This window comes from Schistocerca piceifrons, chromosome 4 (assembly GCF_021461385.2).
Source record: "Schistocerca piceifrons isolate TAMUIC-IGC-003096 chromosome 4, iqSchPice1.1, whole genome shotgun sequence".
Classification (NCBI taxonomy): Eukaryota; Metazoa; Arthropoda; class Insecta; order Orthoptera; family Acrididae; genus Schistocerca; species Schistocerca piceifrons.
Window position 1 is genome coordinate 531,872,683 of NC_060141.1, and position 72,089 is coordinate 531,944,771.

The following is a 72,089-nucleotide window of genomic DNA, read 5'->3' on the forward strand; positions in this document are numbered from 1 at the left end:
TACGGTCCCGCACACCGTTAGGCCGTCTTCCGCTCACGCCCCAACATCGTGCAGCCCGCCTCCAGTGGTGTCGCGACAGGCGTGAATGGAGGGACTATTGGAGACGTGTCGTCTTCAGCGATGAGAGTCGCTTCTGCCTTGGTGCCAATGATGGTCGGATGCATGTTTGGCGCCGTGCAGCTGAGCGCCACAATCAGGACTGCATACGACCGAGGCACACAGGGCCAACACCCAGCATCATGGTGTGGGGAGCGATCTCCTACACTGGCCGTACACCACTAGTGATCGTCGAGGGGACACTGAATAGTGCACGGTACATCCAATCCGTCATCGAACCCATCGTTCTACCATTCCTAGACCGGCAAGGGAACTTGCTGTTCCAACAGGACAACGCACGTCCGTATGTATCCCGTGCCACCCAACGTGCTCTAGAAGGTGTAAGTCAACTACCCTGGCCAGCAAGATCTCCGGATCTGTCCCCCATTGAGCATGTTTGGGACTGGATGAAGGGTCGTCTCACGCGGTCTGCACGTCCAGCACGAACGCTGGTCCAACTGAGGCGCCAGGTGGAAATGGCATGGCAAGCCGTTCCACAGGACTACATCCAACATCTCTACGATCGTCTCCATGGGAGAATAGCAGCCTGCATTGCTGCGAAAGGTGGATATACACTGTACTAGTGCCGACATTGTGCATGCTCTGTTGCCTGTGTCTAACTGCCTGTGGTTCTGTCAGTGTGATCATGTGATGTATCTGACCCCAGGAATGTGTCAATAAAGTTTCCCCTTCGTGGGACAATGAATTCACGGTGTTCTTATTTCAATTTCCAGGAGTGTAGTTTCTTATCTACTTGAAATGGAGCAAAAATTCTTTAGGTGCATTTCGGTGGATCTGAGAAGAAAGGCTTTTTTCCTTGCCCAGAAAAATAGATTGACAACCGCTTTCAAAGGAGGAGAAGCAGGACGAGCTTGGGCTTCTTGGACAACCTTGTGCTCTTGTGCTACTTCATATGCCAGAGCCCTAAAGAAAATTGGATGGTTTCCTTTCATTTATTGGCAGATGCTTTCAACAAACATTCATATCCAGCAGACGTGGACGAGACAGGCCTGTCCATTGTCCAAAGGAAACTACCAAAAGTGATAGGGATGAAAGGGAAGAAACAAACTGCAGCTCCGACGGCTGCAGAAGGAGATTAATGTAAATAATTTCATATTTCATGCATAAATGTAGTAAAGTTGCTTTTTGTAGATTAGTATACCATTTTCTGTTGTTTTAAGCCAGTTCATTAAAATATTTCAAAAGATTTCTTGCATCTTCTTGTGGATGCTCGTATTTCCACCCCTTTTTTAAGTGCCATTTTACAAGCTTTTTGAAAATCTTTTTTTTTTTCAAATAGAAATAATGGATACTAATCATTGTTTTGCCTCTCATCACTTCTTAAACTTATTATAGTTGTTAACGAAGGTATAAAATTTATAATTTTTACAAAAGAGCGTACCTTTAAGTAAAAAACAAAACAGAGTTTCCATATTTACACTTTTTCCTATAAATATTTGGCCTAAGTACTCCACTTGATCTAGAAAGAATCCAGAATTTTGTAGACAGCACTTCAGTGGATTTTGTTGCTGTATGTGGACCATTAGACGTAATTTTACAATTTGTTGTTCTCTTGTAGTGCCACTTACTAATATAATGTCTAAATAGTTTAGTGTAGTCAAAGTCTTTTGAATCAGCTGTTCCAGAAGTGTTGGAAAATTGCTGGTGCTCTAGCAGAGGCAGTTTGTTATATTTGTAAATGCCAAATAGGGTGTTTATAACCTTGAACTGACATTACTCTTCGTCAGCATCTGATTGGTTATTGGTCGTTGCTTTAAAATCACCATAAAAGCGGAGGGAACCATTTTATTTGAATAAAAACTACCAATGGTATTAAGCACTGACTTCCTGTGGTGTGTATGAGAATTTCTTGTTACATCAGACAATCTGTTACTGGCACTGGTCTGGCTGATGCACCCTAAGCTTTGTGAAAATAGATCGGAAAATTCGGCCTTTTGTGAGAGAAAAATATTAAATAGTACTAGTACTGATACAATGTTGATGTGACCTATTCTTTTAAACTTTATTTTTAAAGGTCCATCTTGATCTCTTTAACTGTACATTTCATTACCAGTTTCCGCCAATGCCATATTCAGATCTGTTATAAATAGAAAAATAGTGGTGTAACCAACTAATGTCAAATAGATGAAGTATAACTTATAACAAGCCTAGTGATACATGACGAAAATGAAATAAAAATATTAACATGATTAACATCAATGCATACCAGCTACATACGCCATAAAAATATCAGTTTCAAAAGCTGTATATCTACTTACAAAGGAAGTGCTGGTGATGGCCTGGATACATCCAGTATTTACACTGATCAGCCAGAACATTATGACCACCGAACTACTATCGATATAAACCTATCCAGGTGATAGCAGCTTCATCTGGCGAGGAATGACTGCTAGTCGGACACACGCACGGTGCATGTACTATCAGTGAGCACAGTATTCACTTGTAGAATGGGGAAGGGGCACAAACTATCCGAGATTAACCAAGGACGATTGTAATAGGCTGGAGGCTCGGCACGAGCAGTTCGGAAACTGCACGACTTTTCATGTGTTCGCGGAGTGCTGTAGTGAGTTTCTTCAGCATGTGGTGAGACCAAAGTTAAACCACGTCCAGGTGACGTGGTGTTGGGCAGCCCCTCCTCATTACAGACGCTGGACATCGAAGGCTGGGTAGACTGGTAAAACACGACAGGCGGCGAACTGTGGCGGAACTGACATCGGTCTTTAATTCTGGGCAGAGTAGAAGTGTGTCTGAACACAATTTCACTAAATGCCCCTAATGGTCGGCCATGCATGTGCCAATGCTAACGTCATGAAAATTGGCAACTGAAATGGGCGTGTGACCATTGGCACTGAGTGCTGGTGCAGTGGCAGAGCATTCCAGGGTCTGGTGAATCTAGATACATTCTTTATCATGGCGGCAGGAAGGCGTAAACCAGTCGTCTTCCATCGGACAGCTCCTTGACATCTGTGCTGCAGGACGGAAACAAGCTGGTGCCGGCTCCATTATGCTCTGGAGCACGTTCACGTGGGCATTCATGGGTTCAGTGGAACTTTCCCGTGGCACCATGGCAGCCAAGGAGTATTCTACACTGGTTGCAGACCACATGCACCCCTTCATGACGGTCATGTTTCCCAACGGCGGTGTTTTTCAGCAAGATAATGCGCCATGTCACAAGGCCAGAAGTGTTTTGGAGTGGTTCGAGTAACAAAGTGGCGCGTCCTAGTTGATGTGCTGTATCCCAACTCGCCAGATCTGGAAACGATTGGACACATCTGGAATGTAATTGAATATGGTGCCAGCCGGAGTGGCCGAGCGGTTCTAGGCGCTGCTGTATGGAACCACGTGACCGCTACGGTCGCAGGTTCGAATCCTGCCTCGGGCATGGATGTGTGTGATGTCCTTAGGTTAGTTAGGTTTGGGTAGTTCCAAGTTCTAGGTAACTGATGACCTCAGAAGTTAAGTCCCAGAGTGCTCATAGCCATTTGAATATGGTGTCAGAGCTCATCGCTCACCACCTCGGAATTTACGGGAATTAAATACCGTGTACGTGCAAAATGTGGTGCCAACTTCCTCCAGTGACCTACCAAGGCCTCATTGCTTCCACACCACGACTTTTCGCTGCTGTTATCCATGTCAAAAGTGGACATACTGGCTATTGGCTAAATGGTCTCAATGTTATGTCTGATCAGTGTATACAAATACCTGAGCTCACTACAAGGCACTGACGCTGTGGTAGATGTGTAACCAGTATCGTAAATTCCTGAAATTTCTTTCAGTCTGATTAACACAACTTTTCACAACGTTGAAAGCTGATCTGGTAGACACTAGATTTTAAATATTTGTTGTTATTGTAGCCAACCTTATGGAGTAGCCTAGAACCGAACATATCTTTCATTTGAAATATTTGTTAGAGGGGAAGAAATTTCAACACTCGTATTACCGAGAGTACATATAGCCAAAATAATATCACACTCCATACATATTTGTAAAAAAAAGGATCGGGAAATACAGAGGATGATAAGGAAGTATTACAGAAAGCACCAAAACGACTGTAATTGGGCCGACTGGAAGAAATGGAGATTTACATACATAGTAAATGGCAAGTGAGATCACCGCTGAATAAACAGAATGAGCTGAATGCTTGTTTTGATGTATTCAGAAACTGACTAGTTTGAGCAGCTTCGAGTGCACAGCAGCTTTTCGTGCTGTAGTGTGCGCTGGCCACCAGCGCCGAGAAGACTATACCTTCTTCCGGTAGCTCTAGCACAGGAAAATAAAAAATTCCGAAGAGAAGCGACGATGCAGCGCCACTAAGATTCTACCCCGAATTTGTCATCGACTATCGAGATTTTGACTACTAATCACTGCCTTGTTAACTATCTAACATTTACGCTCATGTGTAACTGATATGTCTTTACATCTTTTATGTGGGTTTTGTGTATGGATTCTATGGCTCAAATGGCTCTGAGCACTATGGGACTCAGCTGCTGAGGTCATTAGTCCCCTAGAACTTAGAACTAGTTAAACCTAACTAACCTAAGGACATCACAAACATCCATGCCCGAGGCAGGATTCGAACCTGCGACCGTAGCGGTCTTGCGGTTCCAGACTGCAGCGCCTTTAACCGCACGGCCACTTCGGCCGGCATGGATTCTATTTTTACTTGTTTTATACCAGTTGATTTTTTATTGGTAGATGCTTATTTTGCCATATGTAGTACTTTTAATTAATGACTACGCTTCCTGTATTGTAACTATTTAATTTATGATACTTGGTACCCACGTACCCTAACATTAATACCCTCTTCTGGCCTCTGTACTTTGCATAGACAGTGGGTGTATCCATGCCATCATTAGCAAGTACCATGTAACTACACTACTGGCCATTAAAATTGTTACACCACTAAGATGACGTAACACTCGAAATTTAACCGATAGGAAGAAGATGCTCTGATATGCAAATGATTAGCTTTTCAGAGCATTCACACAAGGTTGGCGCCGGTGGTGACACCTACAACGTGCTGACATGAGGAAAGTCTCCAACCGATTTCTCATACACAGACAGTAGTAGACCGGCGTTGCCTGGTGAAACGATGTTGTGATGTCTCGTGTAAGGAGGAGAAATGCATACCATCACGTTTCCGACTTTGATAAAGGTCGGGTTGTAGCCTATCGCGATTGCGGTTTATCTTATCGCGACATTGCTGCTCGCGTTGGTCGAGATCCAATCACTGTTAGCAGAATATGGAATAAGTGGGTTCAGGAGGGTAATATGGAACGCCGTGCTGGATTTCAACGGCCTCGTATCCCTAGCAGTCGAGATGACAGGCACCTTATCCGCATGGCAGTAACGGATCGTGCAGCCACGTCTGGATCCCTGAGTCAACAGATGGGGACGTTTGCAAGACAACAACCATCTGCATGCACAGTTCGACGACGTCTGCAGCAGCATGGACAATCAGCTCGGAGACCATGGCTGCGGTTACTCTTGACGCTGAATCACAGAGAGGGGTGCCCGCGATGGTGTACTCAACGACGAACCTGGGTGCACGAATGGCAAAACGTAATTTTTTTGGATGAATCCAGGTTCTGTTTACAGCATCATGATGGTCGCATCCGTGTTTGGCGACATCGCGATGAAAGCACTTAGGAAGCATGTATTCGTCATCGCCATACTGGCGTATCACCCGGCATGGTGGTATGGGGTACCATTGGTTACACCTCTCGGTCACTTCTTGTTCGCATTGACGGCATTTTGAACAGTGGATGTTAGATTTCAGATGTGTTACGACCCTTCATTCCATCCCTGCGAAACCCTACATTTCAGCAGGATAGCGCACGACCGCATGTTGCAGGTCCGGTACAGGCCTTTCTGGATACAGAAAATGTTCGACTACTGTCCTGGCCAGCACATTCTCCAGATCTCTCCCCAACTGCAAACGTCTGTTCAATGGTGGCCGAACAACTGGCTCGTCACAATACGCCAGTTACTACTCTTAATGGACTGTGGTGTCGTGTTGAAGCTGCATGGGCAGCTGTACCTGTACAAGCCATCCAAGCTCTGTTTGACTCAATGCCCAGGCGTATCACGGCCGTTATTACGCCAAGAGGTGGTAGTTGTGGGTGCTTATTTCTCAGGATCTATGCACCCAATTACGTGGAAATGTAATGGTTCAAATGGCTCTGAGCACTATGGGACTCAACTGCTGTGGTCATAAGTCCCCTAGAACTTAGAACTACTTAAACCTAACTAACCTAAGGACAGCACACAACACCCAGCCATCACGAGGCAGAGAAAATCCCTGACCCCGCCGGGAATCGAACCCGGGAACCCGGGCGTGGGAAGCGAGAACGCTACCGCACGACCACGAGATGCGGGCTGGAAATGTAATGACATGTCAGTTTTAGTATAATATATTTGTCCAATGAAAACCCGTTTATCATCTGCATTTCTCCTTGGTGTAGCAATTTTAATGGCCAGTAATGTACAAGCATTTTGACGTTGGTACCTACATCAGAATATTTTTTGGTATGCAACGATGGTGTGAATGGCTATTAACCGTGTTATTGTTTTTATTGTGTATCACTAGACCTTGTGTAGAGTTTGCTTCAGCTAACTGAACTTAGTTGGTTACAACACTGTTTTTATGTATGTGACAGATCTAAAGACGACAATGTTCAAAACAAATGATTGTTAAATGTACAATTTATGTGATCAAGACGATCCATTAGAAATGAAGTGCCATAACATGCTTGCAGACCCATTTATAGACTTTATATCTTCAATTGATATTATTTGAAAACCAAAGAAGGAAAAGCACCCATTCCAAAAATATTCAGCGCCTGAGGCACAAGTAACAAAGGAACTGTAGAACTACCTCTCATGTATAACTTCATCACTGTGCTTTTAACACACAAAACTATACATTGCATGCCATAGGATTATAATCTTTGTAATTTTGGGTGAAGGTGTGGAGAACTAATCTCAACATAGTTTTCCTTATTTATGATAAGAACAGGAGAATCATTACCAACAAGGAATATTGTTAACAGGGTGATCGTCCTTAATGCGAGAGGAACATTTTGTGGTTGTGCTGCAAAAGTCTTCAGCAGTAATTTCGCATATTTACCCTGAGATAGACAATACCACCATTCTGTCAATGTATACGTCTGCCATGGCGTGGTTAAAACATGACTTTAGTCAACAGCAACCTACTTTTGTTAAGACCTGTCCTACTCAGTTACTACAATGTGGAAGGAAACACGCCTCTGTGCAATGTATTGTCGAATCAGGTGAAAGGAAGCACACCTGTATGGAATGGTGGGGATGTGTATCTTCATCAGTCAGGTGAAAGGAGAGGTCTTCAGCCTTCTGTCCAGTCTGTCCTGGATGTGATTGGGTCCTAATATGTTTGGACTGTAGGTTCTGGATGCTGTGACGTTAGCAATTGGGATTTTGCTTGCTGATTAGCCTGTGTAGATTCCTAAGAAAAGGTAGTGCATGACAGCTGCTACTTCCAAAGACGTATAGAAGCCATATCTGAAATAAAATCACAGCCTATAGCTGTTATTGCTGACTGCAATTGCCTGTAATCAAACTTGTTACTGTTCACTGTAATTTGTTACGTCACTGCCTTTCATTTCTCTGCCATAATCATACAGCTGACTAGTGAATATTATATTCTACAACCTCTCTACTAACGGACTTGAACAGCCGGCCCTGGTGGCCGAGCGGTTCTAGGCGCTTCAGTCCGGAACCACCCGACTGCTACGGTTGCAGGTTCGAATCCTGCCTCGGGCATGGATGTGTGTGATGTAGTTAGGTTAGTTAGGTTTAAGTAGTTCTAAGATCTAGGGGACTGATGACCTCAGATGATAAGTCCCATAGTGCTCAGAGCCATTTGAACATGTTTTTGTTAAGTCCCACAGTGCTCTGAGCCATTTGAACCGTTTGACTTGAACAAGTGCTCAGCTCCATTGCAATAAAGGTCTACACAAGTTCCCAAAATAATGGTTCAAATGGCTCTGAGCACTATGGGACTTCACTTCTGTGGTCATCAGTCCCCTAGAACTTAGAACTACTTAAACCTAACTAACCTAAAGACATCACACACATCCATGCCCGAGGCAGGATTCGAACCTGCGACCGTAGCGGTCACGCGGTTCCAGACTGAAGCGCCTAGAACCGCACGGCCACACCGGCCGGCACAAATTCCCAAACTCAAGCACTGCAGTACTATTCCATCCATACTAACACAGCAGAAATGTCTTACAGAATTTCATTTTGCGCATATTTTTGGTAGAAAAAATGGTCAAAAAGAGTTAATCTGGCAGCGCTGCAATCACATTTGTGGTACACGTAAAAACTGGAGTATTATTATTACTTGTGGCAGTTAAACGTATATGTTATACATAGTGGTCATATTAGCTAGTGAGGTGGTGCAATGGTAAGAACAATGGGCAGTTTCTTTGCTCACTCATAGAACACTCCACACTTGTACTCCATTTTTAATGAGTTCTATGTCGATGGAACTGTTAGCTATAATCTTTCATTCTTTCTTCTTTCCAACCTTTTTTTTCTTTTTTGTAATTAGAATTGACGTGTAACCTCTAAAGCACTCTATAACATGACATCACGACTCGTAGAATAGTGCCAAGAGAAGCATAGGTAATTTGAGCCGTGGCTCGCTCTTGTTATGCGTTGTATTAAACCTTGATTGCTATTCTGTGTTTAGTCTTCCGCGGTTATCGCGATTATGCTGTTATCTTCTCCCTCCGCGAGTGGCAGCTGCGGTGAGTATCGATATTCACACCTTTTACTATCTTTGGCCTGGCGCTTATAGTTCCGCCTGTGCGTTGTGAGATCAGTTGGTCGGTAGGCGTGGAGCAGCAAGGAAATCACTGGGGCGCATAGTTTGGCCGAGGCCGCTGGCGGCGTCCACGCGCGGTCGGAGTGTGTTCAAAATGGCTCAAATAGTTCTGAGCACTATGGGACTTAACTTCTGAGGTCATCAGTCCCCTAGAACTGAGAACTACTCAAACCTAACCAACCAAGGACACCACACACATCCATGCCCGAGGCAGGATTCGAACCTACGACCGTAGCGATCGAGCGGTCCCAGACGGTAGCGCCTAGATCCGCTCGGCCACTCTGGCCGGCCGGAGTGTGTGAAGCTGTTACCATTGCTACGAGGTCCGTGGCTCAGCGATCCGGGACACAGAAGTTGAGTTTTGACTTAATCTACCAGCAAGTCACAATTGTTCATCTTGTGTCGTTTGGATTTCGTTGTCGGCTGTTGGGACATCTCCAAGAGCAACAAAATGTATTTTCAAATTGGGTACTTGGTTATTTTAATTGAAGTGCACCAGCGGAATCTTCTGCCTTGTGGCCGTTAACGTTCCGGTTGCCTGCCCTGGCCGTTGACGTCAATTCAGGCAGTGTATTTTCCTTATCGTGTTGTCGCTGTCCGGCACAGTGTGCCGATTGATAGATCATGTATAATTGGTTATGGGAGCCAATACCTTCTACGTTGTTCCATTGAACTCCCTGTTGTGTGCTGGTCGGGTGAGGAGGAAGTTATCTTGTCGGTGGCTCCGTTGAGTGTCTGTCGGTTGGGTTGTCGTAGGATCGAGAATGGTTGGGACGACTGCCTGTCTCACCTAAGCGAGCGTTAGTGTTTGAATTCCAGGACGACCTTGGAAACTTCTGATCGTCGTTGGATGTACTGCCTTTTCTTATTTGTTCTTGTTGTTTGTGTTTGTATGGCTTCCAGCCGATTTTTCAATTAAGGTTTTTTGCCCTTAAAGCGTAGGATTGTTTTGTCCATCAGCCTAATTTAAAGAACTGTTCTAAGGTAACTCCTCTGGCCTTTTAAAAATATTTTTTGATTTGAGTCTTAATTGATGGGCTTTCAGCCGCTTTTAAATTATAGTTGTTTTGATCTTATGGTGTCAGATTGTTTGGGCCTTCAGCTTAACTGAAGAACTGTTTTAAGGTAAAGCCTTTTGGCCTTTTAAATTTCTGAATTTGGTTTGAGTCTTAAGTTATTGGCTTTCAGCCATTTTTAAATTTAAGTGGTCTTGCTCTTAAGGCAATAGATTGTATGGCACATTCAGCTGGTAATTAAGTTCCAAAATTTAATGCTTTTTTTTTTAATTTTCTTGGCTCTTGTAATGTTTGGTCAAATAAATAAAGTTGTATGTTCGAGTGTAACTGACAGCCACTTATTTGGGCCCCTTTCCGCAATTTAACCTACCTGTCCTGTCCGGCGGATTTAGCAGGGCGTCTCAAATTTTCATTGCTACTCTGGAATAATTTTGTAATTAGACATGTCATGTGACCGATAAAGTGCTTTATAATTCTGTATCCCTTCTTGCCGAGAAGTTTTGCAGATAGCAATCTGCCATCAGTATATGCTTGGCAGTGTCTTTTCCTGCCATAGTTGTTACAATGTGTTCTCAAACAAAATCAAAGTTGCTCGGACAAGTGTGGAACACATTCATAGTGTTAGGGGAGTTACAGTCTGGTGGCATGCAATTCATCAACATGTCTCTTAGTTCTGTCCACTGAGCTGTAGCCCTCCGTCAGTGTGGGGCACTGGGGGTGGGCAAAACAGATTTCTCAGAAAATTCGTTAATCTGGGGAATTTGACCTTTGGGGGCAGCAAATTACAGTAAATAGAAGATTTACTTAACTTGTAGCTTCCTCCAAGAGTGCAAATGAACATGCAGCAGTAAAGTCCAGGCTCTCTCAACTAATGCACAAGTGATAGCGGCAGGTCTGTGATTGTGCTGCATCACAGTGGAGACTTGGTTGTGACTTGTCTATACCTCATTGTGAAAGGGCCATGTAGCTGCTGTCACTCGTCTCATGTCACTGTGGCAAAGTGCACTTGTAGTAAGGAGCCACGGGAGGCATACGCCACATTCTGAACATTTGTCACACTCACACAGTCTATATAACTCATGTAATTTACAGAGAGTACGTGACTTAAATTCAGAACAGACACAGACAAACAGATTATCATACAATCCTGAACCTGCTCAAACATTCAGGGACGATAATTTTGATTACAAGCATTTTCTATCCGTTAGGAAATTTGAGGTATTTGAAAATGATAGAACACAGATTCACCCCTTGGATTGGATACAACAATTTAGCTTTGCTTTTCCACCAACTTGGCCCGTAACACACAAACTTGAATTTATTTGCAGTTTTTGGAAGGCGAACCGGCAACTCGTATGAGACCGATCGCGAGACAATGTTACTCGGTACAAGAATTTCAGAATGCCTTTCTGTCAGCGTATTGGTCGAAGACAGTACAGCGTGGTATCAAGGGTCAGTTAATTAGCTTACAGAATTATGAGAACTTAAATTTTTCCACTGTCACACAATTTTTTGAAGACATGGTACAGCAAAACCAATATTTGTGTGAGCCATATAGTGAGTCAGCACTTATCCAATTATGTATTTCAAAATAATCACGATCCTTAAGAGTGTCACTTTTAACAGGACAGCAGAAAGAAAATATTTCGGCATTTAGAGATCTGTTACAGCTTTTGGAAGTTCAATAATCAGATTATTCCCCCATAAACAAAAATTTTTCATAACATAACCAAGGCCAACAAGCATACAGTAATTACGATCAGCCACGCTATTTTAATAGCAAAGGTGATAGACGCTCCTGGAATGACAACCACCAGAACTTTAATACCAGACAAAATTTTAATTATCATTATCGTCAAAATTATCAGCAACAGCAAACACATTTTGGCAACAATAGAGGCTTTTCCCCACAACAGGAACGAAACCAGCCGGTTAGCATACCTAACCAACAATGTAATGTGCAAGGTCAACCAAGCTTCAATGTTTCGCCACCTGCATGTATAGCGTCGGCTCCGCCAAATAGTAACGCACAGAAACTAGGAAATCACTACGTACAGAAGACACATCATTTCAAGTCCTATCGCAACGCGCCGTATAGTAATGATTATCAGGACGGACGTAAGCCGGCCGCGGTGGTCTCGCGGTTCTAGGCGGTCAGTCCGGAACCGCGCGACTGCTGCGGTCGCAGGTTCGAATCATGCCTCGGGCATGGATGTGTGTGGTGTCCTTAGGTTAGTTAGGTTTAAGTAGTTCTAAGTTCTAGGGGACTGATGACCACAGATTTTAAATCCCATAGTGCTCAGAACCATTTCAACCATTTTTTTGAAGGACGGACGTAAAGGTAATGAGCACAGTTTTCAGCGCACGTTTAATAACAGTAGGTTTTATCAGCAGCAGAATCCCCTCACAACAACAGATTATTATGAATGAACCAGACAGTCGGTATCATTCTCAGCCTAATACGTCAGGACGAAATAACAGAACAGTACAAATAGTCGAAATGCCACAGCATTCTCCCGCAAATAACATCACGTCAGAAAGAATTTGACTAGATACAGTACAGGTTGCATCTTCCAGCAACGTAAGCAGTACTTTTGACACGCAAAATCTTGTTCACGAAAACGTTATTACTTTTGACGACATCCGAGACACACTTTTACATGAAAAACCAGTTATACAAAAAATCATTTACCACCCTGTTATTGAAGTAAGGATTGGAACATCCACATTTTCAGCAGTAATCGAATCTAGATCACTTACGTCAGTTACAAATGAAGAGACTTTCGACGAATGTAACAAAGAGAACACCTATCCTACGTTACCATTAGGTAAAACTAAAGTAAAAGGATCAGTATCTGGTAAAGGAGTAGATGTAAAACTACAGACACACTTATCATTTTGTACTGCAGGTCATACGTTCCACAAAAAGTTTTGGTTGTTCCCTTATTGACAACAGACGTTATTATAGGTACGAATTTTTTGGTACAACACGACGCAGTTATTGACTTTCAAAATTCCTATTTAATGTGAAAGAATGGAAAGGTACAACTGGCATTAGAATTTCAGCACGCTTTATCTGCAGAAGAACAGGCAATTAATCGGACAGAGGTCATTTCTTCATTGCGTAACATAGATCGTCATTCCACATTGTTCACAGATACGTATGTACACAGCTACAATACACCAGACGGAGCCGACTATGACGTAATGCAAATGATTTCTGAGAAAGTGAAACAGAGCTGTGCAAATACAGATGACGAACGTACACAACTATGCAATATTATTTTACAGCAAGATCCAGTTTTTGGCATCCCTGGTAATATGTCCGGTTTATTGTATGAATTTCAAGTTAAACAGCATGACACATTTAAAGCTAAACACTATCCCATTCCATATATTCACAGAGAACAAGTCAAGAAAGAATTACAAGCTATGCTTGTCCAAGGTATTATTGAACCGGCAGTTAGTCCGTACATAAACCCGTTCCATATTGTTAAGAAAAAGGATGGCTCACTTCACCTCGTACTAGATTCGCGTCATGTCAAACACATTGTTATTAATGAAACAGATCGGCCACAGACACTAGACGAACTTTTACAGAAATTTCATGGTAGTGTTATTTATTCCACATTACATTTAAAATCGGGATTTTGGCAAATTCAGATCCATCCCAACTGCAGAAAGTACACAGCATTTCTCTGTTTTAGTGATTGTTATCAATTTTGTAAATTACCGTTCGGTCTAAGAATTTCTTCAGCAGCATTTATTCGCGGTTTGATTACTATACTTCAGACAGAACCTAAAGACAGAATCACAACTTATGTATATGACATCCTTATCGCAGAAGCTAACTAGTCTGAACACAATTTGGTTCTTGAACAACCGTTGCAAACTTTTCGTGCACAAAGACTCACAGTTAATCTTAGCAAATCGCACTTTTGCGAAACTTCCATAAAATTTCTTAGACATGTAATTTCAGCAGTAGGCATTGCGCTTGACACGGAAAAACTTGAAGCTTTACGTGACATTACTGTTCCAACGAACAATAAATAACTACGCAGCTTTCAGGGATTAATTAACTTTTTCCGTAAATTTATTCATTAATCTGCTTTAGACACCCCTAGATTATGCCAGTTGACGGGTAAAAATGCTATTTGGTACTGGGATAGCCAAGCACAGGCTGCGTTTGTTAATCTGAAACATGCCTTGTTGAACGCACGACTTTTATCACACCCAGATCCTACCAGAAATTTCTCCATTGCCACCGACAGTTCTAACACCACTCTAGGCGTACACATTTTTCAGGAAATTGAAGAAGACGGGACTACAGTAATTAAAAACTTCGCCTTTGGAAGTCGCATTCTGTCAGCTGCTGAACGCAATTATTGCTACAGATCTTGAAACATTATGTGTTGTATGGGCATTTACCAGATTTAGACATTTTCTTTATGGAATACATGCTACCATTTATACAGATCATAGAGCTATACAGTTTTTACTTTCCGCTAAATTTACACATGACAGGTTAAGCAGATGGAAGCTTTATTTACAGGAATTTAATTTTACAATTGTTCACATTCCCGGTACACAAAATATTGTAGCAGACGCACTATGCCGTTCTCTCAGCAACAATCAGCAAGACATCGCAACGAACTTCTGCCAAGCAAATTTAGCCTCATCTATATTCAACAAGTTGCATTTGAAAATTTCATTTCGTCGTGATTATGAGACATAGCCCAAGAGCAGAACAAGGACAACGTATGGAAAGCAATTAAACACCTTTGGAAAGATAGGAGTAACGTTACCATTAGAAACAATTATACTCTACGGAAAACCATTCTGTTTCGCCGCTCTCACCCTGACAGCAACTGGTTATTATGCATTCCTGACGAGCTTGTTAACAAATTAATTTGGTATACTCATTTAAGTTACGCACATTATGGAGCCAGAAAATGTTTTCTTATACTGAGACGAAACTGTTATTTTGCCAACATGGAGAAACGTATTCGACGCCATGTAAAATGTGCCTGGACTGATGGCCATAGATGTTAAGTCCCTTAGTGCTCAGAGCCATTTTAAAATGTGCCTGAAAGCTAAATCAGACAGGACATATTCCTCAGCTACATCCCATTGTACCGATTAAATTGAGAAATATGGCCGCTGTAGACATTTTTGGACCGATTCCCAGATCTAATAGAGGTTTTTGTTATATCTTTGTCGCTGTTGAACTCACTTCGAAATTTGTTACCTTCACTCCGCTAAGCAAAGTTACTGCTAAATCTATTTAGAACGTATTTGTAAAACATTTTTTCTTCACATAGGGCACGCATTGAAAGCAATTTGCGACAATGTACCACAATTTCGATCTGCTATATGTATACGTATGTTACGAGCTAGAAACATTTCTCCGATCTATATATCCAGGTATCACGCTTCTTCGAACCCTTCTGAACGACTGATGAAAGAAATTGGTAAACTACACTCCTGGAAATTGAAATAAGAACACCGTGAATTCATTGTCCCAGGAAGGGGAAACTTTATTGACACATTCCTGGGGTCAGATACATCACATGATCACACTGACATAACCACAGGCACATAGACACAGGCAACAGAGCATGCACAATGTCGGCACTAGTACAGTGTATATCCACCTTTCGCAGCAATGCAGGCTGCTATTCTCCCATGGAGACGAGCATAGAGATGCTGGACGTAGTCCTGTGGAACGGCTTCCCATGCCATTTCCACCTGGCGCCTCAGTTGGACCAGCGTTCATGCTGGACGTGTAGACCGCGTGAGACGACGCTTCATCCAGTCCCAAACATGCTCAATGGGGGACAGATCCGGAGATCTTGCTGGCCAGGGTAGTTGACTTACACCTTCTAGAGCACGTTGGGTGGCACGGGATACATGCGGACGTGCATTGTCCTGTTGGAACAGCAAGTTCCCTTGCCGGTCTAGGAATGGTAGAACGATGGGTTCGATGACGGTTTGGATGTACCGTGCACTATTCAGTGTCCCCTCGACGATCACCAGTGGTGTACGGCCAGTGTAGGAGATCGCTCCCCACACCATGATGCCGGGTGTTGGCCCTGTGTGCCTCGGTCGTATGCAGTCCTGATTGTGGCGCTCACCTGCACGGCGCCAAACACGCATACGACCATCATTGGCACCAAGGCAGAAGCGACTCTCATCGCTGAAGACGTCACGTCTCCATTCGTCCCTCTATTCACGCCTGTCGCGACACCACTGGAGGCGGGCTGCACGATGTTGGGGCGTGAGCGGAAGACGGCCTAACGGTGTGCGGGACCGTAGCCCAGCTTCATGGAGACGGTTGCGAATGGTCCTCGCCGATACCCCAGGAGCAACAGTGTCCCTAATTTGCTGGGAAGTGGCGGTGCGGTCCCCTACGGCACTGCGTAGGATCCTACGGTCTTGGCGTGCATCCGTGCGTCGCTGCGGTCCGGTCGCAGGTCGACGCGCACGTGCACCTTCCGCCGACCACTGGCGACAACATCGATGTACTGTGGAGACCTCACGCCCCACGTGTTGAGCAATTCGGCGGTACGTCCACCCGGCCTCCCGCATGCCCACTATACGCCCTCGCTCAAAGTCCGTCAACTGCACATACGGTTCACGTCCACGCTGTCGCGACATGCTACCAGTGTTAAAGACTGCGATGGAGCTCCGTATGCCACGGCAAACTGGCTGACACTGACGGCGGCGGTGCACAAATGCTGCGCAGCTAGCGCCATTCGACGGCCAACACCGCGGTTCCTGGTGTGTCCGTTGTGCCTTGCGTGTGATCATTGCTTGTACAGCCCTCTCGCAGTGTCCGGAGCAAGTGTGGTGGGTCTGACACACCGGTGTCAATGTGTTCTTTTTTCCATTACCAGGAGTGTATGTAGAATATACTGCCATGAAAGACATATTGATTGGGACTCACACATACTGTCACTCCAGGATGTAATTAACTCCATACCAAATGAATCTACTATACTATCTATCACTGTTATATTGAAAATTGTTGAACCACCCAACAAAAGTAAAGACTGAGTATCTTTTTCCTACATCTCGTCGGCTACGCCACCATGAAATAATTGACATTGCGCTCGACAACATCAAACGTGTCGCAGAACGCCGCAGAAGACAGCAAAAACAGGTTTGTACACGTCGTGAATTTCACATGGGACGCACACACTATTCGTCCAACAGAGGAAAGAGTAGTTGCGGTAAATTTGAGCTTCTATACGCTGGTCCCTGTAGAATTCGCAGCATTCCTCACCTCAATGTAGTACATGTCGAAACTTTGAGAACCAGAAAAACCAAGGGCAATCACCATATTTCCAATATTAAACCCTATATGGAATGAACATACTTTATGACTTGTCACACTGTAATGTCTATTCCAGATATTTATATGACCACTTATTGCTGATGATTATATTTTTCTTGACAAGTGCCCGGTAAGGTAAGGTTATTAGGCTCCTTTTCTTGTCGTTGTACATCAGTCCATGCACATGTTTCAGTTTTTTATGTACATACAATGGTTTTCCTATCGAAAGTAGAAATTTCTCTGTATGCACTATGATATCTTTAAGATATAATAAAAACACCAGTTGACTTTGACATTTGGCTTTCTGACATCCCAATATCTTGACTATTCTACATTTTCTCATTTTTTTCTACCACATTATGGTATTTTGTGTGCATTTTAGCACTTGAAGATTGTCTATGGTTTGGCCTAATACGTTTTCTGTCATGCTATGCTGTATGCTTAATTATGTCACTAGAAACAAGTTTTCATTTAATGGGTATATGATTTAAATGCAAGATATTAATTCATATTCATCATTTTCAGAAAGCAATAACGCATAAAAGAAATAAATACAGCCACAGTGGTATACTATGAAATGGAAACTTTACCATCAGAATCAAAGAAAGAAGATGCAATACTTTATCATGAAAAGTATATGAATCGGAATTAACAAGCATTAACAAGACTATATTATACAAACTGTATGATAGCAGTCTTGACTAATTATTTTTCTTTCAGAATATGAGGCTATTGTGGCAGGCTGTCAGACAAAACTACACATGTTAATTTTAGTGATGAAATATGCTAGAAGTAAGAAACTCTAAAACATATGAAATAACGAATGATAATGTATAGTTGTATGAAGAAAATGGTAATATGATAATGAATAATGAAATGTCTCTTTTTTTTAGATGATAATAAATGATGATGAACAGTTATATGAAGAATATGGTAATATGAATAATGAAGTTTTTCTTCGCAGATGATGATAATGATGAAGTTTATATATTTTCTATTAGTTAAGAGATGCTATGTAGTTATTTAAGTAGTTGTTGCAGTTCTTTTTGACAGTATGTCTTATGTCACATAGTACAATGACTAAATGTTTTGGGGAAAACAGCTAGAGTACATACATGTTAAGTACACATATCATTACCTGTTAATTCAAAGTTTACTACTTTTCAGCATAATATCAATACATTTCTTCTTTCAGCTCAATAATCCACTTTGTATTTTTTCCAGGAGAAGCTTTTCACGATAATAACATAATTTCTGAAATATGTCCTTATGTTGTGTGCTACAGGCACTTAGTTATTAAACCCTTTCTAGTATTTGCATTTTTTTTTACCCAGTTGTCTCTATCATTCATGAATGTGATCACATATACTGTACTTGTTTGATAACATTGCTACAGTTGACTCATGACGAATGACGTTACTAATCCTTAATTCCAGCAATAAGTCAAAAGCAAATATTTTCATGCCCCAATAGTTGACTACTGATCCAGACGGAATGCACTGCTAGCACACACACACAAAATAATTAAGAAAATCATTACTAGTCCCAACTATTGTCAGTATACAACTAAATATTGCTACCAGTCTAAGATATATTTCTAGTCCTAAATGTAATGCAAATTTTTCTGATGTATTAATTCCATTATGTCTATGTATTGTTGGACTAAACACCTTGTGTCATAGTTCCAATGTCTTACATTTTGTATATGTCTTATGTCACTTGCATGATACCAATATTGTCACTAGCAGCTTCTTGCTACACGCAGTAACTCCTGTTTTGAATGACGACTTCTGAATAATACTGAATAATGTTTTGTATTACTACATAAATGCCTTATAACTGGCCAATGAGTGCCAATACTTATTGAAATGAGATGACTTATGGATAATAAATGCTTTGTAACTGGTCAATGACTGCCAATAATTATTGAAATGAGATGACTTATGAAGAATGTTTTGTAATACTACATACATACTATATAAACGCTTTGTAACTAGCCAATGAATGCCAATAATTACTGTAATGAGATGACTTATAAATAATGTTTTGTAACACTCCATACATACTACATAAATGCTTTATAACTGGCCAATGGGTGCCAATACTTATTCAAATGAAATGACTTATTAATAATAAATGCTTTGTAACTGGCCAATGAGTGCCAATAATTATTGAAATGAGATGACTTATGAAGAATGTTTTGTAACACTACATACATACCACATGAATGCTTTGTAACTAGCCAATGAATGCCAATAATTACTGTAATGAGAAGACTTATGAATAATCTTTTGTAATACTCCATACATACTACATACATGCTTTGTAACTGGTCTATGAGTGACAACAATTGTTCAAATCGGATGATACACTAGCGTAGTCCTGAATGATGACTAGCATAGGACTTATTGTATCCTTCGTCTTCTGACCTAATTACCACCAGTTACTGCAATATCCGTGTGTCCTGTCAATCCTCATGATCATGGAGCACTATATTTGTTTTTTGCACTAATTCCACGTTGATGTAAGAGTGTGGATTCTGCAAGAATGTGGTGTTGACATCAAGCTGTCCACCACCTTGAATGACGGAGATGTTATTATGGTCCTACTGTTTGGTGTACCTAATGTACTACCAAAATGATAACATACAATATTAATACAACATTTCAGTGTCTTGGCTACACTGGCAAATACTTCAGGGAATAGAACTTCCGATTGTCTCACTTGGTGTTGTGCTTCTGTAGAAAGATATGGACTTATAGTGTAGCTATGTACAACCCAATGTGCTATAGCCATGATGCTATCCTTCCCATTCCTTTCCTAGTTCTTGTAAAAATGCTAAAGATTTATAGTGTGTGTGTGCTCCCTATTTCATTTCTTAGTATGTACTGCACTCAGTGTGTGTCCACTTTGTTATTTCTTAATATGATCTGTACTCATTGCGTATGCGTTTTATGTCATTTCTTAATATGTCCTGTATTTATATTATTTATCAATAATGTTATATACAGGGTGTCCCAGCTATCTTGTCCACCCAAAATATCTCTGGAACAATAATAGCTATTGGAAAACGACTTTCACCGGTATCAATGTAAGGCTGGGACCCATGAATGTACATATTTGGAAACATTCTAAAACGGAAGCATATGTGCTTTTAACACAAACTTATGTTTTTTTAAATGGACCTCCTATTTTTTTTCTTCAGCAATCCATAGAACGACAGAGCACATACACAATGGCGTTGATTGCATCGCAATATTCCCATTACATCCCGAGATATTAAGATGCGAAGTTGACGCTTCAAACATCCGACATGCGCTGCTAGCGCACGTCCTGAGGCTCGGGCGTGAACCCCATGCTGCCCGTAATCGCGATGTGATTAACATGCGTAATCACACTTCCATACTTATCAAGAGGTCCGAAACGAATAATACGGTCTGCTGCCATCAACTCTCATAAGAACATAATGGTTTCCCTCTTGCACGTTTTACGTATCTACGTACACAATATGAACCAGTACCGATCGGTGTACACCCGTCAGGTTGTCTTTTTTATCCTGCACACCCAAAATAAGGTTTATCTAATGCGTTATATGAGCCATTGTGCCTGTCGCGCAGGGCCTTGCTCTAACTAGTCAAGTGTCCAACGTAATTCCCACTACTGCCACAGTTACCACTTCGCCTTGTTTATGATTTGCGACCCATGCAAACTCCTGTACTCCACCACCCTCCGAGCATCCCATTTGTTGTTGCTCTGGCGTGCAGTACACCGCTTGCCAGTGTAGTCGTGCATCAGAGTAATCTAGTGACGGCACGGAGGTAGTACACATTGTGAACAAACGTTGTGTTGTGGAACTTATACTGTACAGTATAATGTACACACTTGAAGATATGGTAGAAATGCTGCTGATCTATGGAGAATGTACGTTGATGGGAAATACGTTATGAGATTGCTTGTTTGTTGATAGTACTGTTAGCGAACATTATGATTATTAAGTTAATATGTCTGCTTTGTACCCTACTCTACATACCTGTACTGTACCCTGTTGTAGGTGGACGAAATGCTGTTCAGGCAGAACGACTGTACAGAAGACGATTCCCTGACAAGCCATCGCCTTCGCGCCGGATGTTTGGTCGTCTCACATCTCGTCTACGTGAAACGGGAAGCTTAAATCCAAGACCTCGACATCGTCCTAGAACACGCACAGATGAACGTGCTGAAGTTGCTGTGCTCGCTACCATAGTTGTGAATCCTCAAATTGAGCGTGAAGTTGGTGTGTGGAAGTCAAGTGCACAGCGTATTCTTAAACGTCATAAATTTCATCCTTACCATGTTCATTTGCACAAGGATCTTCATGGAAATGACTTCCGCAATAGGGTAACATTTTGTCGGAGGGCTCAGCAAAAACTTCTGACTAATCCAAATTTTTTTGCAGATGTTCTCTTTACCGACGAGGCATCATTCTCCAACAAAGGAATTGTCAATATGAGAAAAATGCATTATTGGTCCGCAGACAATCCAAAATGGCTCCGTCAGGTAGAGCATCAACGTCCGTGGAAAGTTAACGTTTGGTGTGGGATTATTGGAGATACCATTATCGGACCTTTCTTTATAAATGGCATCCAAAATGGCAGACAATACTCCGATTTATACGACACAATCTTCCTGTTCTCTTGGACACCGTACCTCTAAACCGGAGCATGACGGATGCCCTGCACATAACGCTTTACGAGCACGACGACTTCTGAACCGTTAGTTCCCTGGTAGGTGGATTGGACGAGGTGGCCCAGTTAGGTAGCCTGCCCGACCTCCGGACCTTACACCGATCGAATACTTTCCTTGGAGAGCAGTGAAGGATGCTGTTTACCAACATGAATCAACAACTCCAGAGGACATGAAACAACGCATTATTGATGCTTGTACAGCCGTCAAAGAGGAAACAGTAGCATGAAGTAGGGCATCCTTCATCCGCAGAGTGACCCTATGTATGCAAGCCAATGGGCATCTCTTTGAGCATGAGATGTGAACGCTATGTTTAGTATGAAGTGCTGGCATCACAGTGGAAGTTTCTACAGAGGGCCATTTTACCCAGTGATGTTAAGAAACATTTGTTTGCAACAATTTGTCATTTAACGCATTAGATAAACATAACATTGATAATTACGTGATAATAAAACTAACTGGTTAAACATGTTTACATTCATCTTCTATGTCCTACCTGAACTTCCCAAATCAAAACATTTTTACCTAAACAACGGTAAAACTTTTAGTCCACTTGCTCGTTTCACTAAAACCATCATCATGAATTTTACTATTAAGAGTGAATGATTAACTGTCACTTGCGTTAGATCTACAGTAAAGTAAAGTTTTAACGTTGAACGGCATTACCTTTTTAGTTACGGATTAACGATAAGCGAAGTTAACTTTGTGACTAACGTTGCGGTACACAGATATATTACTGAAACGCATCACCCCTAGCCTATGGGATAAATACCTGCTGGAATGTACGACGTTAATGCAGGATGGCAGCAGACCGTATTATTCGTTTCGGACCTCTTGATAAGTATGGAAGTGTGATTACGCATGTCAATCACATCGCGATTACGGGCAGCATGGGGTTCACGCTTGAGCCTCAGGACGTGCGCTAGCAGCGCATGTCGGGTGTTTGAAGCGTCAACTTCGCGTCTTAATATCTCGGGATGTAATGGGAATATTGCGATGCAATCTACGCCATTGTGTATGTACTTTGTCATGCTATGGATTGCTGAAGAAAAAATATAGGAGGTCCATTTAAAAAAACATAAGTTTGTGTTAAAAAACACATATGCTTTCGTTTTATATATATATATATATATATATATTTATATATATATTTGTGACTGTAGACTTCGTAAACTAAATAGGTTATAGAAAAATTTGTTGCTCATGGCAAGTCCAAATGACTCACCATCGCTACCAAATTCCCCCCCCCCCCCCCCCCCCCCCCATTGGAGGGTTATGTAAGAGGTCCATGACTAATGAATTTATTGCTAGCGCACACGAGCAGATGTAATTTCGATGGATTGCTCACGCGCTACTTGTGATATGTAAGATACAATAGAATCGCTGACCAGAGAGCAGTGTCGGCTGCTGTAGGAGCAGTGTCGGCAGCGGTAGTGGTAGTAGCTCGCAGTTGGGCGGTTGGGTCGGATGTGGAGAGTGATGACCGCGCATGAACGATGTTGTATAAGGTAAAAGCAACCGCGCGCATATGTAACTTGTAACACCTGATTTCGTTCTAGCGTTATATCAAGTCCCATTTAAATGTTTTTAAAAATCTTTTAATAATAATCTTTTTTATAAAGATAACTTTTGACAATTATTCATCTGAATTTAAAGGTTTTACATATTTTTCCTATCCATGGTCATCCCTATTATCGTAAAGAAAAATCAGTTGTTTCTTTTTATACATAACAAATCTAGTGGCCAGCATTGCACTGGGCCGTGCCAGAAAAATTTCATATAGGAGCAGATATATACACGTTATCCGGCGACTTCATTGAGGTAAGATTTTTCAATTTATTCAGAAGGACTTTTCAAAGCCATGACGCAGCATTGCTGACGTCCAGGTTTGCCAGTTTAGATTCACAGTCTCTTACTTATTGATAGGTTATATATGAGTCACATTTTTATTGAGAGGTTAGTCACCCATTTTTATTGGGAGGTTACGGAATTATAAACTGGGGGGGTTTCACCAAAGTTCAGAAATTGTCACGACAGCTGTTAATCTTGCAAGCCTACGTGTGCCGCAAATGCCTTGAATTTCCTCTGTTGTAGAGTTTTCATTAAAAGGTTCTGCCCTATTCTCTGTACAGAGCAAACATCTTGGGGCTGCAGGAAGACCAGTTATGTATTACTTTTATAAGGAACGCTACGTGTCATATACAATATGTACAACAACCAAGAGGGAATAATAAGAGTGGACGATCAAGAACGAAGTGCTCGTATTAAGAAGGGTGTAAGACAAGGCTGTAGCCTTTCGCCCCTACTCTTCAATCTGTACATCGAGGAAGCAATGATGGAAATAAAAGATAGGTTCAGGAGTGGAATTAAAATACAAGGTGAAAGGACATCAATGATACGATTCGCTGATGACATTGCTATCCTGACTGAAAGTGAAGAAGAATTAAATGATCTGCTGAACGGAATGAACAGTCTAATGAGTACACAGTATGGTTTGAGAGTAAATCGGAGAAAGACGAAGGTAATGAGAAGTAGTAGAAATGAGAGCAGCGAGAACCTTAACATCAGAATTGACGGTCACGAAGTCAATGAAGTTACGAAATTCTGGTACCTAGTCAGTAAAATAACAAATGACGGACGGAGCAAGGAGGACATCAAAAGCAGACTCGCTATGGCAAAAAAGGCATTTCTGGCCAAGAGAAGTCTACTAATATCAAATATCGGCCTTAATTTGAGGAAGTAATTTCTGAGGATGTACGTCTGGAGTACAGCATTGTATGGTAGTGAAACATGGACTGTGGGAAAACCGGAACAAAAGAGAATCGAAGCATTTGAGATGTGGTGCTACAGACGAATGATGAAAATTAGGTGGACTGATAAGGTAAGGAATGAGGAGGTTCTACCCAGAATCGGAGAGGAAAGGAATATGTGGAAAACTCTGATAAGGAGAAGGGACAGGATGATAGGGCATCTGCTAAGACATGAGGGACTGACTTCCATGGTACTAGAGGGAGCTGTAGAGGGCAAAAACTGTAGAGGAAGACAGAGACTGGAATACGCCAAGCAAATAATTGAGGAGGTAGGTTGCAAGTGCTACTCTGAGATGAAGAAAGCACAGGAAAGGAACTCTCGTGGCGGGCCGCATCAAACCAGTCAGTAGTCTGATGACCAAAAAAGAAAAAAAAAGAAAAAAAAAAGGAACTCCAGTCGGCTTTGGTAGAACTTCGGACGACGTTTCAGCATAGCCATGAAGGAAATGACACATTGCATTATTGCATTATAATGATATCAGGATTGCCATTTTGAAACAGGACTGATAAAAAAATTATGTACGCCAACAATACAAGTGGCGAGGTAGAGTCATAACCAGATTTACCAAAGCCTTTATTAGCAACTTCAAACATATGGTAGGTACGATAGGCAATTAAATCTCTATCATTAAAACTTTCAAGTCCAGTTACAATAGACACTCCGCTACCACCTCTCACAATGGCGACAGTGAACCATCCATTTCCATGTGAGAATGTATTGTTTATATCATGGCTAAAATTAAAAGAGCATCCAAGAAATACACGAGGTCCATCGACGAGGGCGTGGGCTGCAACACTCTTCACTGGAATGGGATTCTTCTTGTGACCAGATGTTGTAGTGAGTTCTATGTTCTATATGTTTTTGTAGACAGTTGTGCGACGACGACGTCGATATCTCCTGTACGGCATGTTGGCGGCGTTCAATGCAGTTGCCTGTGTAGCAGCAAGACACAGACTGAGCGTAGCGCGAGAGAGCGCTCGCTTATACAGGGTGAGTCAGCTAACGTTACCGCTGGATATATTTCGTAAACCACATCAAATACTGACGAACCGATTCCACAGACCGAACGTGAGGAGAGGGGCTAGTGTAATTGTTTAATACAAACCATACAAAAATGCACGGAAGTATGTTTTTTAATACAAACCTACGTTTTTTTAAATGGAACTCCGTTAGTTTTGTTAGCACATCTGAACATATAAACAAATACGTAATCAGTGCCATTTGTTGCATTGTAAAATGTTAATTACTTCCGGAGATATTGTAACCCAAAGTTGATGCTTGAGCACCACTCCTCCGCTGTTCGATCGTGTGTATCGGAGAGCACCGAATTACGTAGGGATCCAAAGGGAACGGTGATGGACCTTAGGTACAGAAGAGACTGGAACAGCACATTACGTCCACATGCTAACACCTTTTTATTGGTCTTTTTCACTGACGCACATGTGCATTACCATGAGGGGTGAGGTACACGTACACACGTGGTTTCCGTTTTCAATTACGGAGTGGAATAGAGTGTGTCCCGACATGTCAGGCCAATAGATGTTCAATGTGGTGCTCATCATTTGCTGCACACAATTTCAAATTCTGCCCATGTACATTACCATGAGGGGTGAGGTACACGTACACACGTGGTTTCCGTTTTCAATTACGGAGTGGAATAGAGTGTGTCCCGACATGTCAGGCCAATACATGTTCAATGTGGTGGTCATCATTTGCTGCACACAATTTCAATCTCTGGCGTAATGAATGTCGTACACGTCGCAGTACATCTGGTGTAATGTCGCCGCAGGCTGCCACAATACGTTGTTTCATATCCTCTGGGGTTGTAGGCACATCACGGTACACATTCTCCTTTAACGTACCCCACAGAAAGAAGTCCAGAGGTGTAAGATCAGGAGAACGGGCTGGCCAATTTATGCGTCCTCCACGTCCTATGAAACGCCCGTCGAACATCCTGTCAAGGGTCAGCCTAGTGTTAATTGCGGAATGTGCAGGTGCACCATAATGCAGATACCACATACGTCGACGCGTTTCCAGTGGGACATTTTCGACCAACGTTGGCAGATCGTTCTGTAGAAACTCGATGTATGTTGCAGCTGTTTGGGCCACTGCAATGAAGTGAGGACCAATGAGGTGGTCGCCAATGATTCCGCACCATACATTTACAGTCCACGGTCGCTGTCGCTATACCTGTCTGAGCCAGCGAGGATTGTCCACGGACCAGTAATGCATGTTCCGTAGATTCACTGCCCCGTGGTTTGTGAAACCTGCTTCATCGGTAAACAGGTAGAACTGCAACGCATTCTCTGTTAATGCCAGTTGACAGAATTGCACTCGATGATTAAAGTCATCACCATGTAATTGCTGATGTAGCGACACATGAAACGGGTGAAAGCGGTCACGATGCAGTATGCGCATGACACTACTTTGACTCAGTCCACCGGCTCTCGCAATGTCCCGTGTACTCATGTGTGGGTTCAGATCAACAGCAGCTAACACACCAACTGCACCCGCTTCTCCTGTGACGGGCCTGTTACGGACCCGTTTGCGTGCTACGACCATACCTGTTGCATACAGTTGGCGGTAGATGTTTTGCAATGTGCGGCACGTTGGATGCTCTCTGTCCGGGTACCGTTCTGCACACTCGCCATAGATGAGTATCATCTACGCCTTTTCAGAGTTCGAATACACCATGGTCACAGTTCCTACAACACTACACTATCACAGACGTCTCGTAACACGGTGTACTACAGTTGGTTTGCGTGCGGAGACGAATGCAGAATAACAATAGCAGCAAGCGCTACATGCGGACACTGCGACAGCTAGACCAAACCACAACAGTGCTCTACAGCCACACTCGTAAACACGGTCGTCATCGTAAACATGTCCCTGCAGATGCTGCTCGCCGACCGTGGCCCGTGTTGGTTACAACACGCAACTGAACGCGGAGGTTTCAAGCTTCAACTTTAGGTTACAATATCTCCGGATGTAATTAACATTTTACAATGCAACAAACGGCACTGATTACGTATTTGTTTATATGTTCAGATGTGCTAACAAAACTAACGGGGTTCCATTTAAAAAACGTAGGTTTGTGTTAAAAAACATACTTCCGTGCATTTTTGTATGGTTTGTATTAAACAATTACACTAGCCCCTCTCCTCACGTTCGGTCTGTGGAATCGGTTCGTCAGTATTTGATGTGGTTTACGAAATATATCCAGCGGTAACGTTAGGTGACACACCCTGTATACTGTGCGTGGACTTAGTGTTTTCACAGTGGCCAGGGGGAGCGTTATCCCGGACCTAAGTATGCGCGTCCTCGCTGGCGCGCCGCCAACGCCGAGCCAGACGGTTACGTAACCACCGTCTAGACGATAAGCGGGCCGTCTGGCAACTGGAGGCACAGTATGGGGAACTATGTTTTATAATTTTGTTCAAACTGTTGCATCCTTGAGCCCCCGGTTCGAGATGTACCCTTGTACTGTACTGTATATTTCCATAAATAAAGATCTGTAGCGTCAGCCACTAACCGGACAAGGGTACATCTCGAACCGGGGGCTCAAGGATGCAACAGTTTGAAAAAAATTATAAAGCATAGTTCCCCATGCTGGGCCTCCAGCAGCCAGACTGCCCGCTTATCGTCGATCTTCTTGTGACCAGAGGTTGTAGTGAGTTCTATGTTCTCTATGTTTTTGTAGACAGTTGTGCGACGACGACGTCGATATCTCCTGTACGTATCATATTTTTGAATTAGAAACTGACATTTTTCAGTTTATTTTTGATTGTGTCTCTCAGGCAATAAAGTGTTATCAAACAATGATTTTGGCATATGGAGAAATAGGCCATCATAATACACATCTGTTTTGTAATAGTGAGATATGTACTTTCGTCGATAATTAAAGAACAAGAATTGTTTTCTTTTTAAAAAAATCAAATCTTCTTGCAAACTGGAAGCGATGAATCAACATTGTGCGCTTGGTGCTCTGAACCTTTAAATTTTGGAACAAAATTGAAGAACCAAACTTTGGCAAAAGTTACCCGAAATAGTCAACAGTTGCAACAGAAAGAGTGTTGAGCAAAATAAACTGCACCTTTGAGTTAAGCATTTCTCACACTGTTACTTATTCTCCACTGCTGAACCTTTTGACAAAGTTTAGCAATTCTGTTCATTTTCACTTTCTCGCCGTCTTTGCTTTTGCATGCGCGATTGAATCCTTGTTCTGGAAGTTGAGAGTTGTAGGACAGTACCTACTGAACGCGTTACTACTATGTATCAGGGGCTAACCAATCTGCAAATGTGTGAAAAAGTAAATTAGCTTTTACAAACGTTTATATAATGAGATATGTTGAGAAATTTCGTATAATTTTACTTTCTTGTGCTTGAATATTCACAATATTTTCTTTAATTTGTATTTTAAAATGTGTTAATGCTTAGCTTTGTAGAATTAATAGAATATTTTACAACATGAACCACAGTTTCATCACGTCCAATAAACGCCATGCCTTTCTAAAATGTAGCGCTAATTTGAAACGGAACATTGAGATTTCAAAATCTAGAAGGTCGTACATCAACATGACGCTCGCTAATCGACTAAAGTGCTCATCGTATATGTTAATGCAATGAACACGGTGAATTCCGGGCCACTAGATCATGTCGTACAGAATTTAGAATTCCTTCTCCTAAACGTGTATCACTGTCGTATCCTTACGATGATTCACTTCCTATGAACTCATCACAGTACCGTAAGCAATTTTAGACAGTGACAACAAGGAAAAACTGCACTACCATGGGTATTTCCGTACTAAAGGAGCAACAAAGTTTTAGCAAGAACTCCCACTACAAACTTCAACATTTAACAATATCCCAAGAAATCCTCCTGACCCATTTCCCCCCACTAGATTCGCCTGTGAAAATTATATTTCCACTCAGCCTTGGGAAAGGGGGCACCCCCGAAGTTGGCAACGTTGCTTGGTGAGTTACTGTTAGTGTCAGCTGCTGTTCCACAATTTACGTTTGCTGCATTACTTCATTTTCCAGGATTTACTTTTGTAGTTGTTCTCGTTGTGACTGCTGTTGCATCTGAAGCTGAAGTTGTTGCTGCCACAGTTTCAAGAATTCCGGAACCATCTATCGCCGTAATAAACATGGTGTTTAAATCATATCCCCGCCGCCAACATTATCCTTGCTTAAACGCAACGAACAGTCTTTGCCACACAATTTTCATTTGACAGTTCACAAAACCAGTCAGCTCTGGATCGTTATATTGTTGTACACGGCTACCTACAGAAAAATGCTCATGGGCTATTATCACTCTAGTCCCGAAATAACCAAGCATTTGCAACCTCAAGACTATTCCAAGTGTGATCCAATAAACAGCTCAGCCACGAATGAACAGCGTCAGCGAGGTAGATGTTGGAGCACAACAGGATACAGCTAATTCCACCAAGTTTTGTTTCCAGCATGACGTCAGTGAGCAGGCTCATGTAAATATTTCTGGTCTCCTCTTACTGGGTGCAGGTAAGGTCTTTGGCAGCATATATCACAGTTTATCGATCTCGCTGTGTGAAGCTGCAGATATATCACATTACAATTCCATGTGGTGATTTTTACATTTGAAGCACACATCACATAAACTGACGCCCCGATTCCCATATAATGCAACAGCGTCGCCAAGCATCTCGTTAACTAATGTTACTTGCTTTCACAGACGAAATCACGCATAGAACTGTTTGTCTATAGCTGTATAAGGCCTTTAGCAGCATATTTATCACGGTTTATCGGCCTCACTGTGTGAAGTAAAACGTATAGCACGTCATACTTTCATGTGGTAATTTGTGGACTTGAAGCATACGTCACATTAATTGATCCCCATATTCCCACATATTGCAACATTGTCCCCAAACATCTCCATAATTAATTTTACCTGCTTTCACAGACGAAATTACACATAGAAATGTTTGTCTATAGTTGCGCATTTCGTTTCACACGAAGATAGAAATACTCAATAAGTAAATATTAAAATTTAATAATCAAGAAGCAAAATAGCAGGGAGGTGATGGGGATCTCTCACGAGAATACTGTTGATTCAGAATGCACTGAAATAGACGAATATCCTCGTTTTTCTATTTGTGTTCATCCCGTGTCTTCGTAGATTGGCACGTTCATTAAGGGATTTGGCAATGGTAGCAGTAGAGGTTCACCAGATGCCCATCCAATCGAAGACCCTTCCCCCCTGAGGCAGACATTGTCTACCTCGACTGTCCGCGTCTAGTGTTACCCCATGTGAAATAATGTAAACGTTTCCCAAATGTCTGAGACTCGTGTAACGGAGGCCAGACATGCGTATCGGCCCAGTATTCACCCAGTCGCTTGTAGGCAACTTCCTAAAAACTACCTGGCAAATCGGACTTCTACTTAATCTCTCGGGTGTATTCAATCCAGCGCCCGTGCCCCTCCTCAAAGCCGGCCGGAGTGGCCGAGCGGTTCTAGGCGCTACAGTCTGGAACCGCGCGACCGCTACTGTCGCAGGTTCGAATCCTGCCTCGGGCATTGATGTGTGTGATGCCCATAGGTTGGTTAGGTTTAATTATTTCTAAGTTCTAGGGGACTGATGACCTCAGAAGCTGTCCCATAGTGCTCAGAGCCATTTGAACCATTAGAACCCTCCCCAAATCCTAGAAACGGCAAGTTAACGCTCGGGGCTATCCGGGCAGGTCTCCACTGAAATGGGTGAGTGTAATTGTAAAAGAATGGATTTGATTGCTCCATCAACAGTGCTCCCGAGATGATAAATGGTACTCGAAATGCACCGTTTATTCTTTATCGGTACCACAGATTTATGCGGTCTGTTATGTGAAGGTTGAAAAACCCATAATAACAAAATCCATAAACGAAATTGCCGTCGATTCATATCACTTGGAAGAATGTTGTTTTGAGAGTTGGAATCTGAAATTTAATAACAGTGAATCCGTATTCGCCCAGTCACTACCGTTTATCCAATTGCGTCTAAATGGAAGCCGAAATGGCATTTTAAAATATATATACATAGTGCGAGAACTAGGGGACGATGGGAGCGGGCAGCTGCCGCCCGCCATTGTGCGGACACAGTGAATTCATTAGCGCCCGCAGTGCAGAAACACTGGCAAGTCGGACGCAGCGCGCTGGAAACTGGATTTTTCCCCGACGAGCAGCTGCTGCCTGCAGGGCGGCGGCGCTGAAACATTTAATTCCGGCCAGGATGTCGGCCCGGGAGCCGCAAACTTTTCGGCTTAATCCCCTTTCACTGTCAATGAATGGTTTAATTCCGTACCGAAATTTCTGTTTGGTCTTCCTCTCTCACATTAGGCCTACTGTTGAAGGTGTAAATGAAAGCTTCGGCCTTAAAGCCTTGTTGAGTGTGCAAATTTGTTTTAATTACTTTTAAAATTAATTAAAAGTTCAAGTCACGGCTCAGGCAGAGGAGCAGGGGTATGTCTGAGGGCGCCAAATGGGTACGTGTAATCCCTTCCTGTGAGACTAGGAGATTACCGCGCCGGGACACGACCGTAACCAGTTCAGATTACTGTCTGCTCTTCTGCAACATTTAAAGTGATTAAAACAGTTTACTTGCCAAATACATTTATTTTCACGTTGGAATTTAATCAGCCACAAAACTCTACATATTGAGCATGGCTTGAGGCATAGCAAATCCCATTTCATCATACACATAAAAAAACACAGACACAAACAAACGTATAAAAGTAAGAAACAAATGAAAGGACCTGAATCACAGAAAGTTTTCCATTAATTATACTGCCTCCTTGGCGCCAGTCAAGTAATCAGACTGATGACCAGAGCAAGACAGTAAGAGCTCTGGAGTGTAGGTATATATATCCTATTCTGACTAGGATTCTAGTTCGTACTCAAAAAATCATCTCCAACCGCTTTATCTTTGAAATACAAAAAATATTTAGGAACCTGACTGAAAAAATATAGTTTTTGAGTCGGAATAGTTGCTTCCAAACAATGGAACAAGAGGGAGGTAACCTTGCGAAAAAGATGGAATAATAAATGGAAGGATAACATTATAAGAATCGGAGCGTAGAATTTTGGAAGTCTAAAAGCGATGTGGAAGCTAGAAAATCTGAAAAGGGACGTGAATAGCTTCACTATACATGTAGCGAAGTGAAATCGAAAGAAGGTAAGGCTTTGGAATAAGGCGAATCCAACGTCACATCAACAGAGTAGAAAATGGTAAAATGGGAGTAGGAATCGTTATGAATAAGGAGATAGGTTAGAGAGAGGGAGAGAGAGAGTTAAAAAAATGGTTCAAATGGCTCTGAGCACTATGGGACTCAACTGCTGAGGTCATTAGTCCCCTAGAACTTAGAACTAGTTAAACCTAACTAACCTAAGGACATCACAAACATCCATGCCCGAGGCAGGATTCGAACCTGCGACCGTAGCGGTCTTGCGGTTCCAGACTGCAGCGCCTTTAACCGCACGGCCACTTCGGCCGGCAGAGAGAGTTATTGTGGACAGTTCAGTGATAGGGTTGTTCTCATCAGAACCAAACCGTAGACAAAAATAGAAGAATAAGAGATAAAGGAAGTACGGTCAGGTGATAAGAGTCTTGGGATACCTCCTAATATCGAGACGGCCTCCTTTTTGCTTGGCGTTGTGCAGGAAATCGACGTGACATGGACTCAGAAAGTCGTTGAAAGTCCTCTGCAGACATAATGAGCGTTGCTGCCTCTGTATCCACCCATAATTACGACAGTGTTGCCAATGAAGGAGTTTGTGCACGAACTGGCCTCTCTATTATGTCTCATAAATGTTCGATGGGCTCATGTCGAGCGATCTGGGTGGCGAAATCACTGGCTCGAAATGTCAAGAATGTTCTTCAAACCAGTTTCAAACGCTGGCCGGTGTGGCCGAGCTGTTCTAGCCGCTTCAGTCTTTAACCGCGCGGCCGCTACGGTCGCAGTTTCGAATCCTGCCTTGGGCATGGATGTGTCTGATGTCCTTAGTTAGGTTTAAGTAGTTCTAAGTCTAGGGGACTGATGACCTCAGATGTGTCCCATAGTGCTCAGAGCCATTTGAACCATTTGAACCAATTGCAAACAACTACGATTCCGGTAACATGACATATTGTCATCCAAAGATTTCCATCGTTGTTGGGAAACGTGAAGTCTGTGAATGGCTGCAAATGGTCCCCAAGTAGTAGAACATCTCTAAGACTCAGCCCATTATATACAAACACAACCCACACGATACTGGAGCCACCACAATGTTGCACAGGGCCCTGTTGACAACTTGCGTCCATGGTTTCGTGGGGTCTGCGCTACTCTCGAGCCGTACCACCTGCTCCTGCCAACTGAAGTTAGGACTCATATGACCAGGCCACTACGTTTCAGTCGTCTACGGTCCAACCGATGTGGTCACGAGCTCAGGAGAGACACTGGAGGTCATGTGCTATTAGCAAAGGCACTCGCGTCAGTTGTCTGCTGCCACAGCCCGTTAACGCCCAATTTCGCCGCACTGTCCTAACGGACGCGTTAGCCGTACGTCCCATATTGATTTCTGCGGTTATTTCCCTGTCGTTAATTCTGCCAGCGATGGCGTTTTCTGTTGTGGGAGATAATTCCCGAAATTTTGCTGTTCTCGGCACACTCTTGACACTGTGGATCTCGGAATACTGAATTCTCTGACGATTTCCGAAATCAAGTGTCCCATGCTATCTGCAACCACGTGCAGAGTCAGTTAATTCACTTCTTACGGCCATAATCAAGACTGAAATCTTTTCACATGAATCCCCTGAGTACAAATGACAGCTGCGACAATGTGCTGCCCTTCTAAACCTTGTGTACGCGATACTACCACGATCTGTATACGTGTGTATTGTTATCCCATGACTTTTGCCTCCTCAGTGCATTTGAGGATACTGAACGGGTAATTCAGAACGTAAAGTAATATAGGAGACAGGAACGTGGTAGCAGGAGTAGGAATAGAAGATGAAGTTTCGGGAAACTATCATGTCGTTCCTAGGAATGGAAAAGGAGGAACGCTAGCTGAGTTCAGTACTGAATTCTAGCTGGTAACAGCGACTACATTATTCGCAAGTCACAAGGCGAGGAGATGGAAGAGATCTGGAGTTACGAGTAGATCATAGCTGCGTTACGTCATGGTGGATCCCAAAATCAGGCACTTGAATATACTTTGTACCCACGAGAAGATACAGACTCAGACTACAATTTAGTGACTACTCTGAAATTTAAGAAAATTATTAGGAAGAATAAATTTGGAAAATTGGTGTATCAAAGTACTAACGAAAAATGGTTCCAATGGTTCTGAGCACTATGGGAATTAACATCGTAGGTCATCAGTCCCCTAGACTTAGAACTACTTAAACCTAACTAACCTAAGGACATCACACACATCCATGCCCTAGGCAGGATTCGAACCTGCGACCGTAGCAGCCTCGCGCTTCCGGACTGAAGCGCCTAGAACCGCTCAGCCACAGAGGCCAGCAAAATACTAACGAATGACTATGTCCGTTTGAAGTTGTCTGAAGCTGTAGAAACACGGTAATGACTACAATAACAGAAAATTCTCTTGAAGAGGAATGCACATCTCTACAAAGCACAATCACAGTAATGGACATCTGTCAGAGCAATTGCAATCACAGCGAAAGGTTGTAGCTTTGTAAGGAACTCTTTCAAACACAGCAGAACAGCACTAGGCGTGAGTCGTTTGTTGATTCACATACATTCAATATTCGTCGCTGTCCGCGAGAGTGACGCATCGTGGTCAAAGTGCAGGTAGTTGCTACAAGGCTAAGGCTTTGGCTGGAGCTATCAGGGCACTAGATGTGTACTGTTCTGTTGGTTCGAAATACAAAGGCACTCTGGCTTTATCCTTCACCATCGTCAGCACGCTGTAGCAGAAGTGTTCAGACATTTGTCTTGTGTATTTGAAGTAGACACTTTCGAGCAGCAACATTCGGCACAATGGTGAGAAAACAGTTTCCAAAGAGCATTCCAGGTGCACTCAAATTACCATGAACAGTGGTAATATTGAAGCTGGATAAAAACTCTCCTTCTCGCGCAGTGTTTTTTATGTGGACCTGCCTAGCGGAATGTTGCGCTCTTGATTTGATTTGAAATTGCTTCAGAACACTTTGTGAGCGTAATCTTTGTGTTAACCATCTGTGAATTCAGCTGACGTATACACTGCTTCGCACTTTAGTCGCTTTATAAACAATTAGTAAAGTTATTATTTTTTGATTCCGTGATATGACGTCCGGAAGGGATGTTAAATGTTCTGACTCGATGTCTGTTCGTAGCCACAATGTCTAATTTCAACAAATGATCTCCCTTTGCATTATACTGCACTATTTATATACGAGTATTCTGTTTCACTTTTCCTTTATTTACCAATTCTAGCATGTATGTTTTGCTTCCGTGTTTGAATACTTAATATTGGTTTCTGCAAAACGTTATCCATTCACTTACGCTGCCTCTTCCTCAGGGACTACACTGCACACTCATGCCACGCTTAGATTTATTTTTCGTAAGAAATTTCAGCTGAAAAAGCTCTTCGATATATACAGCGCCAGAGATTAAGTCATTGTCAGTTATTTCTTCTACTACACAAAATCCATGTTTCGGGTTATTAGGTACTGTAGGAACAGACGACAAAAAGTTTGGTCTAGGGAAAATCGGTGTTATGAGGTACGATTTATTATAATTTGAGGCAGAGTAATATGACGTTGGCATTTCATGTTCAAGTTTAATATTCAGTTGTCTTGCCGCGCGGGATTAGCCGACCGGTCTGAGGCGCTGCAGTCATGGACTGTGCAGCTGATCCCAGCGGAGGTTCGAGTCCTCCCTCGGGCATGGGTGTGTGTGTTTGTCCTTAGGATAATTTAGGTTAAGTAGTGTGTAAGCTTAGGGACTGATGACCTTAGCAGTTAAGTCCCATAAGATTTCACACAGACAGTTGTCTTACTTCTCCTACTTCTGAGTAACTATCGTCCCACTCCCCCACACCCTCTTTCGTTGCGCTATGCACTTTCCCATCTCCTGTTCCTATTTCAAGAACAGATCGCGTTTTTAAGGGGGGTTTATTTCAGTGCATAATTCTCTCTCATAACATTTTGTGAACGCTCGGTAATAGCTTTCGAAGGAGACGGAAGTTGAACAGACGAACTTAGGTACGAGGAGGTAACGATGAAGACATCACGGATAATAGGAGAATAACTTCAAGTTATCGAGGAAAGTTGGAAAGGAAAACAGAAATTTAAATTACCATAAAATAATCAGCAAGTACTGGAAAGCAAAATAGAAAATGCTGCAGAAACGTGAAATCGAAAAAGACTTGCTCGTCAAAACAATACAGACTACATCTGCAATAATCTAGAATGAAATTGAAAGCAAAGGTGTCAACTTTAAGAATATAGGCAGAATGCTACTGTTAAACAGACAGGAGCAAGCGGACAGGTTGTTGGTAAAAGGTACTTCTTAGAATTCATATGCTTGTAATAAGTAAAATATACTCCTGATAATACTGCAGACAGAATGCACTGAAAGCGTTCCTAGGGGAAAATCTATGTGCGATCTGATAGAAGAGGAAATGGAATCGACTTGGAAGACATATTGGATCCAGTATTACAATCAAATTGTGACAGAGCTTTGGAAGAATTGCTGTCAAATAAGGCAGAAGGCAGGGATAAATTCTGTCGCAATTTCTAAAGTCATTGGAGGAAACATCTGTTCAAGTAGAGATGTAGAATCTGAGTCCAGAGACGAACCACTAGACCGTCGGAAAAATGTTATCCACAGAATTCCGAAGAGCAGGTAATGGCAGATAAGCGCGACAATTATCACACACTCAGACTAACGACCCATGCGTCCAAGTTGCTGACAGGAATAATACACAGAAGAATGGAAATAAAGTTGAGGATCTGTTAGATAATGATTGGTTCGGTTTTCGGAAATGTAATAGCATCGCACAGGCGGTTCTGACGTTGCACCCAATAATGGAAGCAAGGGTTAAGAAAAATCAAGACCTGTTTATAGGATTTGCGATCTAGAAAAAGCATTGGACGTTCTAGAACGATGCAAGGTGTTCGAATTACTTAGAAAAATAGCTTTAAGCTGTAGCGAGAATGAGTAATATACAGTATGTTTAGGAACTAGGAAAAAACAGCAGAAGTGACCAACTACGAAGTGCTCGGCTTAAACTATTCTAACACAGGGATGCAGTCTCTCAGCCTTACTGTTCGATGTACACTTTGCAGGAGCAACGACGGAATCAAAAGATAGGTTCAGTAGCAGGATTAAAATCCAGTTTGAAAGAACACCAACATTAGTTGATGGCATCATTATCCTCAGTGCAAGTGAAGAGGCGTTACTGGATATACTCACTGAAATGGACGTTTTACTGAGCACAGAGTGTAGAGTTAGATAAATTGAAGAAAGACAAAAGTACTGTGGTGTTGCAGAAACGACATTAGTGAGAAATTTTTCACCGTAACTGGGGACTGTGAAACATGTGAAGGAATTCTGATACCTTGAAAGTAAGACGGACGAAGCAGTGGGTCATAAAAAGCACAGAGAAAGGGCTTTATAGCCATAGAAGTCCTGTAGTGTAACAATGGCCTAAACTTGAGGAAAAAAATCTGGGAATGTTCATCTGGAGCATACCGTCGAAGTGAATCATGGACTGTGGGTAAGCCAAGAAAGAAGGGAGTTGATGTGTTTGAGATGTGCAGCTACAGAAGGATCTTAAAAATTGAGTGGAATGGTAATATAAGAAATTATCATGTTCTCCACAGAACGCACAAGGAAAGGAGTAAGGAACATATGGAGAAGAAGAAGGGACACTGTGGTAGGACATCCATGAAGTCATCAAAGAGTAACTTCCATCATAATATAGTGAGCGAGAATAAAAATTGTAGGGGAAGACAGGGAATGGAATACACCTAACAAATAATTGAGGTTCGGAGTAACTGCTACTCTGAGATGAAGATGTTGCCACAAGGGGGAAGTCATGATGTGCGAAGTCGAACCACTTAGAGGATTGATGACGCATAACGAAAGTTGCTATGAAGTTGCACTGTTACCATTGGAACAGTTTAGGATGAAACATACATTGAAAACGCACGAATTACGATGAAGATCATCAGTTTGAGTAAAATATTATTTATGCAACTTGCACTTTGCCTTTACATTACGTTGTGGTTTTCTGTCACTGGTGAAAAAAGTGAACATATGTTAGTACTGACTTTTATTTCAGGTACGGAATTTAGACCTAAATTACTAGTACGTGTGTAAGAGGTATGCGCTGCCTGCGATATAGAATCGCTGACCAGAGAGCCGACGCTGCTTCTTTACCTTATACAATAATACTCCATCTCCAGATTCCCGACCAGAGCAGACTGCAGACAAGCGCAGACAACCTCAGACAAGCGACTAGCAACAACTAACTGCTACAGTTATACAGTTCGTACTGCAGTCAACACTGCTCTCTGGTCAGCGATTCTATATCGCAGGCAGCGCATACCTCTTACACGTGATTCTATGGGCTGCTTATTAAAGCAGTGAACCACGCTTATTCTGCGTTCATTGATCTGTTTCTCTGAGTCACAAAATTAATTAATCATTTTTAACACAGCAGTGTACAGTATTTCATATTCCGCAAGCAGTATTGCCAACAGTGGACGGCGACAATTATCAAATTTTAATTCAGCCAACTGCTATACATGTATCGCGATACGGTATCAGTTAAGAAATTAAAATTGAGTTGTACAAGTGCCGTATTGTCCCGTTTCTTGAAAGCCTAAAATGACCTTATAGTTGCCTACGTCCAAAGAGGCAAACACTACATATTTAAGTATATGCATGTGTCTGCCCTGACAATGAAGTGATATCTACTGTACGGATGCACACAACTGTGCAAATTCTTCGGGAATCAGCTGAAAAGCTGCATCCAATCACGAAGTAGATGAAGTTAAGAAATTCTGCTACCTAGGCAGCAAACTAACCCATGGCGAACGAAGTAAGGACGACTCAAAAAGCAGACTAGTACTGACAAAAATGGCATTCCTGGCCAAGAGAAGTCTATTAGTATCAAACATAGTCTTTAATTTGAGGAAGGAATTTATGAGAATGTGCGTTTGGAGCGCACGGCATTGTGTGGTAGTGAAACTCGGACTCTGAGAAAACCGAAAGAGAAGAGAATCAAGGCATTTGAGATATGGTGCTAAGAAGAGTGTTGAAACTTGTTTACTGATAACGTAAGGAATGAGGAGGTTCTCCGGAGAATCGGCGAGGAAAGGAATATATGGAAAACAATGACAAGAAGAAGGAACAGGATGGCAGGACATCTGTTGAGACGTCATAGAATATCTTCCACGATACAGGAGGGAGTTGGAGAAGGCAAAAATTGTATAAGAAAACAGAGACTGGAAGACACCCAGCAAATAAGTGAGGACGTAGGTTACAATTGCTACTGAGATGAAGATTTCGACACAGGAGGAGAATCCGTGGTGGCCGCAACTGATTATTGAAAAAAAAAGTAAAAGATTCATACAAATGGTGTCTGTTGTCTTGGACATGACTGAGAGAATGGATTCGTATAAATTCGTGCATAAATGCTGCTTGAGAGGCAAATGATATATTCTGTGCGGAAACACTGACTCGTCCGAACCCACTCGGGATTCAGTTGAATAGCTGCGAGGAAATAGCGGATAATGGGTGGAGGACACCACATACAGTGTGTAGTGTGCGGTATGTGGGAATTTGGGCTTAACGGGGGGGGGGGGGGGGGGGGGGCACGCTCGGATGGCCGACGCAGTTAAGGCAATCGTTCCAAAGAGGCAGAGCATCTGTTTTCGAGTCCCTCGCTGCCTCGTTCTCGTCGGCCCCGGGCTGCCCAGCGTCCACCTTTTACATCTCCACATACAGAAGCTCAACAGAGAAACAGCAAGCATAGATACTTAGTCCTGCCCCTGAAATCAGTGCCGTATCGAACCTTATGATCCGAAGTGTTTCTATCACGTCATACCTGTCATTAACTTATTAACTTACAATACATGTTGCATGGGTGACATGTAGCTAGCTGTAAAGGGTATCCACTTCATAACGGTACCAGTTCTTTGCAAAAATTTCGTTTCTTCCGTCGTCTTCTCTTTGGTAATTTGTGTGGACAAGGAAATTAAGCATAAACCAAATACATCCACTGGACTTCGTTCTTACATGCAGGATTATTACCCCAAATGGTTCAAAAGTCTCTGAGCACTATGGGACTTAACATCTGAGGTCATCAGTCCGCTGAACTTAGAATACTTAAACCTAGCTAACCTAAGGACATCACACACGTCCATGCCCGAGGCAGGATTCGAACCTGCGACCGTAGGCGCCTAGAACCGCTAGGTTACTCCGGCCGGCCCGGTTATTACCCCAGTTATTAACTGAACCGGCCGTGTCTGCATTAGCAGATGTTACTGTGGAAGCAATGATCAGGAGTTGGATTCATACCCAGGGTGAAAGGATATCAGTGGTAATATTGGCTGAATGCACTGCTATTCTCAGTGAAAGTAAAGATGAATTTGAGGACCCACTACCTAGAGTGAACATAGTAATGAGGACAGAATGTCCTTTGAGAGAAATGAAGAGACATGGCAATAATGAGTTTCAGATTCGCGATGTACCTAAACAGAATTTGAATTCACGAAGTGAAGGAGTTCTGCTACCTAGGGGGGGGGAAGAAGAAAACATGACAGACGAAGCAAGGAGCACATATAAAGCCCACTAGCAATGGGACATAGGGGAAATATGGAATTCCTAGCGCAAAGATCTATACCAATATTAAACGTGGGCCCTATTTTGAAAGTACTTTGGGATCACAGAATTGTATGGAAATAAACCATTGGCTGTTGGAATAACGGAAAGAAGAGATGTGGTGCAACAGAAGGACGCTAAAAATCAGATGGAATGTTGAGAAAAGATTTACGCAGAATTGACGAGGAGAGTAACATGCGAAAACATTGACAAGAATATGGACAGAATGATACGCCATGTGTTAAAGACATATAGCAATAACTTCCAAGGTAAATGACACAGCTACAGAGAACGAAATGTGTATCCAACAAATATTTGAGGACGTCAGGTGTAACTCCTATTCTGACAAGGGGAGGCCACGGATTTGCTTCAAACTTTGTACTCCTTTGGTAAGCCATTAAAACATCATAATGTTCAAGGCAAGTAGCAAGGTGGAATTCAGAGAAAATGGCAAGAGAAGTTTTACGTTTCTATTACGTAAAAAATGTATCTGTCCATAGATGCTGGGCGTTAGGCGGTCATGGTGGTCAATTGGTTAGCGATAGAGCTTCGTAAGACAGACGCGTATCAGGCGGCGATTCTACTCCCACTCAAACCTTAATTTTTGTAGTACAAGTATATATTCTGTGCTATTCAAAAAATTTGCACCTATACATTATTCGTTCTATGTACATTATCAACGTCTAACCGATACGCGGGTTGATTGCCAAGTGGGCCCAGCCTTTGTGTCTGCAACCTGAAACATCGAGGTACAAAGTAGTTCCGGGTACCGCATCAGATTGCTTGTACAAAGGATTTCGCAAATTAGAACAGGTATACATTTTCAGGAAAACTCTTTGGGTTTCTTCATTTACTTGTCAATAGTTTCAAATATGTTTGCTCTAAAAATTAAATTTAATTGTAAGTAGCCACATAACTTGAAATTCACTAACACTTCATGCAAACACACTTGGTTGTTTTCAATTAGGTTACCTCTCAAAAGTCATATGAATCAAGTAATATGACCAGTTATCAAAAAAAGAATTTAAATTAGATCTTAAGTTTGACCAGGAGCCGAACCGTCACTTCATACACGGTTCTATTTCACAGTTCGAACGCTAACCACTTGGACACGATGAGTTCTAACGTTCTGTATCTACGCACAGATACTTCAGTTACATAACGCATAAAACTTCTCTTGCGATTTTCTCGGAATTGCCAGAGTATTGCACCTTACCACTTGCACATTATGTTGTTTTAGTGGCCTACTAAAGGTGTAAAGAGAGTTTGAAGTAAATCTGTGATCCCAACGTCGTGACCCCCCCCCCCCCCCTCTCCCCCTTTCGAGAGATCGTAAATAAGCCATCTGAGACACTGTAGTGTATAACATTACAACACTTGATGATTGCACTTTAAAGCCACAATTATGATCGTGTACATGTAACACTGCAAATAAAAATCAGTCTAATGGCGATACTGACTTTAAAGAAACATATTGAAATATATTGTGACTGTGGCCCCACATTATGAAAAAAATATTAAAAGAGAGGGAGCTCCGGCTGGCCTAATCAGGCCTGAGGACTGATAATGTACATCGATGATACCGGAAAAAAACACCATAGTTCGTAAGACGGGAGGCTGTGCGATTTAGTATCCTAATCTTAAACGACAGGAACGACCCTCACGCTGTGGAGATTATGTACCAATGTACTGTAGCTGGACAGCATCGTAAGCGACAGACTTCTGTATCTCGTTCAACGTAAGAGACGGGTTGAGCATATGAGCATAGGTAAAAATTTGAGTATGTTAACGCTGTTATAGCCACGTAAATAATACCAGCTCGCCTCATAACGAAATTCTTGACAAGGGTTTGGGGGTAAGGGGTGGGTGGGGGAGGCCAGACAGATCGTCCGGACGTAGATACTTAGTGCTTCCCATGCGAAGACGGACCGGGTCGTTAGCCTCTAACAATGTCGGAAAAAAGGCGATCGTCCAAGAAATGCTATGCTAGCTTTCTCGCTTCATTAGGACTCATACTGGACATTAGCCTTACAGTATTAAGTCATGCCTCTGTCGCATATATTGCTTAGGGATGAGAAGAATTAGACAGGTAAGACTGATAAGGCGGCAGGCAGATCCAGTTTTTCCACTCGCTGAATGGACCGGACTAAACACAAACGCAGTATATTCGGAATGAAGTGTAATTTCATACACAGGGTGAGTCACGTAAGACATAAAACCTATTTTACTTCCTGAACGGTTCCTGATGTCGAAACAAGTTTTTCCTCTCTTGATAGTGTGCTGAACAGCAGATAATGTTTTCATAGACAATGCTCTGCATTCTGGTATCAAACGAGATATTGAAAAAAGTGTTTTTTTATGGAGCCGTGTACTTTACACAACTGCGTTCAGTAGCTCTTGCAAAGACAATTACAGTGATGTGGCGCTTGCGAGTATTAACATCGCAACCTTTCGCAAAAGATTTCGGGAAGTGTACTAAAATTAGAAAGCAGTTCACCCACAGTTCGCTATTGCGGTGTAAACAGTGCCAAATAGAGCTGTCACAACACGTCCGTCGTTACATGCAGCAAGGCAGGCATACGCTCCAGCGGTTCTAGGCGCTTCAGTCTGGAACCGCGCGACCGCTACGGTCGCAGGTTCGAATCTTGCCTCGGGCATGGATGTGTGTGGTATCCTTAGGTTAGTTAAGTTTAAGTAGTTCTAAGTTCTAGGGGACTAATGACCTCAGATGCTAAGTCCCATAGTACTCAGAGCCATTTGAACCATTTTTAGCTTCTAAGACGACGGGAATTAGGTAAACTATTTCAACTGTGTGGGCTAACGAGGTGGTGCACACTGGACTCGCATTTGGGAGGATGACGGTTCAATCCCATTCCAACCATCCTGATTTAGTTTTTCCGTGATTTCTCTAAATCTCTTCGGGAAAATGCCGCAATTCTTACTTTGAAAGGGCACGGCCGACTTCCTTCCCCATCTTGCCCTAATCCGATGAGACTGAAGATCTCGTTGCCTGCTCCTCTCTCCTTTTTTTTCTTTATTGCATTTCGATTCCTTCCCCCCCCCCCCCCCCCCCCGTGTGGAGGGGCAGGGCAGGCTGGCAGTAGCGTAATAGGATGCTCTACAGCCTACAGAAAAGTTGAAAAACATATTGAGAATATAAACAAACAATAAAAACAGGCGACGAAATGGTGAAATTGTAAAAATGTAAAATGGTGGAAATTTGTGGAATTTAAAACATAAATAGACGGTGTTGACGATGCAGATGAAGACACACAGTAAGTAGGCAGGCACAATTAAAAAAACACGGTGAGAGTCTGGTTTCGGTTCGCACGAGACAAAAATCATAACTAGCGACAGTATGGTCGCTGTTCGCAACCCTGACAAGGGATGTAGAACACTGAACATTCACTTTAAAGAACATTATAGAGGCGACACAGTGGCAGATGGGGTGGGTGAAGACCTGGGCCGATGATGGGGAAAGAGGGGGGAGGAGAAGAAAATGGGAGTGATGGAGGGAGACAGAGAAAAAAGGGGGGCAGGGCAGATGGAGAGAGTATTGGGGAAGGCAGTGGAGGGGAAAGCAAAAGGACTCGGGGCTTGAAGGAGTCAGGGTAGGCGGAGAGAAAACAAGATAGAAGAGGGGGTAAGAGGGAGTCTGGGAAAAGGACAGAGGGAGGGAGGGGGAGGTGAGGAGCAGAGTTGATAGGAGGGATAAATGGAGGGAGAGAGGGCTTCATTTGGGAGGGGGAGTTGATGGAAGCCACCTCGGGAAAGGAGATGAATGGTGTAGAGATGGAGGGTAGAGGGGACACAGCGGTGAAGGCTTGGGAGAGGGCGAGGGTTGAAGAGGAGAGGAGTAACCAGGGCATGAGTGGGTTCAAGTCGGCGGGAGGTGTAGAGGAAGCGGATATGTTCGAGGAAAAGGAGCAGATGGGGAAAAGGAGTCAGGTCATAGAGTATCTGCATGGGGAACGGGGCATGTATGGAAGGGAAGGTGGCGTGTATGGCGCTTGAGGATCTGGAGGGACTTACTGAATTTGGGGGGGGAGGGGCGGATATATAGGTGGAACTGGCATAACAGAGGATGGGTCAGATTAAGGATTTGTAGGCGTGGAGGATGGAAGAAGGGTTCAACCTCCTTTTCCGGCCAGAGAGGAGTTTAAGGTGATGGAGGCGGTTGTGTGCCTTGGATTGTATAGAGAGGAGATGAGGGATCCAGGTGAGATGACGCTCAATTGTGAATCAGAGGTAGGTGAGGGTGAGGGAGAGGCGGACATGACGAGCGCAGATGGTAAAGGAAGCTCCTATCCCTCAAATCAATCCAGTTCAAATATATGTAAGTTTCCATGCTTTTTGTGGAAACAATTACAGTTTAGCCAGCGTTGACATTCATATTAAATTACTATGAATTTTACATTTCACATACTGTCTCTCAAGATAGCGTACTGGTTCATACTTTTAACATGTAACATATAGGGTGGGCCACGCCAGACGTAACACACATTTTCTTCGTGGACTGTTCCAGATATCAAAACCAGCTTTTCGGCAAACGACAGTACACTAACGGGCACGTATTTCGGTATGTGATAAGGAATCTTAATTCTTGTATCGATCGAGATACTGAAGCAACTATGGTTCTTTAAATAGAATGATGTATTCTTTAAAGCGCATCCGAAAGCGCTTGGGAAAGATAAGTGCAGTAATATAATACTTGTTATTTTGGAGGGTGAAAACTCTTTGCAAAAGAATCCAAGAAATATTCTGAAGTTGAAAAGCAAGTCCACCGAAAACAGCTATCGCGTTGTAAACACGCTCATGACAGGCTAAGTCGTTGCGTCAAGCCTTTTCAACTGTTTACCTTTCTGCACTGCGGGATCTGTGTTGTTTAACGGTAAGTCCTTATTGCTTCAACATGTCTTGCATACAGATTGAGGTTTTTTCTGAGTAGCGTAGGCCTGTCTTGCTGCATGTAACGACGGAACGTGGCGCGAGAGCTCTGTCTGGCGCCGTTTACGCCGCAATAGCCGACTCTTGCCGCGCTGCCTTCTAATTTTGATACATGTCTACATTCCTCGGAATCTTTTGCGAAAGGTTTCATCGTCAGTACTAATAAGCGCTACATCTCTGTAACTATCTTTCCAAGAGCTATTGAATACGTTTGTAAAAAGTGTACGGTTCCATAAAACGGAATACGTTTTTCAATGTTTCGGTTGATACCAGAATTCAGAGCATTATCCATACAGAACATTACGTGCTTTACAGCATACTGTCAACAGAGGAAATGCTCGTTTCGATATCTGGAACCGATAATGAAATAAAACGGCTGTTACGTCTTATGTGACTCAGTCTGTATATAAAATTACACTTCATTCCGAAGATACTGCGTGTATGGTTCGTCCTCTCTATTCAGGCAGTAGAAAAACATGGAGCTGCCTGACGTCTTATACACCTTACCTGTCTAATTCTAGTCATCCCTAAGCACTACATGCGACAGAGGCAGTGAAATAGTTACACAGTCTACGTCGAATAACGATTCTTTAAATTTGTGTAATATGGTTTCTTGAAAACAACTAACGTCTTGTTCGAAAGACACACATTTAAGTTCCTTCACAATCACCGTGAAATTTCATGTGGCGAGGGCCTCCCGTCGGGTTGACCGGTTGCCTGGTGCAAGTCTTTTTTTTTTTTTAGTTGACGCCACTTAGGTGACTTGTACGTCGATGGGGATGACATGATGATGATGAAGACAACACAATACCCAGTCCGTGAGCGGACAATTTCTCCAACCCAGCCGGGAATCGAACCCGGGCCCCACTGAACAGCATTCCTCCGCACTGGCCCCTGAGCTATCGAGGCGAACATAATCGCCGTTAAACTTAAGTACGGGTGATCCAACTATTCGGAACTCCTGCGAACCTAGGGGCGTTTTTTTAGATTCCTTCCATGTCTGTTGTCCTGCTCACTCGATAACGACTCCACGCACTGTAATACGTCGCACTGGCGCCTTTTGTGGGATTTAAGATCGATATTTCGTTATCAGGCTTACCAAATATATTGATAACTGACCTCCTATGTGATTCTGACGTACTGCTGTATCTTTTTGATTCCTGTAGTAAAGTTACAGCGTACTCCTATCATTTTTAAGAGCGTCGAGAGTGTAATACGGGTCTAACAATTGGTCGGTGCTTTATCAGAAATTTGACTCTTTCATTCGTCTTCCCCAATACAGAGATAGCGTTTTCGTACCATATTGTATCAGTTTGAACTGTTACCTCGGCGTACTTAAATGATGAAGAAGCGGGGGAGAAAAACAGCAAAATATTATTGTTTTTATTGCATTGATTACTATTTCGGAACACCTCGACTGTATAGAAATAAGCAATCGAAAGAAAAGGTCCGGAGCATTATTTCAGTGAGCAGCTTGTCCCGCCATAACAAGTTCCACGTTCATTTTAAGGGAGGAATTTTTACTTTTATAAACATGTAACTAATTTCTCGTACACAAAAGAAATTAATCTCTATTACAGGTACTCTGCAGTATTTTAGGTAAAGAGTAATTTCTCGGAAATGAGGTCAACCATGTGGTAATGGACGTAGATCATAGTCTCGCAAAAATAGGTTGTCCAATGCATGAAACTGTGCCTGTTCGCAGTACTTCTTCTCATTACTCTAATTTAGTAGCGTTAATGCGTAGTATGGAATGTGTAATGCACAGAAGTGGATTAAGCACTGCACACTATTTTGGAAATTTGTGGTAACTTTATAAGGAACCAAACTGCTGAGGTCATCGGTCTCTAGGCTTACACACTACTTAATCTGACTTTAACTTACGTAAAGGAGAACACACACAACCAAGCCCGAGGGAGAACTCGAACCTTCGACGGGGGCAGCCACGCGACAACATATCAAGGCGCCCACGACCGCGAGGCTGACTGCACACTATCTCATGTCTTTCGTTGATCACCTAAACCAATCCAGACAGATGCTTCAATAGTTCTCCAAATTTATCTCATCCTCTTTCTAGTCACACTGTTTTACGATTGAACTTGAAGTTCATATTCAATGAAGTCCACGGGGATGAAAGGGACGCTTTAAGTTCCTACCTTCAACTTGTTTTCGGGTACGTACGATGTAGTATTTGTTACCCGTTGGGTATTTAGTTTTAAATCTCACATTGTAAGTTTGCTTGACTTTTTGTTTGCTGCCGTACTGATTCAGCACCGAACTAACTGTAGACAGCATAACTTCCTTAACCGTATGCCTAGTTGACACTTGTCCTTACAATCTACTACTTCCACTTTCAACGTAGGTAACTCAGTATATATATAGTGAAGAAAAAAGGATATTCCTATTAAAAATTTGTGATTAACACTGCGTTTATTATTTCTTCAATTCATGAAAGAAGTACCTTTGTCAGTCGAACGTTCACTCAGATTACATTAACACACTATAGACATTTTCACTAGAATTAGCCGTTTAGGATTCCTTTCGGTCGCCGCATATATAAATACACTATGTGAAGTATCCGGACACCCCCAAAAACATACGTTTTTCATATTAGGTGCATTGTGCTGCCACCTATTGTCAGGTACTCCATATCAGCGCCCTCAGTAGTCATTAGACATCGTGAGACAGCCGAAAGAGGGCCTCTTCAGAACACACGGACTTAGAACCTGGCCAGGTGATTGCGTGTCACTTGTGTCACACGCCCGTGCGCGAGATTTCCACACATCTAAACATCAATATATTCACTGTTTCCGATGTGATAATGAAGTAGAAAAGTGAAGGGACACGTACAGCACAAAAGCACACAAGCCGACCTCGTCTGTTGACTGACAGAGACCGCCGACAGTTGAAGAGTGTAATAGGCAGACATCTATCCAGGCCATTACACGGGAATTCCAAACTGCACGTGAACGTCATCCAGCCAGTGTATGTAGTACCAACAGCAAATTTCGGAGGCGGTGGTGTTATGATGTGGTCGTGTTTTTCATGGAGGGGGCTTGCAACCCTCGTTGTTTTGCGTGGCACTATCACAGCACAGGCCTACATTGATGTTTTAAGCACCTTTATGCTTCTCACTGCCGGCCGGAGTGACCGAGCCGTTCTAGGCGTTACAGTCTGGAACCGCGCGACCGCTACGGTCGCCGGTTCGAATCCTGCCCAGGGCATGGATGTGTGTGATGTCCTTAGGTTAGTTAGGTTCACACACTTCTAAGTTCTAGGGGACTGATGACCTCAGAAGTTAAATCCCATAGTGCTCAGAGCCATTTGAACCATTGTTTGCTTCTCACTGTTGAAGAGAAATTCGGGGATGGCGGCTGCATCTTTCAACACGATCGAGCACCTGTTCATAATGCACAGCCTGTGGCGAAATGGTTACACGACAATAACATTCCTGTAATGGACTGCCCTGCACGGAGTCCTGACCTGAATCCTACAGAACACCTTTGGGATGTTTTGGAACGCCGAGTTCGTTCCAGGCCTCACCGACTGACATCGATACCTCTACTCAGTGCAACACTTCGTGGATAATGGGCTGCCATTCCCCGAGAAACCCTGCAGCACCTGATTGAACATATGCCTGTGAGAGTGGAAGCTGTCATCAAGGCTAAGGAAAGGCTTCAAATGGCTCTAAGCACTATAGGACTTAACATCTGAGGTCATCAGTCCACTAGACTTAGAACTACTTAAACCTAACTAACCTAAGGACATCTCACACATCCATGTCCGAGGCAGGATTCGAACCTGCGACCGTAGCAGCAGCGCGGTTCCGGACTGAAGCGCCTAGAACCGCTCGGCCACAGTGGTGGGCGCCACGAACTTGTAAGTCATTTTCAGCCAGGTGTCCGGATATTTTTGATCACATAATTCATACTGTTTCAAATTGTACGATAATGATTATAAAATAAATAACTCGCGCCGCTATTCGCATCAACGGCAGCCGCACTCCGATTCACATGTTTCGTTTCATGTGGCGATGTTGTAGACTCCCTAAGCGCCTTTTCTGCAGACCTTTAACCTTTCCCCTCTCCATGGCAGACGGGGTATCTCCATGTCACCTGTGGCCTAGAGTCCAATAAGGATTATTAAGATTCAATAAAAACTAGCACCACAGACAGGGATTCGTAGTCATTATTCTGAATATCTTGTCCAAATACTACTTCGAGCAAATAATTTAGAGAACCAACTCTTAACGTCTTAGACCTCTAGCAACAGAAAGGTTGAAATGGCTCTGAGCACTATGGGACTCCAACTTCTGAGGTCATAAGTCCCGTATAACTTAGAACTACTTAAACCTAACTAACCTAACGACAGCACACACATCAATGCCCGAGCCAAGATTCGAACCTGCGACCGTAGCGGTCGGGCTGTTCCAGACTGTAGCGCCTAGAACCGCTCGGCCACCCCGGCCGGTGCAACAGAGAGGTCTGAACGTACAATCTAGACTCGGATAACATTCAGAAACTGGATTTAAGTTTTAATGAAGGAGAAAAACAGCCAACCTGTTGCACAAATTTCACTGCAGTAAATGCAGTTATAATTTTGCAACCGGTTGGCTGTTTTTATTCTTCATTAAGGCCTGAACTTATCGAACCAGTTAACGCAAGTTAGCGTAGAGCAACGTAACAGTGATCGTAAGGTAAAGATAGTATCAATGACTACGGGCTTTACAAGGCGTGTTTAAAGGTAGAAAAATATATTTGTTTAGAGCTGGAGTGACAAGATACCTATCGCAGAATATTTAAGTAGTCAGCATCAAATATTCAGCACTGAGGACGAAGTTGTGGAGCACAAATGGAAAAAATCCGAAAGCACCGTTCAAGGTGCCTCAGGCAAGTACTCTCCGAGCAGGGCCTTAAGGGGTAAGACAGACTCGTCGTGATTTTACAGCCTTGTTTGGAAACTGCTGATTAAACAAAGAGAGCTTCATCACAGCCTAAACGAAAGTCAAATCCTAGCTGAGAAGCAAAAGCTGAAAGGAGAAAAATGAACGTAAGAAGAGCAATGAGAGGAACGTCCAATGACTTTGAAAGTAAAATTTTGTCAACTGGTTGAGAAACAACCCTAAGAGTTTTGGTCTTAGATAAAATTCGTAAGTAGTTTAAATCCTCTGTTCGTTCATTCAAGACTTTCTTACAGATAGAACACGTCGCTCTTAGCCGAACAAAATAGACAGACGCAAATGTAATACCCGAGTACCCCCGTGAAGAATGATAGGACCATTACTGTTTCCAGTGTATATAAATGAGCTAGTGGATAGAATCGGAAGCTCTTTACGGCTGCGGTTGTCTATAAGGGAACAGAAATGTCATTATCGATGACTTACAGAGAACTGATGATCAGTGCAGGCTCTGGCAGTTAACCATGAAGGTAAACAAATGAATGATATCGCGCAAACCTAGGAAAATATGTCCGCTGCTGTACAATTGCACTGTTGATGACAAATTTCTGTAAACTTCATTTGTTGTAAAATACCTGGGATTATCTATCCAGAGCGATCTTAGTGGGATGACCACATAAAACAAAAAGTAGGAAAAGCAGATGACAGACTGAGATTTTTAGCAAAAATGTTAAGCAAACGTAGCTCGTCGACAAAGTCCGTTGTTTACTAGTGATTTTTCGATCGATTTTTCAGTACTGTTCAGCCAGCTTGGATCCTTACCAGGCAGAACTGGCAGAATATAGAAGATCCAACGAATAGCCGCGCTATTTGTTTACATCTATATGCACATAACACTCCGCAAGCCATCTAATGCTGCGTGGCGGAGGGTACTTTCGGTATCACTATCTGATCCCTCCAACCCTGTTCAACCTGCGAATAGTGAGTGGGAAGAATCACTGTTGGTAAGCCTCTGTATAGCCTCTAATTTCTCGAATTTTCTCTTCATGGTCAATACGCGAGGTCTATGTGAGGGGAAGCAATATGTCGCCCGACTCCTCCTGAAAAGTGCTGTCCTGAAACATCAATAGTACATCTCCCCATGATGCTCAACGTCTCTCTTGTAACGTCTGCCAGTGGAGTTGTTTAGCATCTCCGCAGCCGGTGCGAGAGCGTAACAGAGATACTCAACAATCCCTGCTGGCAGACGTTACGAGAAAGACGTTGCGCATCACATGGAGGTTTACTATTGATATTTCGGGGAGAGAGATCAGTGTGTTGACGTAACGAGGTCATTAGAGACGGAACGAAGCACAAGCTTGGATTAGGGAAGGATGTGGAAGGATATCGGTCGTGCCCTTTCAAAGGAGCCATCCATGCATTTGTCTGAAGCGATTTATGGACATCACGAGAATCATAAATCAGGACGCGGGTTTGTACCGTCGTCCTTCTGAATGCGAGTTTAGTGCGCTAACCTCTCCCTCACCTTGCTCGCTGATTGATATTTTGAGTGAGCACATTCCTGGAGAGTCGGGCAACGTGTTGCCTCCGCCTACAGACATCTTACGAAGTGACTACAACGAGAGAATTCGAGAAGTTAGAGCTAAGACAGAGACTCACCGGCAAACATCTTTCGCACGAATGTGGTTGAAACAGTTAAAACTAAAAGTACCTCAATTATACTGTCATTTAAAAAGGCCACCACTTTCTCCCATTGTCATGCACATTCACCTACTCAGTCACATCCGACATGAAGAATGTACATTTTGCAACTAAATCAATATCAATAAAGTATGTTGTTAAAATTCTGACTGAATGATAGAAAAATGCTAAACAGCAGCTCAGGAAAGTGTAGACGGCTCATCGCTGACAAGACACCAAAATAAGACCGCTACCATTGTAGCACACGGAAACTTTCTCTTAAAAGTTTAGGGAGCAAATAAGATACTTCACAGAATTGTAAGAGGTACCAAATTGGTCTAACTGCCGGCTAAAATAAAAGGCAGTTAGTAAACCAATCTCCTTCTCTCTTGCCGCGCGGAGTGGTCGTGCGGTTTGATTCGCCATATCACGGATTGCGCGTGTCCTCCCGCCGGAGGTTCGAGTCCTCCCTCGGGCATGGGTGTGTGTGTTGTTCTTAGAATAAGGTGGTTTAAGTAGTGTGTAGGTCTTGGGACCGATGACCTTAACCGTTCCAATGGTTCAAATGGCTCTGAGCATTATGGGACTTAACATCTGAGGTCATCAGTCCCTTAGAACTTAGAAATACTTAAACCTAACTAACCTAAGGACGTCACACACATCCATGCTCGAGGCAGGATTCGAATCTGCGATCGTAGCGGTCGCACGGGGCCAGACTGAAGCGCCTAGAACCGCTCGGGCTTATGACGTCATATCTGCTGAATTATATGCCTCATAGTGTCATAATTTTGCATGTATATTCAGTGCTATATGTGAACACTGTCTGCAAAAGTTGTCGTGTATACACTTAATAGCAAAGAAGTAATAAGTAAAAATGTTATGCCTCATGCGACTGTTTTACTGCATAGACAGGGAAAATGTAGTAAGCGATAAAGTTATTTTCCCTTTCATCATTCCGTGGGAGTTGTAAACGAGAAAAATTTTCGTAAGGATTGGAAATCATGTTTGTTGCAAGTCACTAAGTAGTCTCGCTCTGCAGTGAGCACATTATGCAAGAAATAGTGTGCAAATATGGCTCAAACGCATTGAAGGTTGTATATGCATTGCATTTATTACTTTTAATCGTATCACGTAGCACATATCAACCAAGAAAAGTGCTTCCAGAAATATGATGAAGTTAAAAAGTCAAAGAGTAAAAAGCGTTTCCTAAGAGTTAATTCTTTTCCCTAATTCGCGTAATATTCTTTAAATCAATCCTGTACGTAACATTTCCCAAAGTGGCCTATGTTCATGCTCCACGTTCAAGCTACCTACTTATCAAATTTCACTGAAATCCGTTCATTCACGTATGATATGGAAGTTTTTCACGCATCTCATTGTGTACGACATCATATATCCTAAACTATGTGTTGTAGAATGTTATAATTATGCAGTTACATTCAGTGTTACATGTGAACTCTGTCTGCAGAATGTGATATTTAGGTGATTGTGAAGAAGTTATAAATTAGAACATCAAGCCTGATACGAAAATGAACTGCAAAAATGTGGTACGCGATAAACTTTTTTTTTCCTTTAGTCATTATGTATGGAGGGGGTCGAGCTGAGCGGGAAAAAGCCTCGTGAAAGTTTGAAATTGTGTACTGACTGTTGCATCTCACTAAGAGCTCTCTTTCTCAAACACTGGATGAATGGATCTTGTTTATTGGCGCGTCGTGGGCTACACCTATTTTTAACCTCACCCTTACCCCTTCGACACGTAGGTGTTTCATACCCCCTCAACGATCCTATCCAGACAGTGGGTGATATGTGTACCGAGTTTGGTGGAAATCGATCCAGTGGTTTTGGAGGAGATGTGGAACATAGCCGTACATTTTTGTAATACGTTTGAGTTTCTTTTACTTCCATGATCCGATTTTGATTAAATGTAGCCTGTACCGTGCCCCTAGCTACGCGGAAGTTACCAGTGAAAATTCTATAAAAATGTATGTAGTAATTTTGGAAATTAGCATGTTCAGACAGGCAGACGTACACACAAGGAGGTTTTAGTACAAGTTTAATTCACGACGTGTTCTTCCATGATCCAATTTCGATTAACCAAAGACTATTCTGTGTCCAAACCCACGCTCAAGTTACCAGCGAAAACCCCATAAAAATTCGTCAAGTAGTTAAGGAGATTAGCATCTTCAAAGACAACAGACAGACAAGACAGTTTTACAGATTCGTTATTAGTAAAGATAACTCGGCACCACTGAAGGATCTACAACACTTCCAATTTATGTAAATCTCAGTTATCAGGTGCACATATTTTATGTAAACTTACGACTGTGTTATCGTTTTCTAGATTCTGACTGTCTTTATTGGTCATCTCAACTACCGACACATCCCACTAAAATACACGTACGTAAACATAAGTAGGAACCAGCTTGGGGAGGTATGTATCTATGGCACACAAATGAGGTGACAGTGTTATCGAGATACTAATTGTGGATAGTTCAGCAGGTGAACTAGTGCTACTCTTATGGCAAATTCAACACGGAACAAAGTCAAGCTGCATTTTCCGTATAGCATCCGATAAAAAGCATGGTCATAAATTTCGGCCTCCATTCCCGGCTCACTGATCCACGGCGACAGTGTTTTAAGTGATTAATATTCAAGGGGAAATTGCTGGCTGCGACATTTCAGAAGAACGGGGACCAGTCTGCGTACACAGACGACGCCTAACTTCGTCACCTGTGACTGTCATGGCGGCTTTTCCGGTGCGTTGCCCGACATGGTGCTATGAAGTGCCGGACGGGAGCGTGGCTGGACAGCTGAATAATTAGTGACGGCACAGAGAGGCAGACGGAAGCGGATGACTCGTGCATAAATGCGAAAATACCGTGCCGCTTCCTGACAGCTACGCAACGACGAGTAACTCCTAGTGTTGCCATCGGACATTTACCTCACTGTAACTTCGTGCTGAGTGTCACGTTTTATTACGTCAGAAATAAACCTGTCACAGATTATTCGTACTGGGTGGCAGCGAGTCAAGGAATATTTTAGGCAATTGGTTTAAAACATTTTATTTCAAAGGATCAAGCCAAATCTTTACCAGTTTTCTCCCGGAGCAAATTCCGCTGTGCTTGCAAGTTCCCCGCGTTTGAGAACCGAGGCAGTTCTGTCCAGTTAAAGCTGCTAATAAGAGACGCCTTGAGAGCCGTGCTGAAATCACTCGCGAATTCACACCGTCGAACTTAGCCAATAGCTTGTATGGGGTACAGGTCACGTATGTGGGCGCTATAGGATTCGGCAGTGCAGAACACAGTTGCTTCACTGTCTTGAGATCCAGGTCTCGCGCAGAACAGACGTCTTTCTTGGGAACAGAGCCTCCGGCTCTGCGTTGCATGACGGGGCGCTAACATGAACCTTCTCCCCTTCCGTTGCCTAATTATTTAATTGTTTTTCCACTTAGACTGGCCTAAACCTGGTAACTCCCTCCCTAGGTGCTTCCTTCGTATTCTGTACCTGGAAATATTTTACCTAATTTTCTGTTCTGCCATGTAACAGCGTCTCCGATGCCCAGTCACAAGTTGTTGGTTCAAAATGGCTCTGAGCACTATGGGACTTAACATCTGTGGTCATCAGTCCCCCCAGAACATAGAACTACTTACACCTAACTAACCTAAAGACATCACACACATCCATGCCCGAGGCAGCATTCGAACCTGCGACCGAAGCGGTCACGCTGTTCAAAACTGAAGCGCCTAGAACCCCACGGCCACAAGTTGTTGGTGGCTGGTTGGTGGTTGATTTGGGGGAGACGTCCAAACAGCTAGGTCGTCGGTCCCATCGCATAATGGAAGGATGTGGAAGGAAGTCGTCCGTGCCCTTTCAAAGGAACCACCCCGAAATTTGCCCGAAGCGATTTAGGGATGTCACGGAAAAACTAAATCAGGACCTCCTGCCGAATACGAGTCCAGTTTGCTAACCACTGTGCAACCTCACTCGGTCCACTCACATGTCGTGACCGCTGCACCTCCTGTACATTGTCATCGGTAGCTGAAAGCAACAACTTTCTTCCCCCTCCCAACCATGTAAAGTTCTCTGTGGCCTGTTTGTTTTCCATATATGTCTCTACGAATTAGCAGTCAACAGTTTGGCTTGGGCGAAGAGTTTTCTCTAGCCTAGACTCTATACAATCATTCTAAGCTTTTCGGACTTGCATTGCAGCTTCCGAAACTGTAAATAGTAGGTCGTCATGTCTGACAATATATGCAGCAATTTGATTCTTCCTTACGTAGTTGTATTTCCACAAAACTGGTTTTAACTATTTCTTCCTTATATCTCAGCATTTGCCAATCAGTGCTTCCATGAAACGGTGGAAATTCTTATCGTCGACCCGTATCCTCATTGCCTCATATTCCATGCGTGCACTCACAGAGTCCCTGTTCAGCATGACGTAACACTTCAAATGAAGGTTTTAAAAGCTATTATTTTTCCACCGTGTGGCAGTGCTTAACCATAGCAACGGATTTTGAAATCTGTTGGACAAAGGTTTAGTTCGTTTGTTCTACTTCTCAGATAACCTGAAAGGCACCAGTGATAATGCAGATAAAGTGTTACCCATTTCGCTGGTTTACATTATTAACACAGTGTTTACTAACTTCAAAGATATACGCTGTTACTACATTTTCCACGTATTATATTTTCTGAAATCATAACATCATATCTGTCTGTTCTCTGGTCCTGAAAGCCATCTATCTAGCCTCTTATCATTTTAAAACATACAGGTAGCAACATACTTGATACTTATTGGTACATTACATAATTTATCAGTGTATCGCTCAAGGCCCCCATTAACGACCAAAAAGGATAGCAACAAAAATAAGCTATATCACGTATTACTGAAGTATATTATAGCCAGAGCAAGGCTTTGAGGGACATTCTATCGCTTATCTCTGGCTGAAGTTTATACATGAATGAAAACAAGAAAAGTGTGGAAGTAAAAACAAGTGGTATATTGGCAATTTCTGTGAAAAAAGTCACCGGTCTTATAAGTTGTGTTGCTCCTTTCGAACGCGACAGTCGGGCCCTATCTTAAAATACATGTACGCTACTTGCTCCGTCATTTCCTAGTTTATCGGATTATTAAACTTTATACATATCTTAATGCATCATACAGGTGAAACATGCTTTGAAAAATCATTGTAGATGAAGTCTCGGGATGTTTCTTTTGCAAATAAGTTAGAAGAAAACTGTAACGAATCCGACAAATCAAATTTCTCTAAAAAGCTTTACAACATGCTTGTAAGGGAGTCACATTCACCACAAATAAACACCGAATTTGCCTTAGGTGTGTGTATTTAAGTTCGGAACTTCCAACAAAGATTTTGCTGTTAATAAATGATCCCACTGTAATTTTGTAGAAAAGTTTTATGAGAGGTAGTTAGAAGGTAAATTTATTAGTTTCTCTGAAAGAAATTTGGCTTTGCTGGAATCCTTTTCTACAATAAATTTTTCGAGTTGTATTCCGCAATGAATGTTAGGAAACTGCACCGTGTGTGGTAAACCATAATCATCTGACACTGAGAAACCGACATACTGAATATTTCATATCAGCGAAGAAAATAGTATCATTTGTATTTATGTGTGCAAGGCTTACAAAATGACCAAGGGACCACATCAATGAGCTATTTCATTCGTTGTTGACTCGCCCTTTCGAAACAGCGTAAATGCGACACAACTTTTAACATATTTGATCTATTGGTTATTTGGTTACTGTTTGGAATGTTCATACAGTACGTTTTCTACACGATACATCCTGAATTACATGCAGAAGGAAAACTCACTTCAGTGGCCTTGTGTTTATATTACTACTGTTTAGGTTTTCTTATTGGTAACGCCACGTACCTCTTTTTAAATTTTATTTTTATGTTTTTTTAAATAAAAAAATTTAAAAAGCGCTACGTGGCGTTACCAATAAGAAAACCTAAACAGCCTACTTACAGCAGGAATCATCATTTTCTATGTAATGATTTATTGAAGGAGATATAGTTAGCCTCGTAAGTTAAATGACAAACTGATACACTAAATAAGCAGCGACGTCCCCAGGAAAGATGACAAGGAATTGTTATCTTTATCGCCACATAGCAGACCTTTTTATCGTGTGTGTTGGGAAAAGGAAGAGGGAGGTAATTCATGTGTCACTACTGCTTCGCTCTTTGCCTGTTCAATTCGCGAATCGGTGTTTGCTTATAGCTATCTTTTGCAACAATTCTGGAATAAAATCTTACAAAATTAAGTAGTCGTCAGCTGCAGTACTGAAACATTTCATCGCACGTAACCGGTTTCGACACGTTAATCTATTATCTTCGGAAATCTACGAAATTTGTGAAAATACAAACCATTACAACAAGGCCATAAATGTGTGTAAAGCACAAGACCAATGCTACAAAAACCTACTCAGAAGTAGCTTATAAATGAATGAGACACCAGATCAGAATCTGACAACTATGAAGTCAAGAAAAGATAAAAAAAAAACCTCTGTTTAAATTAGCTGATATCTGACTGCTTAGAGTTGGACAAATTACGTACCTAAGTTAATGAGCCACATAACAGGACACATTGCAAAATGCACATAGTATATGGGGTAATTTCAACCACAGGCTGATAGAGTTGATTAATGACGATTGTATACAGAATCAAGTGGGTGCGCTAACCCCAGATAACATTACAAAACAATATAAAATGTACGAGAGGCAAATATAAAGAGAATTATACGTTAGATAAAAGGCTTAAACGGCCAGTAAATATTATGTTAGAGAGGACTAACAAAACGCTGGTGTAGAGCTACATTTGTTGAATGCTGATTGCGACTCCAAGGGTCGATTATGTAATGGCAGTTCCTTGTACTGTTCACTATCTTACAAAGCGATTTCACAACGAATGTTTACGAGCTAAACCATCGACCCATGTTGCCACCATCATTCCTGAATCATGAGAAGGAAGAACGAAATCAAATGTTTCCAATTTTCAGAGCATGTTAATTTTAAGAGAACAGTAAAAATCTCTGTGGCCACTGGAGTTCTATAACCATCTCTGTGACACGATCGCGCTTAATAATCGGATCACACATCTTACTTGGATCTTACCGATAGAAGGGGCGCAGTAATAAGACACTGAACATGCATTCCGTACGGCAGCGCTTGTAATTCCCGTACGCCGTCCAGATTTTTTGGTAGGTTTTCCGTGTATGCCAGGAATAGCTAAAGGCACACATCGGGATGTTCAGTTCAAAAGGAAATGGTCACTTTCTATCCTCATTATTCCATAATCCGAGCTTCAACTCTCTCTCTCTCTCTCTCTCTCTCTCTCTAATAACGATCGTCGATGAGACGTTAAATTGGAACCTCTCAGTCTTTTTCCTTATAGTCGGATCTTCCCATGTTTTCATGGCGACGTTCCGAGAACAACGAGTTGGCTGCAACACACACACACACACACATGAAATTATCAACCTACGTGTGGGAAATGTAACAGACAGTTATGCGGAGCCAATCTAGACACAGTGTGAAATGTACTTACAAGCTCTTATGGACCGACGAATTAACTTAAGAAGTTCCAACTGACAAAAATTGCAGAGTACGGATTAAAAACGTTTCTTCAGACGTATCCACAGCTCAGTCTGGTGTAACACAATCCGCATCAATATTTTGCAACAATGACACATGAAACCAATGGCTGGGTAATACTTTCAGTTGTTAGCAACTGACTTCTTTGGAAATCGGATACTGACAGCTTCTGAATTGAGACTACACTTGAAGTCCGAGGCTCATTCCCCTTTCTCAAATTGTAATCTGACCCCCTACTTCCTGCCTGCAGCTATTGTCCACAATAAGAAAAATCTTTTATGAAAAATCTGAGAGGAGCGAAGATTAAACAATTAACTTTGTAGTTTACTTAGTTCGTCATGTAAGTTGGCTACAGTTCTACTTGTCTACGGGTCTGATTCTTGAAGCTGAAAATGTCACATTTTAGGTCCTCACGGTAGAATTGATGTGGATAAATTTGAAGATTGTTATTGCAGAAGTTTTGTTTTTACGTAAATATATTTTTTTTATTTTTTAGTATATCACACAGTCTTTTGATTTTTCACACTAACAAAGCCGAAATTACATTGTTCGCACAAAAATACAAACATACGTCAGATCACATTAGCGGCACGCTTATCACTCCCACGCACTGCGGAAATAACCATATTCCAAAGAGTTTGCAATTTTTCTTAACTAATGAATTTCTGCTACTTTCTGTTTCATTGTTACTTTCGATTATTATTTCATAAGTAAATCCAGAAATAAACATTGTATCCAATACAGTAATGCGCAATTAATAATAGAAATTGTAAATTTGTGGTAAGGTCTTATGAGACCAAACTGCTGAGGTCATCGCTCCCTAAGCCTACATACTACTTAATCTAACTTACGCTATGGACAACGCAGGCACCCATGCCCGAGGGAGGACTCGAACCGCCGACGGAGTAGAAATTTTAAGTATGCCAATAGTTCGTAATTTCAAATGATTCTAATAAAAATTATTTTAATTGTACATTCAGAACTAGTATTTACCGATTATAACATCGAGACTAAAACATTTTATAAAGTAATTAATTTTCACAAATTTCAACTTGAAATATAGCATACTGTGTATAAAATTACATTAAAGTTTCCGGAAGAGGAACTGAGATGATACTGACCTGCCCAAAATACGAAAAATAATACTGGTGTCGACAACTACTGTTGAGGAAAAGTAATGTTAGAGGAGGATGTCCCGTTACAATATATCTTACACACGAGGCAGAATAGTTTTGTCTTGTTTTCCACTATTGTTTCTATTAGCTATGAGTAATGATTTAAAATACAAATTTGTTACTTTCTTCACGTTTTCATATTTACTACTAGCAACAAGCAATGGTGCCAGTGTGATTCGCTGGACATCTACTGGAAGAAATATATACTCCAACAAGCAGAATAGCCACTTAAGACGTGTGACATCAACAGGTGAAATATGTCATATATAACAAATTTCTGTTTTAAAAGGCAGCTAACTATCAAAATACATATTCATGAATGATAGATAAGAACGTAATATTGTGTTCATTACTTACAAAAGCGGTTTTGTCAGCTGACAAACGTTTGTTTTTCCCTCAAAACGACGAACGACAGTCGCTTGCGAATGGGCTTTAATAACGCAGTAACTTAAATTGCTTTACTGATTTAAGCGCTGCATGGAGCGGAAACTGAGCGTCCTTCTCCGGTATCCGTTAATTAACTGATTGACGCAACTGTCGGCTGCATTAATGAACCAACTTTTTTCCATTATCTGTAATTTTACATGCACGGCGCACGGGTGCAAAACAAAACGTGTATCAGCTATTATACATACCCTTTCGGACACAGCGGATTGTTATATGCGTGGAGATAATTGAAGCGGCAGCGACAATAACGATTGCTGTCGGGGGGGAAAAATAGAGGAGAACTGGATGCGGATGTTCTAAAGCATATTAGCGCCAATGTATGCATGCGTTTGTCCGCTGGTTCTCGCTGCTTCGGAAGAGTTAATACCGTTGGGTGGCAGTTGTCAGCACCGTCGGAGCGCGGCAGATGGAGAACTGGCGCCATTCTAGTGGCGCGCGGGACGCGCCCCGCTGGCGTTGCGGCGGCAGATGAATAAATGCATGAAGCTCGCGTCTCAGGGATTTCGGCACTGTCTGCTGCGGGGAAGCGATTTTTTTCGCTCCCTGTAGCCGATACGGAACGAAATTCAAAACCCATGTAAATACGTTCAACGTACATGCGTGACCTAGAGATGCCCTGTCGCCTTATGTCAAATCTAATTTTAGTAGACGAGTGATGGAGGGAGGTAGTCTTACTCCACACTTCCTTTCATTCTGGTGAGAGCTATTCATGGGCTACAGCCCTCCTTTATCTCCTTCAGTCTTTCGATCAGTTCATCACTGTAACACACGTTCTAATCTAACATACGGAAATCAGCGAACTTCGTCCATAATCTCTTTCATATGTTATATATCTCTTCCTACAATTGTTTCCTTATGGAATCAGTGACAGTAGACTTTCCGATTAGTATCGCGGGAGATTAGGTTGTTTTACGATGATCGTATTGCGATAAGCTGCCACCATTGAGCATTTGTATCTGTGCTTCCCTTTACTTCTTTTGTTTGACGGGGGCGACATAGTGCTCTTTCGTTTTCTGGACGCATTGCACGGCATATTCTGAGTTGTACCTTTACCTCCAGACAAGTCGGTGAGTTCTTAATATAAATGCGGATCCCAAACTTTTTATTTGTGTTAATGAGATCCGGCATTATTTTATCGTTTGAAGAAGAAAATTGCAGATGGCTTTGTACAGGGTGAAAAGTATTTAAACCGACAAACTCTGGGAGGTTGTAGGGGACATCAAAACAAATATTTTTGCCTAATGTCATTTTTTCCTATAAGTAGTATTTAAACCGGTAATGGAAATGTGTTCTGGGTGGATAATCAACTGGTTCCAGGTTGTGGACACACTGTAGGTGAAATGGACGTAACAATTGCTCTCGAAGGACTGTTCCTACATTCATCTGATTCGTCCCCATGTTACGTGGAATTGCACGAGTGCTGATGGAACGATCCCGCTCCACATGCTGCAAGACAGCTTCCTCAAATTGCAGCGTTCTTACCGTGCGACGGTGTCCCTGTCCAGGTAATCATCTAAATGATCCGGTCTTAAGCAGACGTTGGTACACAGCAGTAAAGGTCGTATGATCCGGGATACGGCGATTAGGATATTGTTGTTGATTAACCCGCTGTGCAGCTCGTCCGTTGTGATGAGCTACGCACAAACCATGTCAGTGTACTCAACTCACTCCAGGAGTATCGCTCCATTAGTAAACAGAGACAATGCACTACTACATTGGTGGACAGCAGTTGCCTACAACTAAAGAGCGTAATACGCCCTCTAACACCTGAAGATCGTAATACGGCCTCTAGCAACTGAAGAGCGTAATACGCCCTCCACTGGTTTAAATAATCCTCATAGGAAAAAATGACATTAGGGAAAAATATTTGTTTTGATGTCCCCTGCAACCTACCAGAGTTTGTCGGTTGAAATACTTTTCACCCTGTATAACTTTCTTGACAAGGTCACCAGTTTCCTGGAACAAAGCAAACATACGCTTGTTAGGCCGTTTCAAAGTGAACAAAAATACAAAAACGTTACAGTCTGAAATGCAAGGAAGGAAGACACAGTAAAGCCATATAAGTAATTGGTATTTTATACTGTTCCTGTTGTGTGAGATGAGATTCTGTTTACTGTAGCGTTTGTAAATATTACGAGTTCTAAATATTTAAGTGCTGTATAATATATTATAGTTATTTGGAGGATATTGTTTGATCTGCAGTTGCAGTATTTTATGAGGTGTAAAATTGTGCATATTTTTAAAACTAGTTACATAACGTGTGGAAAATTAAGCCATACTTCATCAGTCATACACCATCCTGTTTCTTTCAATGGGAGGTCTTCTACCATAAAACACATGATATCTGCAAATGAAGAAAGTTTCTTTAATGGCTTCAACAGTTTCTCTGCCTTGCAAATGAATATTGTTTTCATTGCCAACATTATCTATTTCAAAATGTTTTTAACTTGTAATTGCTTTTTGAACATACTTCTTAATTTAATTTCTTATTACTGATTATTAGTGTATAGCAGAGACTGCGTATGGTCTTAAGTGAAGTTGGCTACAAGAAGGTGCTAAGGAAGCACCATGTCTACCATTTACATATAATAATTTTACAGAAGTGCACGCTGTCCATTCACATTAATATGACCGCTTGTCCAAAGAATGAATAACTACCTTCTGAGGCGCAGATCGCTGTGAGATGTGCAGGAAGGGAGTCAGTGGACTTCTGGAAGATACCGACAGGGATTTAAGCCATGTCGGCTCCAGTGTTGAGGCCAGTTGTGCTAGGTTTCCCGTTTGAAGCGAGAGGAGATACACAGAGAGAGAGAGGAGAAAGAGGAGACTGACTAACAGAAATGAAATAAATACATACCCGGAGAACGCCAGGTTGTCAGATGGTACACAATAAGAGTAATGTTCTTGACAGACATAAGTTTCACTCTATAGTACACGCTTAAGACGAAACAACATCTAAATTTCGTGCTATGCAAACGAAATATTTGTGTTCTTGATTGGTTCACCTCCTATATGAGGAAACGTATATACTACGTCAGACGGAAACTGGGTGCAGAGAGTCACTGTTATACCCCATGACAAAGAAGCACACGCTTCCTGCATTGATTTGGACACAGTAACTTTCGTTTATGCGCAAACAGCGAGTTGTGTAGCTTATCGCTCATTTTTGTTACTCATTGTTATAAATAATACCACTTAGAGAAGATACTTCATCCTAATTTTATGTTTTCTACCTCCGTCTTTACAGATTTGTAATGTCTCAAAAATGTGTAAATATCATCGTAGTTGCTAGAAATTCATTCAATTGATATTACATATTAAACAAAATTTAAGGCAGTCTTCGGAAAACTTTGTCTATATATCTACATACATCAAAAAATATTTTGCGTCATCCCGGTTCCCAGAAATCCTGAAGATAGACGTTGACTATGGATATTGTATCACAGACACAGTACCTTTGACTGTTCAGGGATGTCACTAAACCTGCCCAAAGATGTAAACAACCTTGCATGAGCAGCACCTATTAGACGTAGGGGGTCCAACAGCCAATCAGTTCCAATCATTCCACCAGGAAGGAGGTACGCAGCTCGTGTTGTCTGTAGTTCAACCATGCTTAGAAGGTAAAAACCGCGGTTCGATCGCGTCCGAATTGTTACTTTGTGCCAGGAAGGGCTCTCAACAAGGGAAGTGTCCAAGCGTCTCGGAGTGAAACAAAGCAATGTTTTTCGGACATGGAGGAGAGAGACAGGAACTGTAGATGACTTGCCTCGCTCAGGCCGCCCAAGGGCTAGTACAGGACGTCGTGTTACGACTCAAATTCTGCACGGTTGGCTGCATGATGCGCAACTTCACTCATGACGTCCATGGCGGGGTCCATCTTTGCAACCACGACACCATGCAGCGTGGTACTACGGGCCCAACAACATGACGAATGTTCCACTCAATACTGGCATCACCTTCTCTTCACCAATAAGTGTCGCATAAGCCTTCAACCAGACAATCGTCGGAGACGTGTTTGGAGGCAACCTGATCAGGCTGAACGCCTTAGTCACATGGGCCAGCGAATGCAGCCAAGTGGAGGTTTCCTGCTGTTTAGGGGTGGCATTCTGTGGGGCCGACGTACGACGCTGGTGGTCATGGAAGGCGCCGTAACGGCTGTAAAATTCTTGAATGCCATCCTCCAACTGGTAGTGCAACCATATCCGCAGCATATTGACAAGGCATTCGTCTTCGTGGACGTCAATTCGCGTCGCCATCTTATGCACATCTTGTGAATGACTTCCTCCAGGATAACGACATCCCTCGACTAGAGTGGCCAGCATTTTCTCCAGACATGAACCCCATCGAACACGCCTGATATAGATGGCTGTTTATGGAAGACGTGACCCACCAAGCACTCTGAGACATATACGCCAAATCGTCTTTGAGAAGTGGGACAATCTGGACCAACAGTGCCTTGATGAACTTGTGAATAGTATGCCACGGCGAGTACAGGCATGCATCAATGCAAGAGGACTTGCTTCTGGGTATTGGAGGTACCGGTGTGTACAGCAGTCTGGACCACCACCTCTTAAAATCTCGCTGTATGGTGGGACAACATGCAATGTGTGGTTTTCATGAGCAATAAAAAGGGCGGGAATGATGTACAGGTTCCGGGACTCTCGGAACCAAATTGATGCAAAACTGTTTTGGTGTGTGTATACAGATGTACGTATATTTGTATTTATGTATAAATCCATGTATTGTAACACGCCCAGGGGTCACTTCTTAACCGTGCGCCTTGTCCACACCACGTTCCTGAAACTCCCGCAGCGATCGTATTGGTCTGCTACACACTGCTGCTTACTTGCCTTAAATTGCAAGTAATTTAGGGGAGCCACTCAACATCAAACACACACTGTCTTACATCTGGTATGAAGAACTATATTCTGAGATAATAAAAAACATTAGGCTGCACTGTTTACATTCTAAGTCGTAAGTGTTTATGCCAATTAACATTCTTGATGATTATCTGTCCACAATATCACTCGGACGAGGGCACGTGTAATCGACACGACGTGGGTGACTCTTTGATGATGCGGAAGCCGAATGATCGAACGAAAGTTCTTATGCTCCTCACGCATACACAGATATCTGGTACCAATCCTCCTTGGCGCTAGTAATAATATCTGTTCATAAAGTTAAATTTTCAGTTCTCACTTCTACGAGCGTGCGCGTAACCGTTACGGAGTGGCTGATTGTTGACGATGTGGAACGCGATGAACGAACGGACGTTCTCAAGCTCGCTACAAAATACTGGCACTTTAATGCTCTCTTATGTGGTAAATAGTATTACTGATTGACATTATTTCATTCTGAGAAGCCGAACACGGAGCAGATGATTGATGTATTGACGACACGCAAATGGGCGGATACTCAGAAACGTCATCGGCGGCACTGCTCATATTTAATTACTTCTTTATGCTATTTTCGCTGAATCCACTTCCATATCTCATTACTTCACAGTATCAGCACTTGTAGCAACACTTGAACTTCCATAATAATGTCTTTCACATGTAGAGCTACTGACAGCACAATATAACTGCTCCGTGTCATGTGATCGACTCTGCCAAAACGCAGCAGCTGGCAAAGATACTCCGCAACCAAAACCAGCGATATGACAATACGCTTACAGTACGTATAAAAAGAACTTACACTTCAGAATGGCTATAACGTGGAAATCATGACTGTGTGAAATACACTGAAGAGGCAAAGAGACTGGCACATCTGCCTACTATCATTAAGGGCCCCCGCGAGCACACAGAAGTGCCGCAACATGACGTGGCATGACCTCGACTAATGCCTGAAGTAGTGTTGGAGGGAACTGACACCATGAATCGTGCAGGGATGTCCATAAGCTTACGAGGGGTTGGGATCCAGAAATACTCAATAATATTCTTATCTTGGGTGTCGGGGGGCCAACGGAAGTGCTAAAACTAAGAAGAGTGTTCCTGGAGCCACTCTGTAGCAATTCTGGACGTGTGGGTTGTCGCACTGTCCTACTGGAATTGCCCCAAGTCCGTTGGAATACACAATGACGTGAATGGATGCAGGTGATCAGACATGATGCTTTCGTACGTCTCAACTGCCAGACATGTATCTAGACGTATCAGGGGTCCCGTATCACTTCAGCGGCACACGCCCCACATCATTACAGAGCTTCCACCAGCTTCACCTTCGGCAAAGTCAGAAGGAGTACGGTTAGTTTCAGCTAAACAAGAAGCAAAACAAGCTAAAGCTAAAGGAAAAGAAATAATCATAAATCAACAATAAAGCTGATAATTTATAAAATCAAACATGCTAAAACTACAAATTAAAATAATTAAAGATAATAAAATTAAAGCCAAACTAACTTCTTATGAAATTGTTTGAGCAACAGAACGAAGAGAACCCCTTGCTGGCATGCAGGATCCTTGGACTCATGAGGTTGTCGCCAGATCTTACACGTCCATCTGCCTGATACAATTTGAAACGAGACTCGCCCGACCAGGCAACATGTTTTCAGTCATTAACAGTCCAATGTCGGTGCTGACGGGCCCAGGAGAGACGTAAAGCTCTGTGTTGTGCAGTCATCAAAGGTAGACGAGAGAGCCTTCGTCTCTTAAAGTGCGTATCTATGATGTTTCGTTGAATGGTTCGCACGCTGACACTTGTTGATGGCCCAGCGTTGAAATCTGCAGCAATTTGCGAATGGGTGGCTCTTCTGTCACGCTGAACGACTCTCTTCAGTCGTCATTGGTCCCGTTATTGCGGGATCTTTTTTCCGGCCGCAGCGATGTCGGAGATTTGATGGTTTACCGTATTCCTGATGTTCACGGTACACTCGTGAAATGGGAAAATACCCACTTAATCGCTACCTCGAAGATGCTGAGTCCCTTCGCTCGTGCGCCGATCTTAACAACTGCGCCAGACACTTGTCTTATGTAGACGTTGCCGACAGCAGCGCCGTTTGCTGCATTTATATATATATATTACGCATGCCTGCACCAGTTTCTTTGGTGCTTCAGTGTAAATGTGTAAATGAATAGTAATTTACAATAACATGGCGGAAATTCCTTTCAAAACTGTTGCGTACGTTGCTAGCATGCCAGGAATCCACAGTTATACTTGCAAACTCGTGTGTTTGCTCTTCTTTCTGTGCGAGTCGAATCCACTTGTATCCAACTACAGAATCAAGCGGCAAGTGGGCAGCGCCAGAGGCTCACGGCCTTCCAGCACAAGGAGACGGCGACTTCGGCGATGACGTCACAGGACTCGGCGGCGAGTTTAAAGCGAGTATATGGAGCTCATTTCTGATCTCTTGTGCACAGGTAAGTAGCTGCCACACCAGATCTTGATAAGTCTTGACTTTTTGCATTATCATCAAATTTCATCTCACTTGCGCTCAAAAAATATTTCCACATCTACCCCATTACCAGCTGTCTCACTTACCCACTCCGTCTCTCTCCACCACAGCTCATCATTAAATTTCATAAAAATTAATTATTCTATTACGTCGTCTGCCTCATCATACAACACTGTATTGAGGGAATGGAAGGAAAATATAGACATCAAACAAAAATACTATAGATACATAAATTTTATTATAAAAATATTCAAACGACGTTGACAGTGAGCTTTGACGTGCAGTACAAATCTTTTGGCACTGTATTCTGTCAAACGCAGTGGAAACATACGAATTTAAGCTTCATTTTCAAAACTTTTTACAATATTGTCTGTTGTAACAGTAGGCTGTTACAGTTTGAGTAAATATTTGAGACATCTCTATTGTTTTTGACTGCTTTATCTGCCTGAACCCTAACAAGGCGAACGCTTGTTCCATAACGCGTAATACCACTGGGGTGGGGGGTTTAATGGGCTTAACTCTTATTAACAGCTTGCTTTTTAAATAGATGCTGATGTATAAGCGGGGTACAGAACCTCAAAATACACTTTATCACAGTCTTAGTAATGCCACATTTTCCATAACGTTTACGCCAAGTAGAGGGGTACATTATTACCGCAGTATAAAATTAAAAATATATACATTTCGTTAAGTGTAGATGTTATATAGATATCGATGTTTACTCTCCCCCACCCTCAACACCCTCCCATGAACCATGGGTCTTGCGGCTCATGGGGAGGCTTCAATGCCTCAGCGATACATATAGCCGTACTGTAGGTGCTACCACAACGGAGGGGTATCTGTTACGCGACCAGACAAATGTGTGGTTCCTGAAGAGGGGCAGCAGCCTATTCAGTAGTTGCAGCAAATGTCTGAATGATTGACCGAACTGCCCTTGTAACATCAACTGAAAAGGCTTTGGTGTGCTGGTACTTCGAATGGCTGAAATCAAGAGGAGTCTACAGCAGTAATTTTTCCTGAGACCATGCAGCTCTACTGCATGGTTAAATGGTGATGGCATCTCCTCAGGTAAAATATTCCAGAGGTCCGCGTGGAGACCACTCAAGAGGACATCATTATCAGGAGAAACAAAATTGGCATTCTACGGATTGGTGCGTGGAATGTCAGATCCCTTAATTGGGCAAGTAGATTAGAAAATTTGAAAAGGGAAATGGATAGGTTGAAGTTAGATATAGTGGGAATTAGTGAAGTATGGTCAGGTGAACACATACTTATAAATACAAAATTAAACAGGGGTAATGCAGGAGTAGATTTAATAATGATTAAAAAAATAGGAAGGCGGATAAGCTACTACGAACAGCATAGCGAACGCATTAGTTTAGCCAAGGTAAACACTAAGCCCACACCCACCACAGCAGTTTCAAGTTTATACGCCAACTAGCTCTACAGCTGATGAAGAGATTGAAGAAATGAATGATGCGGTAAAAGAAATTATTCAGATAGTTAAAGGAGACGAAAATTTAACAGTCACGGAGGACTGGAATTCCATAGTAGGAAAAGGAAGAGAATGAAAAGTAGTAGGTGAATATGAACCGGCGGTAAAAAATGAAAGAGGAAGCTGTCTGGTAGAATTTTGCACATAGCATAACTTAACCATAGCTAACATTTGATTTAAGAATCATGAAAAGAAGGTTGTATACGTGGAAGAGGCTTGGAGACACTGGAAGGTTTCAGATAGTTTATATAATGGTAAGACAGAGATTTAGGAGCCGGGTTTTAAACTGGAAGATATTTTCAGGGGCAGATGTGGACTCTGACCACAATTTATTGGTTAGTAACTGTAGATTAAAACTGAAGAAACGGTCAAAAGTTAGGAATTTAAGGAGATGGGACCTGGATAAACTGAAAGGACCAGAGATTGGAGAGGGTTTCAGAAGGAACTTTAGGGAACCATTGACATGAGCTGGGGAAAGGAATCAGTAGAAGAAGAATGGGTTCCTTTGAGAGGTGAAATAATGAAGGCAGCCTAGAATCAAGTACGTTAAAAGATGAGGGCTAGTAGAAATCCTTGTATAACACTAGAGATATGGAATTTAACTGAAGAGAGGAGAAAATATAAATGCAGTAAATAAAGCAGGCGAAAGAGAACACAAACGTCTCTAAAATCAAATCAACAGGGAGTGCAAAATGGCTAATCAGAAATGGCTAGAAGTCAAATGTAAGGATGTAGAAGCATATATTGCTAGTGGAAG